Source organism: Salvelinus namaycush, chromosome 5, assembly GCF_016432855.1.
Source record: "Salvelinus namaycush isolate Seneca chromosome 5, SaNama_1.0, whole genome shotgun sequence".
Classification (NCBI taxonomy): Eukaryota; Metazoa; Chordata; class Actinopteri; order Salmoniformes; family Salmonidae; genus Salvelinus; species Salvelinus namaycush.
In genome coordinates, this window is record NC_052311.1 from 26,109,244 (window position 1) to 26,181,332 (window position 72,089).

Here is a 72,089-nt window from a genome sequence, read left to right on the forward strand (position 1 = left end):
CTTCGTTATGCTACAGTACATGCTCTAACATTTAAAAACGAATCCATGCCGACACACTTTGCGATGGCAGCATCGTCCTTAATGAGAGTACTGGTGAAAAACCATAGGTATCGGACAGAGACAAATGCAAGATTGTCTGTTTTACATTAGGATGGTGAATGTCACCGATAATAGCAAACTAGACTTTCTCTTGCAGACTAAATTCTCTCTCTTTCTCTCCCTCTACTTCACAGACTCTTCCCCCAGGAGGACAACAGAAGTCGTAAAGGCCGCGGCAGCAGGAGCAGCAGGGGGATTATGGATTTGAGATGTTCCTGTTTAATCTGTTTCCTCCCTGGCTTTTTAATTGCAGGTGGTCCATGGAGAGCCCAGCGCACTAACGGGTCAGGATTGCTCCAAAATGGCCACAGGTGGCGAGGGACAGGGATCAGAGTGGATGTGAATGATAATAAAACTCCCAGCGTCCCCAAGGAGCTTAGCCTGCCTCTATCTCTCCCTGCCTGTCTGTCTCTTTCTCCAACCTCCCATCCACTATCTTTTGCTGTCCGTCTTCCTCGCCACCTCCCCTGGGCTCCCGCCTCAGCCCTACTGTCTTGTTCGCTCTCTCGCTTTCTCTCTTTCTTGCTCAGTCTCTCTCTCTCTCATCCCTCTCCGTGTATCACTCTCCTTTGCTGTTTTTCTTTTTCTCTGTCCATCACGGTTTCTATCTCCTCTTTTTCATGTGAAAATATATTAGTGTCAGGAGTCCCCTGCTGCTGCTCGCCTGCTGTAATACCCATCACCAGAACAGACCCACTGTCAGCGTGTGTGTGTGTGTGTGTGTGTGTGTGTGTGTGTGTGTGTGTGTGTGTGTGTGTGTGTGTGTGTGTGTGTGTGTGTGTGTGTGTGTGTGTGTGTGTGTGTGTGTGTGTGTGTGTGTGTGTGTGTTTGCATACAACAAGATCTCACAGTTTCTCCATGTTTCTCCAAAAGTCATATTCAACAGTTGAGAGTTAAGGTTTGGGATAGAGTTAGTACTGGAACTGAATACATGACCCTCTGAGCCGGAGCTTGCGGCTCCCGTCCACAACACCCTAGTAAAACCCAAGCCTACTTGATAGTAATAGTGCTCACCGTTACCCCTAGTGGTGGATTTTGAAAGCATCTCCCAATGTCCTCTGGACATGGATGCATGTCCAATTTCAAAGTGAATCTGGAGCGACCTGTCTGGTGTGTGTGTGTGTGTGTGTGTGTTAGTTAGTTAGCCTGTGGAGTTCTCCAGCTAAGTAAAGGGGTTATTGATTTATAGCACAGGTGCAAACTGAACTGAATAACGCTGTGCTTAAATCTACATCTCAATCCTGTCCCGGGTAACCCTCTAGGCTCCCTTTAATTTATTTATGCCAAAATCACACCAACTCTCTCACCCCCATCCTGAAAGAAATCGATAACCAGGTCAACTTGAATTTTCCTTTAGTGCTAAGGAACTGACAATACATGCACACACTTATACTCACACACACACTTATACTCACACACACACTTTGGAGAGAAGACTGTGTATTTGTGTCTCAGTGTGCTGTGAGATGGTTCCGCAGATTACTCCTTGTTCACAGCTTAAACACTGAGCATCTGGTGAGGTACCGTGGTCAAGAACACAACAACGCACACACCGAAACACACCGACACACCCTATGTAGATCCTCCATATGTTCCTGAGGAGCTACAGCAAACCAACCGCAGGGCAGGGGTAAAGAGCATTTCCTGTTGCGGACTCTTATTGTGTAGGAGAGTAGCCTAGAAGTCAATGCTTAAGAGTCCCGCTCTCTCACACACTCCCTCTTTCTCTCTTCCTTTCTCTGACTCACACACACATAAATACACACACACTCATATGAACACACACACACCTCTCTTTCGCTCTCTTCACTGTAGACTGGAGCACCTCAGGGCGATCAATAAGGTAGAGGAGCCCTGAGGAACCACACTGAGTAGGAGAGTAAACTCTCTCTGACCGATCAAACACTGTCTGTCTGTCCCACACACACACACACACACCACCCTTTAACCTCTCACCGTGCTCCTACACAGCCCATTGGCCAAGTCCACCTTCTCATTCTGGTTCCGAGCTTCTGATTGGCTGCCTCCACACCAAAAATGGGCCAGCACATTTCATTGGCCCACTCATATCTTAAATATAATTGAGATTTAGATATGAATATTTAATATGATTTGGAAACAAGTTATATGAGAGAAAAAAATATGTTTGTTGACACCATAACTATTGGAAACATCTTTTGAGATACTTATCACAGACAGATGCCAATCTAGAGAAATTACAGTTAATTTTGCTGTTTTCTTTAGCTTGTCTCCAGCGGAACATATTTGCTAAATAAGTTGCTTCTAACTATTGCAGAGCTTCATTCATCACATATGTTTTGATATCACTAAGACATTACATTTTCGTTGAACAGAATAACCCATTTAGAGGTCAAGGCGTTGGGATTTGTGAGTAACCCTGGATGTGTGTGTGAGTGAGTAGCAGACCCCTGCCTGTTGGTTATTGAGTGACAGAAGATGGACAGAGGTGATGTGGACTCTAGCGGAAAAGCTGCCAGCGAGAGGGTAGAGGGTAGAGAGAGTGTGTGACTCCAGGGAATCAACTGATGGAAGTATCATCCAACACCCAAACAGAAGAACTCATCACAACATATTCAAACCAGGATACAAGACATGGGTCCAGGGCTACAGTACCTCAAGTCTAAGGAAGGTAACATCACTGCGCGATGCCAACCTAGCCATCCACCACAAAAATGGTAGTATTCTAGATCTCTATCTTTCACATCACTCACATCTAAGATCTTTTATTCAGTCTAATAATCCCAGTCAGTCATTTTTCTTGCTCAGGCTGATTGCTTTACAACGTAAAGACACAACTCATATCTTACATCACCTGCAGTAAGAATCAACCACTCAGGGTTAAACGCTGCTGAACAGAATTGAAGGGAAAGCCTTTGTTTTTGATAGCCCCGTTTGTATGGTTAGATATGACTGCACTCCTGATGGGATTTTGATCTTTTCTGAATACCTAATGTTCTATTTCACTTACAGCAGCGTTATGCATCCATCCACAATATGATACAGACCACTGGTGGGTTTGTTAAGGGGTTCTGCATGGTGCTGCAGTGACCCCAAGTGGCCAAGAGGAGAATTGACACTGCTCAGTCAAGCTGAGACAATAGGGCTCATGAGGAGATGAAGCTCTCTGAGACTCATTCAAACACAATTTGTAACACACTACACACATATGCACACACACCTAGTAATGACAGGTACTCAGGCTAGGGAGTTGACTGGTAACACTTGTGCGTGCAAGTGAGCTGAGTAGCATACTGTGTGTGAGCATGTCGTCGAAGACAGAAAGTAAAGGACATGATTAATTCTCCCCGCAATGTGTCTGTGAGGGAGAGGAAGCAAGGGAAGGAGAAGTGGAAGAGAGGAGAAGGAGGAGAGGAAGAGAGAAGAAGGAGGAGAGGAAGATAAGAGAGGAAGGAGAGGAAGAGAAGAGAGGAAGGAGAGGAAGAGAAGGGAAGGCAAATCTCCCTGACAGTCTGATTTAGTGCACAGATGTTTGTGCCAGGCAGGGTCGGCGTGCCGTGAAATGTAATCATCCCACCCCCCGGACACACACAACATGGCATAGTGCGCTCACACACATACACACATTCACGCACAGACTAACAGACAGACAGACACACACCTGCCACCACGCAGCAAGGCGAGAGTCAGCATCTTTTAGCGCCAAGCTAATAAATACCCCCATCCCTCTGAGGTGTTTAAATCAGCATCCGTTCACAGCGCTGCAAGTGTGTGTGTTTCTCAGGGGGAGCAGGGTTCCCGACAGCTGGGTTGAAGGCCTGTTCATCTCCACTGGGCTGAGGCGGCTACTCTCTCTCTCGCTCTCTCTCTCGGTCTCTTTCTCAACTTATCTCTCGCTCTCTCCCTGTCTGTCTCTAGTGTGGAGCAAAGTCTCCTGCCAGCCCAGAACACACACACACACAGTCTCTGCCTCTCTGTCTCTACTGGCACTGAAGTCTGCCTAGCTGGATCATGCACCTACAATGTGCTGTATGTTCCCCCTGACACATGTCCTGAGATACTAACAGCTAGCGATGAGAAGAGGAGAGATAGAGATAATTGTTGAATGAAAGATAGAGTGGGAAGGAAACAGAAGTAAGTGAGAGGTAGAGGTAATCATCAGAAATTCCTTTCTTTCTACAGTTGTAGGGACTCACCAATCAGAAATCGGAAAGTCTTCCATATCTTTGTCATAATGCATCTCAATAATTACCTTTTAACAATGTTTTATCTGTCAGGAAGATTTCTTTATTTATCTTTGTTTCTCTCTGTACTATTTCACCCAAAACAACAGTGTATGTCTGATAGATGTGTTCGGTTTGATGTGTTGATACCATATCGGCTCATGTTTTGTTCGTGCTGACACTGGCTTCACAGTTCAAAGCTCTTTGACTGAGTGATAATTCAGAGCATGGAGAGAGAAACAGAGACACCGAAAGACCGAGAGACCGAGACAGAGGGGGTAACGGAAGTGGGGGTGATGAAATTACATTCAATATATTCCATGACCATCTCTCTCTCTTTATTCGATTCCTGTCCAGAAGCCTCGTCTCAATCGATTGAACAAGTAATCTCTGAGAGCTGGCATTCCGATGCACAGCTTAATAAGACTGATGCTACAGATGCCAAGTTTTGTGTGTGTGAGCACATAAGTATGTGATCCATCCAACTGTTTATACATCATAATGTCAATGAGAGAAATGCACAGTGTGTTTGTCACTTTATCTCTGAAGAGACAAACAGGCTTTATCTTATGTTAATATAACCCTCTATTGATTCCGCTTGCCTTAGCATAGATCCATGAGGACTAGATCAGTCATGTCTGGTGAGCCTCTAATTGCACATGTATACAGTGTCTATATTGTCAATGTCAAGGGGGGATGGGTTCATATTTTAGCTTTCAGGCATACTTATAAAGACTGCATGCAAAGATGAGAGTCTTTGTTTAGTCATGAATAAGTATTTTCTACTAAAGAATACGTGTAACAGTATGGATACCAAATGACCAGCAAAGCCAACGTTGTCTTGGTCAATGAAAGCAACCTTGCCACAATATGTGTGTATCGGTACTAAACACAGGCAGTAGGACACTAAGATGCAGACATTGTCACACACAGGTAGTGACACTCCGTCTGCGTCTAGACTCTGTGTACCTGACAGACTTGTTAGTTTCACAGTCAGGAAGAACCCTCCATTATGTTTCTCTATATATTACTGTCAAAGACCAGAGGAAGCAAAAACACTATGACTGCCAGTTTACCATACACACTGTATGCATATGTCTGTACTTATGAATACAGAACTATTAACACGGTATATGCATGCATACATATGTATCTGAATTATTATCCGCGCTCTGTCAGGTCACTGGTTTTATTGGGCCGGAGGCAGACAACACTGGCTGGCTGAGGAGTTTTCTAGTGTAATTGTTTTTTCCTTTCGTCTTTTTGCATGTTCATTAGGGCTCTGGGGCATTTATGTACGACTATGCAGCCTCGGCTCGGCTTGGCTCTGAATCAGTGGCTCAGTGTGTAAAGAAAACTGGAGCCTGCGGACTACTGCAGGCACTGGGCTGGTTTAAGACCCCCGTCTCTTATGAAGCTGTTATAAAGTCGACACAGGTGTGCTCACACACGCGGGCACACGCGCGCGTACGTAAAACTCAAAAACACACACACGAACGTAACACTCGCACACACGAACAGAACACTCCAAAACACACACACGCACACACACAAATTAGCACATGAGGCCAATCAGAAGGTTGTACATGATCTGAGACTGTCCTGATACAGAGGAGTATCAATTATGTTGAGAAACGTCTAATGAAATCACTGCCTCTATGGCTGACAGAATGTCAAGGGCTGTTGAAATTACCAATTGAGGGTAATTGTTATGCCAATCCAAAAATATATCTCTGATGAGAGTGAGAGACGGACAGGGGCAGAGGGAGAGGGAAAGAGAGAGGAGAGAGAGATGGGAGGGGAGAGAAGGAGAAAGAGGGAGAGAGAACGAGACATGGAGGGAGCGAGAGCGAGACAGGGAGGGAGAGAGATAGGGAGGGAGAGAGAATGAGACAGGGAGGGAGAGAGAGCGATAGAGACAGGGAGGGAGAGAGAGCGATAGAGACAGGAGGGAGAGAGAGCGATAGAGACAGGAGGGAGAGAGAGCGATGGAGAGAGAGAGAGAGAGACAGGAGGGAGAGAGAGAGAGAGACTGGGAGGGAGAGAGAGAGAGAGAGAGCGACTGGGAGGAAGAGAGCGAGACAGGGAGGGAGAGAGAGCGAGACAGGGAGGGACAGAGATAGAGAGATGCTAAACACAGATTGTGTGAGGCAGTACAGATAGTAGTGTGTAGCAGATCCTACGCCACCCCAGGTTTACGCAAGAGCATGGGGAGCTCTGCCTAACCATACACAATACAGGTTGTTTAGATCCAGTGGGAGCTCACACCATTTCATCCAGGGAAGAGGCTGAGTCTGCAATACGTTCTGATATTAATTGGGGACAAATGTCTCTTTGGTTAAAAACAAGTACCACATTTTAAAAGTAATTAACAAATAAAAATAACAAAGTGAAATCAATGAAAATACAAAATACAAAAAGGGAAGTCCTTGGCTTGTTGACGCTCCCACAGTAGTATGGGCTCCCACAAGAGTAGGGGCCGTAGTAGCAGTACACTTGAGAATGGGCCATGGCGGTCATTCAGAGATCTAGTGGAGTCGCGTCTAGACCACCCACAACAACGGCATAAGAACTGCATCTGTATCCTGACTAACTCAGTCTATCAGTCTATGTTAAATCTTCAAGAACAAAATCAATATGCCCAAGGACTAAACCAAAACCAAATCATGAGGGTGCCACAAAGGAAATAAACAATACAAATAATAACTATTTCAAAAAACTCACACTCGCTCCAGTGCTCACTCGCTCCGCTAGGCAACTCACTCGCTCCACTAGGCAACACACTCGCTCCAGTGCTCACTCGCTCCCCACACACCCGTAATTATACCACCCAGGGCCATGCACAGACCTTTAAGGGTGCAGGTGCTCAAAATGATCTGCCTGACCACTGGTGAGATCCACGAAAATAATAATATATTGCATAGTCTATTTTGATTAAATTATGGTGGCCCTTCATTTTCATATTTATTTATTTCACCTTTATTTAACCAGGTCGGCCAGTTGAGAACAAGTTCTCATTTACAACAGCGAACTGGCCAAGATAAAGCAAAGCAGTGCGACACAAACAACACAGAGTTACACATGGAATAAACAAACGTACAGTCAATAACACAATAGACAAAATATATATACAGTGTGTGCAAATGAGGTAAGATTAAGGAGGTAAGGCAATAAATAGGGCGTAGTGGCGAAGTAATTACAATATAGCAATTAAACACTGGGGTGATAGATGTGCAAAATATGAATGTTCAAGTAGAGATACTGGTGTGCAAAGGAGCAAAAAAAGATATAACAATATGGGGATGAGGTAGTTGGATGGGCTATTTACAGATGGGCTATGTACAGGTGCAATGATCTGTCAACTGGTATGACAGCTGATGCTTAAAGTTAGTGAGGGAGATAAGAGTCTCAGCTTCAGTGATTTTTGCAATTCGTTCCAGTCATTGGCAGCAGAGAACTGGAAGGAAAGGCAGCCAAAGGGGGAATTGGCTTTGGGGGTGACCAGTGAAATATACCTGCTGGAGCGCGTGCTACGGGTGGGTGCTGCTATGGTGACCAGTGAGCTGAGATAAGGCGGGGCTTTACCTAGAAAATACTTATAGATTACCTGGAGCCAGTGGGTTTGGTGACGAATATGAATCGAGTGCCAGCCAACGAGAGCATACAGGTCGCAGTGGTGGGTAGTATATGGGGCTTGTGACAAAACGGATGGCACTGTGATAGACTGCATCCAATTTGCTGAGTAGAGTGTTGGAGGCTATTTTGTAAATGACATCGCCGAAGTCAAGGATCGGTAGGATAGTCAGTTTTATGAGGGTATGTTTGGCAGCATGACTGGGCAGCGATCTGTTTAAGAGCATGCATTTAGCTTTACTTGCATTTAAGAGCAGTTGGAGGCCACGGAAAGAGAGTTGTACGGCATTGACGCTTGTCTGGAGGTTAGTTAACACAGTGTCCAAAGAAGGGCCAGAAGTATACAGAATGGTGTCATCTGCGTAGAGGTGGATCAGAGAATCACCAGCAGCAAGAGCAACATCATTGATGTATACAGAGAAAAGAGTCTGCCCGAGAATTGAACCCTGTGGCACCCCCATAGAGACTGCCAGAGGTCCGGACAACAGGCCCTCCGATTTGACACACTGAACTCTGTCTGAGAAGTAGTTGGTGAACCAGGTGAGGCAGTCATTTGAGAAACAATGGATGTTGAGTCTGCCGATAAGAATGTGGTGATTGAGAGAGTCGAAAGCCTTGGCCAGGTCGATGAATACGGCTGCACAGTATTGTCTTTTATCGATGGCGGTTATGATATCGTTTAGGAACTTGAGCGTGGCTGAGGTGCACCCATGACCAGCTCGGAAACCAGATTGCATAGTGGAGAAGTTACGGTGGATTCTAAATGGTCGGTGATCTGTTTGTTAACTTGGCTTTCGAAGACCTTAGAAATGCAGGGTAGGATAGATATAGGTCTGTAACAGTTTGGGTCTAGAGTGCCTTTGTAGAGGGGGATGACCACGGCAAGGTTCCAATCTTTGGGAATCTTAGACGATACAAAGGAGAGGTTGAACAGGCTAGTAATAGGGGTTGCAACAATTGAGGCAGATAATTTTAGAAAGAGAGGGTCCAGATTGTCTAGCCCAGTTGATTTGTAGGGGTCCAGATTTCGCAACTCTTTCAGAACATCAGCTATCTGGATTTGGGTGAAGGAGAAATGGGGGAGGTTTGGGCAAGTTGCTGTGGGGGGTGCAGGGCTGTTGACCGGAGTAGGGGTAGCCAGGTGGAATGCATGGCCAGCCTTACAAAAATGCTTATTGAAATTCTCAATTATCGTGGATTTATCGGTGGTGACAGTTTTTCCTAGCCTCAGTGCAGTGGGCAGCTGGGAGGAGATGCTCTAATTCTCCATGGACTTTACTGTGTCCCAGAACTTTTTGGAGTTTGTGCACAGGATGCAAATTTCTGTTTGAAAAAGCTAGCCTTTGCTTTCCTAACTGCCTGTGTATTTTGGTTCCTAACATCCCTGAAAAGTTGCATATCGCGGGGGCTATTCGATGCTAATACAGTATGCCACAGGATGTTTTTGTGCTGGTCAAGGGCAGTCAGGTCTGGAGTGAACCAAGGGCTATATCTGTTCCTGATTCTACATTTTTTGAATGGGGCATGCTTATTTAAGATGGTGAGGAAAGCACTTTTAAAGAATAATCAGGCAACCTCTACTGACGGAATGAGGTCAATATCCTTCAAGGATACCCGGGCCAGGTCGATTAGAAAGGCCTGCTCGCTGAAGTGTTTTAGGGAGTGTTTGACAGTGATGAGGGGTGGTCGTTTGAGGGCAGGTTGGTCAGGATGATATCTATGAGGGTGCCCGTGTTTACGGATTTGGGGTTGTACCTGGTAGGTTCATTGATAATTTTGTGTGAGATTGAGGGCATCTAGCTTAGTGTCACGCCCTGACCTGAGATATCTCTGTTTTCTTTATATTTTGGTTAGGTCAGGGTGTGACTAGGGTGGGTACGTTAATTTTTGTATTGTCTAGGGTTTTTTGTATGTCTAGGGTTTTTGTAGTTCTAGGTGATTTGTATGTCTATGGTGGCCTGATATGGTTCCCAATCAGAGGCAGCTGTTGATCGTTGTCTCTGATTGGGGATCATATTTAGGTAGCCATTTCCCTTTGTTGTTCGTGGGTTCTTGTTCTATGTTTAGTTGCCTGTCTGCACTACTTATATTAGCTTCACGGTTCATTTTGTTCGTTTGTCCAGTGTTCAGTGTTCATTCTTAAATAAAGAAGAATGTACGCATACCACGCTGCACCTTGGTCTCCTCCTTACAACGGCCGTGACACTTAGATTGTAGGACGGCCGGGGTGTTAAGCATATCCCAGTGTAGGTCACCTAACAGTATGAACTCTGAAGATAAATGGGGGGCAATCATTTCACATATGGAGTCCATGACACAGATTCCAAGAAATATCCACAATAAAATGTTCATAAAATATTTATTTATTTAGACATATTTAGCTTGTGAAAGTTGTCAGATGTTCTGACATAGACAGAACAGCCTGTATTCTTATGGGTGCATAATTTAACAACTGAATTTATTACAATTTGAATTCAGTATTTTAACTGTCATGTTCTTCTGTGATATACTGCAAGTGCAAGTGCTGGGGGGATATACTGCTGATATACTACAAGTGCAAGTGCTGGGGTGCTGGGGGGACAAAAGACTTGAGAAAATTATTCGTGCCATTTGCTCCTCTCAAGACCACACAGTGATGACTTTCAAAAAGTGGAGGACAAGCAAGATTGGGGACTGTAAGTACACATTTGTCAGAATAATTTTCGAAATAATTTGTATTTGTAATCTGTTAAAGTCACAAACTATTTTTTTTCTCTAGACTCTAGGCTAACGTTAGCTACTCTGGATACCTGAAGATGCTAGCTAGCTAGCTAACGTTACAAGGCGGGAAAGCATACCTAACTGATTTGCTAACTAACTAGCTTGCTGTATGGGTTAACTAGCTATCATAGCTATTGAGAGCAGCCAGATCACCCGTGATACAAGTGAGTATTCGACCTCCATCCATGTCTGAGGACGTCGGGAGATGACGCTGTTACCTTCAAGTTGGTGTTGGTTGTGGATGGGGATGGCAGATGGCCGTTAGCATCTGCCTCTCATTCCAAGGTTGCAAATTCTAATCCATCGATAGAAATGTGTTTTGATTATTTTTGTTTTAAGCCCAAACCTTAACCCTTAACCATTCAGAGTTAATACCTAACCTTAAGAATTTGTAGTAATTGCCTGACCTTAACCCTAACCTTAAAAGTTCAGAGTTAATGCCTAAACTAAATCTTAAACACTTCAAAATTTGGCGTTTGAAACAACTTCAACATTTTCTGTTTGAGAAACGTCTAATTCTGAAATGAGACAGAGTGCTGGTAGCGTGTGAGAGGGGAGACTAATAAGCTATTAAGAAGAGGGGCTTGGGGACAATGATTTAGCCAGATTTAGCTACCTAGCTAGCTAGCTACTGCTGGTGATTAGTCATTGGTTTGTGCGTGTGTAGCTAGCTAACGTTAGCTATGTAGCTAGCTAGCTAACATTAGCAAACTATTTTTTTCTCTAGCAGCTACTCTGGGTAAAATTACCTGCTGTCAGATGCTAGCTAGCTAGTTAACAAAGAGGAAAAGCATAACTGACGAGACCAAGGAGCTGCTCTCACTGATGACTCCACTGTCTGATGAAGAAACAGAGCCGCTTAATGACAGATTGGATCTTCCTCAAGGTCAAAGGGCAGCCTGTACCCTTCTCAGGCAGTACCATCCCAGGCTGCTTCAGTGGCCTAGAAATCAGGAGCTTACCCAGACTCAGAGCTGGATAGGTAAGAGATAGCAATATCCTAATCAAATCCACAACACTCTGTAATACCTCCGCTATATATAGAATAATATTCATAATCTTCAAATTCATGATATATGGCTGGCTGGCCTCCTAGTGGCTTGTGTGTATATTTTTGAATATGGTGGTTAGCTAGAGTATAGACTACCTGTGTTTAGTGCTTAATTTGAAAGTCGAGAAATGCTGGAACAAAAAGTGAACACGAGAAGGGGGTGACCTGGGGAGCTCTAATGTACCGGAACGCTTTATAATATTATTTGGGATCAGTGTCCCATCCACGGGACGGTTGAGCTAACGTAGGCTAATGCGATTAGCATGAGGTTGTAAGTAACAAGAACATTTCCCAGGACATAGACATATCTGATATTGGCAGAAAGCTTAAATTCTTGTTAATCTAACTGCACTGTCCAATTTACAGTAGCTATTACAGTGAAATAATACCATGTTATTGTTTGAGGAGAATGCACAATTTTGAACGTGAAAAGTTTTTAATAAACAAATTAGGCACATTTGGGCAGTCTTGATACAACATTTATAACCGAAATGCAATGGTTCATTGGATCAGTCTAACACTTTGCACATACGCTCCTGCCATCTAGTGTCCAAAATCTAAATTTCAGCTGGAATAATACTATATGGCCTTTCTCTTGCCTTTCAAAGATGATGGTACAAAAAAAATACAAAAGAACAGTTGTTTTTTTCATTGTATTATCTTTTACCATATTTATTGTTATATTCTCCTACATTCCTTTCACAGTTCCACAAACTTCAGTGTTTCCTTTCAAATGGTACAAAGAATATGCATATCCTTGCTTCAGGGCCTGCGCTACAGGCAGTTAGATTTGGGTATGTCATTTTAGGCGAAAATTGAAAAAAAGGGGCGGATCCTTAAGATGAAGCATTGCATGCATATCATCACATTTGCCTAGTGGCATAGACAAGTAGAGTAGGGGCACTTCCAAAAGTTGCACACATGGGGAACATTTTTAGTAGCCTATGGTCCTTTTATAAATGCATTTAATGCAATTCTACGTCATTTTACATGACTGGAGACCTTAGCAGAATCTTTTTTTTATACTGCACAAATGATCAGAAGGACAGCCCAGATAGCAAAAAATGTCCCCCGCTTTGTCATTCAAGACATGATTTGCATCTCTGGTGAGTAGCCAGAGGACCACTATAAGCCCTTGGCGTGCCGCTTTTGCATCTCTGGCGTTTAGCCTCCACTCAGAGGACAGCTATAAGCCCTAGGCAAGCCATCTAGCCATGAGTTAATTTGAAAGACAATAGCAAGGAATTTCTCTAATCTAAGATTCGGCCTGCCACCTTACAGCTAACCACAGCCAGCCAGAGGCTGCAAGCTGTTTTTGTTGTTTCTATAAATACCTTACATTTGTTGTGATTTTAATTTGATTCAATTTATTTGCCAATTTAAAAACACAATAAAACCACACGTGGACATAATGCATTTACAATCATTGAGGATGACAGAAAAAGTGATACACCTAATAATTTAGAGTTTAAGAAAATATATATATTGATTATGCCCAAAAGTAGCCTACATTTTTGCCTTTGATTTAGTATACTATATATTTGAGGCAACACAAACGGTTTCTTTCTAGCAATAAATGCCACTCTCGAAACCGTCTCACCCACTTGAGGAAAGGTGTTGATCGCTACGTACAGTAGATGCAGCACCTCTTAAACGCCACAGAAGAAGCTAAAAAGCCTCAACATTAAGTTAACTTGGTTACCATCCTCCATCGAGTTTTCAAACCTGTCTTCGATACAGACAGTAACCAGTAGCTTTTTGGAAAATACTATTCCACAGGCTTTTGGAACTAAAGCACAGTTTAATTGTATTTGTATTTATCAACGACAAACTGAACAAAGTGGCACCCATTCAGTCGATATAGATAGATGCAGCACCAATTCGCTAGCCTCGATTTTGAATCATGCATGGAAAGACAAGAGTGCCAGTGTCATTCGTGGGAGACAATAGACCTCATTAGCTTGCTAGTCGTTTTTAGGGGGGGTTCACCAAACACATTTGAAAATTTTTCTCATTTTTAGTTCTCATCTTTTCATGCACCAGATTGGAATACAACGTGTGTTTGCTCAAGTAACATTACTGCTTTCCTTCATTTGTGAGTAGTTTTACTTGTGTAGCATTAACGTCAACGAGGAAAATAACTTTTGTTAATGTTACTTGGCTAGCTTGCTAACATATGTCTGGCTACCTTGCCAATGTAAGATGGCTGGCTAGCTTGCTAAAGTTAGCTAACTAGCTAGAAACAATACTAGCCATTGCTAGCCATTGCTAGTTAGCTAAATGATGGCAAATGCTGTTAACTTGGCTAGTTTTCTATCTGATTGTTTCCTTGCTAGCCAGATTATTTAGCTAGCTAACTTGCTACATTAGATGGTTTGCTAGCTAACAACATTGACTAACGTTATATGTAGCTATGTAGCTAGCTACAGTCAGAGGAGAAAAAAGCCCCTTTATTCATGTATTTATTCACCACAGCACCATGTGGATGTGATAGCCATGGAAGCATGTAACATAACATTCACTTAGCCCAGATGAGACTGTGCCTATCATTCTTGCACAGTATTTACTTAATTTCAATGTAAGGCTATTGTTTCAAACAGGGCCAGGAGGGAGACACTACAACGGGCCAACGGTGCCAACTTTGGGCCACAGTGATGAATGTGGCTAAGAACATAACTGTTACCAACTTAAAGGGTAGGTAGCATGAATTAACCATATGGATTTGCATTAGTATACACATCAAAAGTCCCAATGCAAAGTTACACCTCACTTTTCTATTTTTCGAGTTATACATAAAACTGATAAGAACGCCGAAGTCATGTTGGAAAATGTTTTTCTGGAGTGTGATGTAATATGGGTGATCTGGCAAGCCAGCCTATTCCCTATAATGTAAACTCCAACAAATTAAACCAAATCTTTTGCACTCGTGACTACTGGTTTAAATTTTATTTTCAGCCAACTTACAAGCAAATGCCTTAGGAAATTATTATAACATTAGCCCTACCAGCCTGCTAACGTTAGGTTGCACTTCATGAGTCTGCCTGTTGCTATCAACACCTAGCTTACAGATACATTATAGTAAACCAACATTTTTTAAATACATAACCACATCTAACCAGTTATCAAATAATGTTATGTGCAGTTATCTTAGTCAGAAAACTAGCCAGCCAGTTAACGTTAGCTATTTTAGCCAACTAGCTAACATAGCCAGCTAACATTACAACAACGAAGACCAGCGAGCATAGGCAGTAACCTACAGAACATTACTAAAACAAAACCCTCCAGCAGATAAAAAGAAAAGTGAGAGCGGAGACTTACATATTGACAGCTGGGGCCCATCATGGTAAGGAATGTAGGCTGAATTAGTTACCAAAAAAACTTGTAGCGCAGGATGCAGCTCCACGTGTGTGGCATGATGATTGGTAGTATAGCTAGCTAGTTTTCTACTGAGAATACACGTTATAAGGTAAACTTCCTTCGAAACTACAGCTTAACCACGTAAAAATAACTTGTTGTAGGTGCTTGTGCAGCAAGTGTATTCCGATGCCAACAGCCATGGAGTCTGTGTGCTGTCAGGAATACCGGCAGACAACATCCACGATGACAGAGGAAGGAGTGAGTTGTATATAATGCAACATTCTGGCTTCCCCACAGTCTGCATGGATAGAATCCTCACTAATCAAATGCAATAAGGAAATCAAATAATGTTACACCACTCCCACTACCAATAGTAATAACATTTCTCCCTTTATTTTTAGAAAGTTCAGACATGTTGTCTACAGGCAGTTCATCAGCTGGAATTGGGGCTATCTGGGGACATACAACCGTGTTCCAATTCCAGCGTGTGCAATCAATGGAATAAGAAATAGGTTCCCAAATGAGGAGAACATGCCCTACACGGGCTTCAAGTAACCATAATTGACAGTTGTAAGAATATATGCTATACCAATACTAGTACATCACTTTTGTCATGCGTCTTTTCTGTTCCATTTTGTGGTCACAGTCCCCATAAAAATTATACTTAATATACATAAGAATAATAATACAATAAATACTTTTAGATATGTTTATCATTTTTTTTACGGATGATTGAGTTGAGAGCTCTGAAAAGCTTGGCGGCAGCAGCAAAGACGTGACGCGTTTGGCGTAAAGAGTGTCAAGGGGCCCAACGTCTGATGAACATAGACCCGCGGGCGGGTGTGGAGTTAGGCTTGTTAGAGGCTCAAAGTGCTGCTTACACTTATCCAATCATATGTGTATTAAGGAAGAACTCTGTAACAAAACCCGAATGAACAGTTACATCTCTACCCTAGCGGACACACAGGAATCAGCTGTGTTGAGAGAGGAGTCCTTCCATCTACTGTCAAGACTAGATATTTTCTTGAGGGCTTTGATGGTGCCACTCTGCTCGACATCCCATGTCTTGAGGACTGCTGGCTCAAGGTGGTTATGCCGGTGATGGAAGAATGTGCTGCGGTGAATGGTGGCCACTCTCATTGTCGAGCACTCGGAGGACTTTGGTTGGCATACAACCTGACACCAAAATGTCAGCAGAAAGGAGCAGATTGCCTGCTGGCACCCTCCTGAACATAGGTTGGCTAGACCATTGCCTCACACGGTTGCACAAAATGCAGATCTGTGTGATGTTGAGAACTGTTGTTGTAGCTGTTGACATAGTCCCTGGACTCTCCACACCCAACACAGATTTGGAAAAGCTTCACCTGCTCCACGGTGTCTTAATGTAACCATGATAGCGTTTCGACCCCAGTGTAGCTCAGTGTAAACAAGGGTAACTCTAGGGTCGGTAACTCCCGGCAACAAAATGCAAGAGGAGTATTAGAAATGACACACAAAGTTAACATATTTCTTTCCCCCACCCATCATATTTTACATACATTTATTGTGACAGTCTGTAAAGACATATGGCAGATATTTCCAGTAAGTATTTACATTTAAATGGTAGGAAGCATGAGTTTTTACTCAAAGACTTAGTAACTTCGTTGTAGTCACGATCTGGTTACCTATAACCACAAACAAAACAGTATTTTCCTCTTCAGTGTGGGTAAAGGTCAAATTTGCAGTACAGTTGCATATCCCATCCCTGCGTTGAGGTACGTTTTCCAACCCATATCTTGCGCCGTAACCATGATTGCGTTCCGACCCCAGTGCAGCTCAGTGTAAACAAGTGTAGCGGTAGGGTCGGTAACTTCTGGCAATTGCATTTTGTAGCTTAGGGTTCTGGCTGTAATGGTTGCCACGGACCTGAAGTCGACAGTGTGGTGGATGATATTTCGTCTTCTGTCAAACTGTCTTGTCATCTCCACAACATGGACTAGGGCAGGGGATAAGGCCTATTTCAGGGACTTGTTTCTGAAGACCATTCTTCATAGTAAGTTTTGATATTATTAAATGTGTTATACTTGTTTTCTACTTTTAAGTAAATACTTAAACGGATGAGGGGGTCCCGATTCAGGTCACCCATTACCTGAAAGAGGCCTCCGATTTTGAAGGCGGGAGGCGGCAATGCGAAGGGGAGAGGGATCCGCTGCAGTGAGGGTGAACATCAAGTCTCTGACCACTTGTCTCAAAGCCAGCCTCTACCCCCAAGCCACAAGACTGTTCCAACAGCTGAACCCTGGGCTAACTACTGCACCCTACCACACACTTACCATTTATTCATATTCTGTACACAATGAAATTCCTGTTGTCTACCGCAACTCAATGCTAGGAATATTAATGTTTTGTACACTCAGTGTACCTTGGGAAGGGTATACCAATTTTTCTAGAGTGTTGAAAGTTTGCAAGAGCACAGTGGTCTCCAACATTGGGAAATTGAAAAAATATGTAACTACCCAGATTCTGCCTAGAACTGTCCGTTCAACCAAACTGCGCTAACGGGCAAGAAGGACCTTCATCAGGGAGGTGACCAAGAAGCAATGACCACTGACAAAACTACAGAGTTCCTTGGCCGGGAGAACCTGGCAGAAGAACAACTGTCTCTACAGCACATCACCAATCTGGGCTTTATGGAAGAGTGGCCAGACGGAAGGCACTCCTGAGAAAGGCACACGACAGCACTCCTGGAGTTTACAAAAAGGCATGTGAAAGACAGAGCATAAGGTAAACGATTTTGTGATCTGATGAGACAAAAATTTAACTCTTTGGTGTGAATGCAAAACACTATGTCTGGAGAAAACCAGGCATAGCTCATCACCCGTCTGAGATCATCACTACTGTGAAGCATGGTGGTGGCAGCATCATGCTATGGGGATGCTTTTCAGCGGCAGGGATTGCGAGACTGGTAAGAATAGAGGGAGCAGTGAATGGAGCCGAATACAGGCAAATCATTGATGAGAGCCTGCTTCAGAGTGCAAACAACCTAAGACTGGGGGGGGGGGGGGGGGGGGGGGCGAAGATTTACGATCCAACAGGACAAGGACCACAAGCAAAGCAGCCAAAGCAAAACTGGAATGGCTTCAGAACAAGAAGGTGAAAGTCCTTGAATGGCATAGCCAAAGCCCAGACTTGAATCTCGTTGATAATCTGTGGAAAGAAGATTGCCGTTCACTGCCGCTCCCCATCTAATTTAACAGAGCTTGAGAAAATCTGCGAGGAGTAATCTGAGTATATCCCCAAATCCAGATGTGCAAAGCTGATACAGACATATCCAAGACAACTCAAAGCTGTAATCAACGCCAAAGGTGCTTCTACAAAGTATTGACTCAGGGGTGTAAATGCTTATGTAAATTAGATGTATTTATCTGAAAACGTGTTTTCACTCTGTCATTATAGGTTATTGTATGTACACTGCACAAAAATATAAATGCAACATGTAAAGTGTGGGTTCGTGTTTCATGAGCTGAAATAAAAAATAAAATAAAAATTTCCATATGCATACAAAAGCATATTTCTCTCAAGTTTTGTGCAGAAATGTGTTATGTCCCTGTTAGTGAGTATTGCTCCTTAAAACAAGAAAATCCATCCATCTGACAGGTGTGGCATATAAATAAGCTGCTTAAACAACATGATCATTGCACAGGTGCACCTTGTGCTGGGGACAATAAAAGGCCACTTTAAAATGTGCAGTTTTGTCACACAACACAGTGCCACAGATGTCTCAAGTTTTGAGGAAGCGTGCATTTGGCATGCTGACTGCAGGAATGTCCACCAGAGCTGTTGCCAGAGAATTTAATGTTAATTTCTCTATCATAAGTTGCCTCCAACGTTGTTTTAGAGAATTTGGCAGCACATCCAACTGGCCTCACAACCGCAGACCATGTGTAACTACGCCAGCCCAGGAACTCCACATCTGACTTCTTCACCTGCGGGATAGTCTGAAGGGGGATGGGGGTGGTGCTAAGGAGTATTTCTGTCTGTAATAAAATGTGGAATAATTCAAGGGGTGTGAATAGTTTCTGAAGGCACTGTATATGCGGCAGGTAGCCTAGTGGTTAGAGCAGGTAGCCTAGTGGTTAAAAGCGTTGGGCCAGTAACCGAAAGGTTGATGAATTGACTCCCCAAACTGACAAGGTAAAATTCTGTCGTTCTGCCCCTGAACAAGGCAGTTAACTCACTCTTCCCCGGTATGCCGTCATTGTAAATAAGAATTTGTTCTTAACTGACTTGTATAGATAAATTAAGGTTACAATTAAAAATATATATATATATATATATACAGTGGTATGCGAAAGTATTCACCCCCTTAGCATCTGTCCTATTTTGTTGCCTTACAACCTTTTTGGGGGGGTTTTGTATCATTTGATTTACACATGCCTAGCACTTTGAAGATGCAAAATATTTTTTATTGTGAAACAAACAAGACAAAGAAAACTGAAAACTTGAGCGTGCATAAATATTCACCCCCCCCCCCCCCCCCCCAGACTCTGGGGCCTTTCAGAACATGTGTATAGACACTGAGATCATGTGACACTTAAATAAAGTCCACCTATGTGCAATCTAACTAATTATGTGACTTCTGAAGGTAATTGGTTGCACCAGATCTTATTTAAGTGCTTCATAGCAAAGGGGGTGAACACATATGCACTCACCACTTTTCCGGGTTTTTGTGTTGTTTAATTTTTTTAAACAAGTCATTTTTTCATTTCACTTCATCAATTTAAACTATTTTGGTGGATGTCCATTACATTAAATCCAAATAAAAAATAATTTAAATTACAGGATGTAATGCAACAAAATAGGAAAAAAGCCAATGGGAATGAATACTTTTGCAAGGCTCTGTATACAACCACACAAAAGGACACCTGGCGAGCGGGTGGGCAAAGGGGCAGGTGCTGGGCACTGGTAGACCACTATCTTTAGGGGTACAGTATACCTGAGGAGAGAGAGCGAGAAAGGTGCGTTCATCCCTCACTATAAGGGGAGCCAAGCAGGTGCACCTGTTTGGGTAATCAAAGGCAACCAAACATGATTTGGGCTCTCACACACAAAGGGGTGGTTTAATAGCATGAGATTGACACATCGTATACAAATCAAAGTAACCCCCTTTTGCCACATACTGTATGACAATTCTGATCATCACAAAGAGGATCCTGTCAGTTCTGGGTTTTGTAATGAACACTCTGCCCTCTGTCAATACACTGTCTATCAGTCTGCAGCCTCATCAGACCCTATTACCTTGTCTCAGAAAGATCCCTACGGACCAGCCACACACACTGAGACAGCAGAGAAGAGGTATGGGCTGGAGGGAGGGTAAGAGGAATCGGAATAGAGTGAGGATAAGACATGAAGAGGGGGGACTGTAAAGAGAGAGAGAGATAAAGCCTCTTAAATTGAATTGAATTGAGAGAGGGAATCAGACAAGGAAGAAGAGAGGGAAGAGGGAGAGAGAGAGAGCGGACGGGTTGGGTTGATCACCCTGGAAGCTGTCTCTCCTCAGATAACAGAAAACATGCTCCCACTTGTAATTGTTTTCACTAGCGAGTCCCCAAGGCTTGATGTAAAAATAATCAGCATAAAAAGATAATTAAAAAGTTGCTGTGGTGTGAATGTGTGCCTGAGCCGGCACCGGCCCCGTTTATTTGTCTGTTTATTGGCATGAGAGGGAGAGATGAGAGAGAGAGGGGAAGTCCCGGGGGTGAACACATGGAGATGGTTGAGCTGGAGTCTGGAGTAAACATCTTTCTCACCATCCAGCCAGACCAGATGCTCCCCACCTCCCATAAGGCTCTAGTCAAAAGTAGTGCACTAAAAGGTGACATTTTAATTTATTTTTTTAAATTGCGGGGAAGGTAGATCAGCTTTAATATGGCAGATAGATTGTATCTTCCATAAATGTAATTGTCTGCATCATTTCCTATCCTCCATATATTTTTTTGTAAGTATATATACACACACACACACACACACACGGTGCAGTCGGAAAATATTCAGACCCCTTGACTTTCTCCAAATGTTGTTACGTTACTGCCTTATTCTAAAATGGATCAAATAAAATAAAATCCACATCAATTTACACACAGTTCCCCATAATGACAAAGCTAAACCAGTTTTTAGAAATATTTGGAAATGTATTACAAATAAAAAACAGAAATACCTTATCTGCATAAGTATTCAGACAAGGCTATGAGACTCAACATTTTGCTCAGGTGCATCCTGTTTCCATTGATCATCCTTGAGATGTTTCTACAACTTGATAGACGTCCACCTGTGGTAAATTCAATTGATTGGACATGATTTGGAAAGGCACACACCTGTCTATATAAGGTCCCACAGTTGACAGTGCATGTCAGAGCAAAAACCAAGTCATTAAGATTGAAGGAATTGTCCGTAGAGATCCGAGACAGGATTGTGTCGAGGCACAGATCTGGGGAAGGGTACCAAACAATTTCTGCAGCATTGAAGGTTCCCGAGAACACAGTGGCCACGATCATTCTTAAATGGAAGATGTTTGGAACCACCAAGACTCTTCCTAGAGCTGGCCGCCCAGCCAAACTGAGAAATCGGGAGAGAAGGGCCTTGGTCAGGGAGGTGACCAAGAACACAATGGTCACTCTGACAGAGCTCCAGAGTTCCTCTGTGGAGATGGGAGAAACTTCCAGAAGGTCAACCATCTCTGCAGCACTCCACCAATCAGGCCTTTATGGTAGAGTGGCCAGACGGAAGGCACTCCTCAGTAAAAGGCACATGACAGCCTGCTTGGAGTTTGCCAAAAGGCACCTAAAGGACTATCAGACCATGAGAAACAAAATTCTCTGGTCTGATTAAACCAAGATTGAACTCTTTGGCCTGAATGCCAAGCGTCACGTCTGGAGGAAACCTGGCACCATCCCTACGGTGAAGCATGGTGGTGGCAGCATCATGCTGTGGGGATGTTTTTCAGCGACAGGGTCTGGGATACTTGTCAGGATCGAGGGAAAGAGGAACAGAGAAAAGTACAGAGAGATGCTTGATGAAAACCTTCCAACAGGTTCACCTTCCAACAGGACAACAACCCTAAGCAAACTGCCAACACAACGCAGAAGTGGCTTCGGGAGAAGTCTCTGAATGTCCTTGAGTGGCCCAGCCAGAGCCCGGACATGAACCCGATCGAACATCTCTGGAGAGACCTGAAAATAGCTGTGCAGCGACACTCCCCATCCAACCTGACAGAGCTTGAGAGGATCTGCAGAAAAAAATGGGAGAAACTCCCCAAATACAGGTGTGCCAAGCTTGTAGCATCAACTCGAGGCTGTAATCACTGCCAAATGTGCTTCAACAAAGTACTGAGTAAAGGGTCTGAATACTTATGTAAATGTGATATTTCGGTTTTGTTATTTTTGATACATTTGCCAAAATTCTAAAAACCAGTTTTTGCTTTGTCATTAGAGTATTGTGTGTAGATTGATGAGGAAAATGTTTTATTTAATCCATTTTAGAGTAAGGCTGTAATGTAACAAAATGTGGAAAACTCAAGGGGTCTGAATACTTTCCGAATGCACTGTATATATATTTTTATATCTTTTCCTTTATTATTTTCCCCTAACCCTACCACACCTCCCCTAATTGGAGAAATCTAATGGACAACAACACTTAGGCTTCTACTTCCAGCTTATACATTTTATGGACAACATATTTTACAATAGTTATCCTCTGTTTTTAATCCCATCCTTCAGCTATCCTCAACCCCTACCATCTATCTCGGAAGACCATCCAATTTGATTCTATTTGCCATATATTTTTAACTGTGCTGTTTCACACAAGTTCTGGACCTATATACAGTTGAAGTCGGGAGTTTACTTACACTTAGGTTGGAGTCATTTTCAACCACTAAAAAATTTCTTGTAAACAAACTATAGTTTTGGCAAGTCGGTTTGGACATCCACTTTGTGCATGACAAGTAATTTTTCCAATAATTGTTTGCAGACAGAATATTTCATTGTATCACAATTCCAGTGGGTCAGAAATTTACATACACTAAGTTGACTGTGCCTTTAAACAGCTTGGAAAATTCCAGAAAATGATGTCATGGCTTTAGAAGCTTCTGATAGGCTAATTGACATCATTTGAGTCAATTGGAGGTGTACCTGTGGATGTATTTCAAGGCCTACCTTCGAACTCAGTGCCTCTTTGCTTGACATCATGGGAAAATCAAAATAAATCAGCCTAGACCTCAGAAGAAAAGATTGTAGACCTCCACAAGTCTGGTTCATCCTTGGGAGCAATTTTCAAACGCCTGAAGGTACCACGTTCATCTGTACAAACAATAGTACCCAAGTATAAACACCATGAGACCACGCAGCCGTCATACCGCTCAGGAAGGAGACGCGTTCTGTCTTCTAGAGATTAATGTACTTTGGAGTGAAAAGTGCAAATCAATCCCAGAACAACAGTAAAGGACCTTGTGAAGATGCTGGTGGAAACAGGTACAAAAGTATCTATATCCACAGTAAAACAAGTCCTATATCGACATAACCTGAAAGGCCGCTCAGCAAGGAAGAAGCCACTGCGCCAAACGAACCGTAAAAAAGCCAGACTACGGTTTACAACTGCACATGGGGACAAAGATTTTACTTGTTGGAGAAATTACCTCTGGTCTGAAATAGAATTGTTTGGCCATAATGACCAACGTTATGTTTGGAGGAAAATGGGGGAGGTTTGCAAGCCGAAGAACACCAGCCCAACCGTGAAGCATGGGGGTGGCAGCATCATGTTGTTGGTGTGCTTTGCTGCAGGAGGGACTGGTGCACTTCCCAAAATAGATGGCATCATGAAGCAAGAAAATGTTGTGGATATATTGAAGCAACATCTGAAGACATCAGTCAGGAAGTTATTAAAGCTTGGTCGTGAATGGGTCTTCCAAATGGGCAATGACCCCAAGCATACTTCCAAAGTTGTGGTAAAATGGCTTAAGGATAACAAAGTCAAGGCATTGGAGTGGCCAAATGGCTTAAGGACAACAAAGTCAAGGCATTGGAGTGGCCATCACAAAGCCCTGACCTCAATCCTATAGAATATTTGTGGGCAGAACTGAAAAAGCGTGTGCGAGCAAGGAGGCCTACAAACCTGACTCAGTTATACCAGCTGTCAGGAGGAATGGGCCAAAATTCACCCAACTTATTGTGGGAAGCTTGTGGAAGGCTACCCAAAACATTTGACCCAAATTTAAATTAAGGCAATGCTACCAAATTCTAATTGAGTGTATGTAAACTTCTGACCCACTGGGAATGTGATGAAATAAATAAAAGCTAAAATAAATCACTCTCTACTATTATTCTGGCATTTCACATTCTTAAAATTAAGTGGTGATCCTAACTGACCTAAGACAGGGAATTCTTTCTAGTATTAAATGTCAGAAAATTTATTTTGCTAAGGTGTATGTAAACTTCCAACTTCAACTGTACATTTTACAATAGTTGTTTTTAGGCCCACCCTTCAGCTCCACTCAACCCCTCCCATCTATTTTTCTATTTGCCCTATATTTTTATACTGTACTGTGATGTTTCACAAATGTTCTGAACCTTTCTATTCTCGTAGTTTCTACAGATTGTAAATTAAAATAAATGTTTTTGCTAAAAGTATTAGATTGTTGATAGGTTAACTATGACTTTTCATATCACCCATGGTGACATTTGCGACACAGCCATTCAACGTGTGGAGACATGCTCAGTACAACATATCAGTTATTGCTCCGTCTGGGGGCTCACAGAGAATAATAGAGAAGGGTCTGGACCAACTGTAATGATTCTACAGATAGTGGCACCATTATTGATAGAGGTCTTGCTGATGTTCTGTATGATCCACTATCATCCCTGACACTTTGGTCGTATGGACACAGAATAAATGCACACTCAAACTGTTGTATAATTTCAGCCAGTAGTTTGAAAGTTGTGCTCACGTGCCAAAAGTGGTCACCATTTTCTGTGTACTCAGTCATCCATTTCGTATGATATGTTACGTACTGCACATTTGTACTATATGTTATGAATTTGTTGTGCTTAATATTATGGAGTGCATCTTTAAGTGTTACAGATGTAGGATCTTAATTTGAGCCAATTTGCTACAGCAGGAAAATAATCCTGCAGCAACAGGAAATGTGAATTATAATTAATGGAATTTGTTTTGTATGGTTGATACATTTTGTTAGGTCAAATCAAGTCTGACAATTTAAAAAGGGGAAATTACAAACTTTAGAAGCCTTTTAAAACCTTGAATACACTACAAGTTTGCATTTCCTGCAGTGTAGGAAGATTCTCAGCAACAAAAGAGTGATCAAATTAAGATTCTACATCTGTAGCAGGATCTCTATTGATTTTGTCCTGAAGTAACAGAGGGAAAGGTGAGCAAATACACACACATTTAGACAAACACACAGGAACGTGTGTATGTAGAATAGCGAGAAAGGAAATTGTTATTTTCTCAGTGTGTTGTTGGTTTCTGCATCATCTCCTCCGGTCTTTCCTCCCCCTTCCATCCTTCATGTCTAATGGCCCGTCTACACTAGTGCTGTTGCAGTGACTGTATTACCGCCACACCGGCAGTCCTGAGTCATGACCGCAGTAAAATTCCACGTGACCATTGAGTCACGGTAATCTCCTCTTATGCACTCTGGACATACGTTGGTAGTACCTAACTCGCTAATAACCATCAGGTCGCTAACGGCCTGGCACTCAGGGCTCGACTGTCCCTCTAACATCACTGCAAATGCAGTTGGAAATCACATCGAACACTTATCAAAACAGTATCATGCTTTTAAAACTCAGCTCACTGTGATCGATCAACTTAAAGAAGTTCAACAGGTTGAAACTGAGTGGAAAACATGGTCACTGTTGAGGTTTCAAAGCCTAAAACAAAATCAACAGCGCTTTCTAAGGTGGAGTAATTCAAAACACCCATAGGCATATCAGAGCTTATGCATAGGCCTATATATGAGCCCAAGCCCGAAAAAAACCTGAATTCAAATAATGATTGTGCAGTTATACAATACATAGCCTACCGCATACTATGTATGACAAAACAAAAAATGTATTTAAAATGTATTTGGTACATAATTACTCTTCCTCCAAAATAAAACAAATTCTAGTAATCACCTTTGAGTGTGGACTGTATTATTATGCATACTGGATGGACTAATTACCTTACGCAACACTCCAAACTTTCTATCCATGAGTCTGTGAGAGAACATATAGGCCTGGGAAAAGCTGTTGGTTCATTGATTGTGCAGGACGGCTGTTACACACACACCTCTTGGAGGAGGGAACGCTACACTCAACTCCCCATGGAGTGAAAGAGGTGTGTGATTGTAGGTGCGGGTAAGGATGACAGAGGCAGAGAATATTACCATTTACTGGGAATTTATTTCCTTAACATGGTAATGTGGGGAAAAGGGGCTGGATGGAATCAAAGCAAATAAAGTAAAAGTTAAATAGTCCTCTCTCCTACCTTACCTGCCTACCCACTACTTACTTAACCTTAACGCCACCTGGCGCGCTAACCAAAATACAGGGGGTGGTCTGCCCAGGTCTTACCTAGTGTGCATAGACAGAGTACATACTACGGGGATATGTATGCCCGCAGGCCTTTTGCCTAAGCACTCCCAAGGCGCCTTCCCCTACACCCTAGGAAAAAATGAAACAGAATAATACAAACTTAAAGTGAACAAGTTCAATAATCAAAAACACTGAGTCCTATTGGCACACACATACCTCAGAAGTAGCAGCTACAAAATACTTTTAACAAAACTGTCTCTGCGCAACAACCAATACAGGACATCCAAGAAGCTCTCACTTCCTCAAAAGAACACTGGCTTTTCAAGCTGCAGGAGTCGGTAATTGCAGACAGCTGTATCTCCTGACGAGAGGGCGGGGTCAGAGCTCCAATCTGCAATGGGGTTGACCAATCAGCTGCTTGGGGGAATCCAGGAAGCCATTTCCTGAAATACACACATACATATACACACAACCCCACAACACAGAAACTGGGTAACGTAACACCGGCTTACAGAGTTAACCAACAATTATAGTGAATTTGTATTTGATTTTGAATAGTCTAGTAATAGGGTGTTATTTTATATTTTCATAATTAATAGGCTGACACATTACCTTTAGCTACAGAATATCTCACCACCGTGCGTTTCCATCTCCTCCTCTTTCTCCTTAATTCCTTTCTCGAGTGCGCAGACAGAGGGCCTGTCAACAGTTTAATGAAGTACAATGAGTGTACAAAACATTTGGAACACCTTCCTAGTATTGAGTTGCACCCCCCTTTGCCCTCAGAACAGCTTCAATTCGTCGGGGCATGGACTCTACAAGGTGTCAAAAGCGCTCAGCAGGGATGCTGGCCCATGTTGACGCCAATGCTTCCCACAATTGTGTCAAGTTGGCTTACAAACGGGAAACTGTTGAGCGTGAAAAAGCCAGCAGGGTTGCAGTTGTTGACACATTGAAACCGGTGTGCCTGACAGCTACTACCATACCCAATTCAAAGGCACTTAAATCTTTTGTCTTGCCCATTCACCCTTTGAATGGCACACATAGACAATCCATGTCTCAATTGTCTCCAAGCTTAAAAATCCTTCTTTAACCTGTGTCCTCCCCTTCATCTACACTGATTGAAGTGGATTTAAGTGACATCAGTAAGGGATCATAGCTTTCACCTGGATTCACGTGGTAAGTCTAACAGGTGTTCCTAATATTTTGTACACTCAGTGTATATTTCATTGTGAAAACATGTTACTATCAATGTTCCCAAACATATTTCACTTGGTTCCCCAAATTAAGCACTGGGTAGCTGCAGGGACAGGGTTGGAGAGCCCATGTCATACATAGTTTAGATGGAATATCACCTGTTGCCAGGTTTGGGTAGGTTACTTTCTAAATGTAATCTGTTAAAGTTATTAGTTACCTGTCCAAAATTGTTATCAGTAATGTAACTTTTGGATTACCCAAACTCAGTAGTGTAATCTGATTACATTCAGTTACTTTTAGATTACTTTCCCCTTAAGAGGCATTAGAAGAAGACAAAAATGTATGTTACGAATTGAACGACATCTATTGCAGGATAAATCAATGTTAAAGTTTACATAGCTTGTCATGCCCTGACCTTAGTTCCTTTTTTATGTCTCTATTTTGGTTTGGTCAGGGCGTGAGTTGGGGTGGGCATTCTATGTCTGGTGTTCTATGTTGTCTATTTCTTTGTGTTTGGCCTGTGTGGTTCTCAATCAGAGGCAGCTGTCTATCGTTGTCTCTGATTGAGAACCATACTTAGGTAGCCTGTTCCCACCTGTGTTTGTGGGTAGTAGTTTCCTGTTTTGTGTTTTTTTCACCTTACAGGACTGTTTCGTGTCGTTCACTCTCTTTGTTGTTTTTTGTCATTCAGTGTTCAGTTTATTTAATTAAATTTACTATGAACACTTACCGCTCTGCGTGTTGGTCCGATGATTCCTATTCCTCATCATCAGACGAAGAGGAGGAGCGTTACATAGCTGGCCATATATGGATGTTACATTTTACTTTATGGGTTGGTTATGTAGGCTTCTTCTAACCCATCGCTTTCTACTACACATAATAATATGATTAAATTATATCTTTACATTAATATATATAATTTATAAGTCCAAAAATGGATGTAGCAACTACAGATTGCCTCTTTAAGTCTATCAAAAGTGTGCGAGTTTGAGCATGTGTCCATTAGGCCTATGGATTTATTATTTTAAAGCCCCACTTTTGTTCCATAGCCTGGGATCCGCACTATGCAGCTGTTGCAAGACCGCATTTTTCACTGGCTGTCCACTGGTTTCAAAAACAATGATTGATAGGCAGCTTAAACCTCTTGAATTCAACCATTATTGGGTTCAAATACACATTTAGATTTGTGAACATGTAATCCATTACTCCCCAACCCTGCCTGTTGCGCAGCGAGAGGCTGCAGGCTCCTCAAACAGTGGTTGATGGACGGTACAGTAGGCTCCTCAAACAGTGGTTGATGGACGGTACAGCAGGCTCCTCAAACAGTGGTTGATGGAATGCAGGCTCCTCAAACAGTGGTTGATGGACGGTACAGTAGGCTCTTCAAACAGTGGTTGATGGACGGTACAGTAGGCTCCTCAAACAGTGGTTGATGGACGGTACAGTAGGCTCCTCAAACAGTGGTTGATGGACGGTACAGTAGGCTCCTCAAACAGTGGTTGATGGACGGTACAGTAAGCTCCTCAAACAGTGGTTGATGGACGGTACAGTAAGCTCCTCAAACAGTGGTTGATGGACGGTACAGTAAGCTCCTCAAACAGTGGTTGATGGACGGTACAGTAAGCTCCTCAAACAGTGGTTGATGGACGGTACAGTAAGCTCCTCAAACAGTGGTTGATGGAAATGTACAGTAAGCTCCTCAAACAGTGGTTGATGGAATGCAGTGGTTGATGCTTGGAGTGAAATAACCAGAGTAAACGAACCGGCAGGAAAGTGGCCTCCATTTTCTATTTGAGTGTAAGCTGATGACATTTATTTTTCCCCTGCCCCTACTCATTTGATAATGGGCCATAATACATTTAAACTAATTTTACATATTAGTAAAGACAAGATTAAATTGAGAACAGCGTGTGCAACTTGAGGCAAGGAACAGAGCAAAAGCTTTTTTTGCGTCTTTCTCAAATCATCAATAGCAGCCCATATACTGTATGTTTTGATTTCTAAGTCATTCTAATGTTTGTATTATCCACAACTAAATTGCCAAATAACTCTAAATCTAGTGTATGGGACCTGTTTCAAATTATCACTTTTACGCTCAACATAGCCACATCACATGTGCGAAATGGGTTAGTTATATTCTTCTTACTATACAATCATATAATATAAAATAATGGCATGGGACTTATCAGCATTTCTTGTATGCTAAATAAGCAAGCCCACAGCCTATGGCATGGTGCGTAGCCAGCTGACAAAATGTTATGACCGCCACAGCCCCACTACACCTGTAATTGCAAACCAAGTGCACTGTATAGGCAATAGGGTGCCATTTGGGATGTGGATTTGAGTAGCCCTGCAGCCACCACTGTGTCCTGTGTGATGAGTTGAGGGAGTACAGAACCAGCATGGTCTAATGGACAAAGACGTAACATAGTAAATGTAAATCTGAGATACTCAAATTAGTATGAGATATTAAGTTAAAATGAATGGGGGTTGGTTGGTCAGGGTGGATAATGCAAACGTCTAGCAAACCAAAGGCTGTGTGTTCGAATATAGCATTTTAGCTAATTAGCAACTTTGCAACTATTTACTACTTTTTGGCTACTTTAGCAAGTTGCAAACCTGTCCCCTAACCTTAACCCTTTAACTTAACTCCTAAACCTTAACCCTTACCTTACCCTTTAACTTAACTCCTAAACTTAACCCTAACCTTGACCCCTAACCCCTAGCTTAACTAGCGTTAGCCACCTGGCCAATGTTAGCCACAACAAATTGGAATTCGTAACATATCATACATATTGCAAATTCGTAACATATTGTATGAATTGTAATTTGTAACATATCGTACGAAATGGACGATGGACATCCACAAATTAATACATACCATACGAAAGGTAACATAGCATACTAAATGTAGGGATATAGATTCACGTTTACTATGTTATGTCTACTCCAGGCTGGAAGAACACACAGGTAGTGTGTTTGTTTATATGCTGTCATCTGTTAGTGGTTTTTGTCACACAGAGCAGTGGATTATTTTGTCTTCCCTGCATCAGGCTGACAAAAGACTATCTATGTCTATTCTGGATATTGTAGAAAAACAAATAAAAAGAGAAACACAACGGAAACACAATGGCGGCGCAGCGGGAAGTCGCTCTAGTCCTCGCACGATCTCTGCTTCCGGTCACAGAGCCGCCACTAGCCATGCAGGTACAGTAATAGAAAAACAATAGCCTCCACCGAGTGCGTTACACCTACAGTTGGAAACCCAATTTATGGAGCCCGAATGCAGCCACTCCAGGGGAGTTTTGATTGTTCTGCTGTGTTTTGTGTGTGTGTGTGCGTGCGTACGTGCGTGTGTGTTATTTCCATTTCTTTTGGATGGAAGTGAAAAGAGTCCGAACTGATGGATGCTGCAGCATCAGTGGGCCTAGGATGGAGCAGGTGGGAGAATGGATGGAGGTAAAGACAGAGAGAACAACAGAGAGAAAGAGAGAGAGAGAGAATGAAAAAGGGAGCGTCGAGTCAGATTGGATTTCCACTAAGAGCTTTGAAGACAGACATCTCAATCTGGTCTGTTCCCGGTGGAGAGCTGAGCTTTCCCCTGAAACCTCTTTCCCTGGATTACCTAACCACTCTCTCCCCTAGAGCGACAGGTGTTAAGCACAGAGATCTAGGATGGCTCTCTCTCTCTTGCCCCCCTCTACCTCCATCCCTCTTTTTGTCTCTTTTTGTCTCTTGCCCCCTTTCTCCTCCTCTCTATCTCTCTTTCTTTCTCTCAACCACCACTAACCTACAAACTACTACATTTATTTTACTCTCAGTACGGTATAGGCCTGCTCTTGTCCTTACCAGACCTCTATGGTTGACCTCGACATTACACCTCACCCTAATGTCTGCCTTTACCTCAATGCTCTCCTTACCACTACCTGAACCCCAACACACTGGCCATTCAGCATGAAACCCAGGGTCTCAGGTAGCTTTTTGATGAAGCGCTGTTCTCGTATCAACTTATCGTCTGTTGTTCCAGCAGCCCAGCATTGACCAGCAAACAGCAGCCTGCCGGGCTATCAGGGGAAAGCAGCAATTTCACCTGGATCTATGCCAGAGAAGGGAGGGGAGAGAGAGAGAGAGAGAGGCTCTGTGGGAGTTCTGTGTAAATGTAGAGCTGCTCAGCCCAGTAGACCCTGCAGGCAAGAATACATCATTTCAAGAGATTTAAGGTGTGTGTGTGTGTGTGTGTGTGTGTGTGTGTGTGTGTGTGTGTGTGTGTGTGTGTGTGTGTGTGTGTGTGTGTGTGTGTGTGTGTGTGTGTGTGTGTGTGTGTGTGTGTGTGTGTGTGCGCTGGCATTCATGCTTGTGAGTGTGAATGCGTGTGTGTGTGGTTTGGGTCCCTTCTGTGTTTGCACACATGCTAAACTGTTTACGTACCCTGCCCTGTGGGCTTACCTTGTAGTCTATCTACCTTTTATACTCTCACAGGTCTACAGACTGAACTGCTCCTTCACCGATTGAAGCACACATATTAGAGGCTAAGGTAGTCGCTGCAATGTCCATGGTTAGCCACTTCAGTAGACGCACATATTTCAACCTAACTTGGAGGTTGCGTCTTTCTCTCACACCCACCTCCCACTGGAGGAGCCTGTTGATTCTTAGAGTCCATTGAGAGGAAGGTCGTACTGTCAATCATTTCATTGGACTACATAATGACTTGGCCCTGAGCTTGGGGAGGTGTTTCCACAGCTTCGTTGATAAGGTATTCACATACTCTGTCCATGTGCCTCTGCTCTCCCCACTGTAGGAGATTGTGTACTTTACCTTGACATTTAACTTCTCTTTGCATAGATAGACCACTTCATAACTGGATGTGGTGTAGGAGGCTGTTAAAACTCATTCAGGACTGTCTGGCATCCTCGGCAGAGATGTTTACTCAAATTGAATGCAGTAAAATAAATGGGAGATGAACAATTGCATGGTGTAGAGCTTTGAGAGCTTTGGGAAGGGACCAAACTAAAAGGGGATGTGACAGCGAGCGCTGGCAGAAGACGGAGGGAACAGCGATATGTTTATCGTACGCTGACGATGACTCCCTTTTGACTTCAACTCCGTTTACGAAGAAGGGTGAGAAGCGTTGTCTTGAGATGTCAAGGGTTTTCAATCACTATTCCATTTGTCTGTTCTGAAAGGATCTTACAGAGATCAAATAGAAGCACGGCCCATGTGTGTTCATGTGTGTGTGTGTGTGCGCGTGCGCGTGTGTGCACTTTGCAAGATTAGCTAGAGACTGATATGCACGTTCAAAGCATGGAACGAAACAAAGCTCCAGGCTTATACCAGAAGATACCACACACAGCTCTGCCATCAGCATCAGCATCTTACAGAAGACACACATCATAGCAGTCACCTGCAAGCCCAAACCAAGTTGCTTCTGAGTGGAATACATGGCGGATTCACACTCCTCTTCTCCCCTACAATCCTAGGGTGTGGGTTTTTAGGTGTCTCTGCAGATGCCTTGAACACTGTCTGGAATATTCCTTTCAGTCTGTACTGTAGGGAAACGGGCCATCGTTTTGCACTATGTGACTTCGGATTGAGTAGCTATTGGAAAGTGTTTTGTGAAAATGTGCTTTTAAGAAGATGATTTCACAAATAGATAGTTTCAAGACATTTCTTGAGAGCTAATCTGGCTTGTACATTATTGGTAGCTACATGTGCAGGAGATCAAATCAAATTGTATTTGTCATGCGCCGTATACAACAGGTGTAGTAGACCTTATGGTGAAATGATTCCTCACAAGCTCTTTCCCAACGATTCAGAGTTAAATAAGAAACATTTTTAAAAAACACATGAGAAGTGGACACAGACACAAACACACCCTCTTACACATACCCAGCGTTGACATTTGAGAAGATGAGTGTAAACTCCCGTGGGAGTGTGTGTCCCGCGGCAGGCTAGCACACAGCGGAGAGAGAAGGGATGGATGGAGTGGCTTACAAGTTAAGCTGATGGAAAGCATAAATCTCTCCCTCTGACATTTCCCTCCATCTCCATCCCTCCTCTCCTCTCCTCCGCTCCCCCTCCTCTCCTCTATTCCATGTCCTATACACTCCCACTGTGTATGTACACTGAGTAGACCGAACATTAGGAACTTCTTCTCCTTTTAGTACCTTTTTATGTATGACATTCCTGGGAGTGTGTAAACGTACATTTTTTTATTACCATAGCATTTGTGTGTGTTCTCCATAGTTATGTACTTGAAAATGTCAATTGACCAATTCGCCCACTTGGGTAGATTTGGACAAACTCGTGAGAGACTGGGAGACTTCCTACTAAATATTATGTAGCTCTCTCATTCTTGAATGACAAACTGTTGCCCTGTTGTGGACAACATCTAAATGATCCCCAGCTTCATATCTCAGTGTGTGGCCTTTCTATTGCATTTCAAAGATGATGCAACAAAAATAAAAATAGAAAACGCACGCTTTTTTGTTTGTTTTATCTTTTATCTTCTATTGTGTTATGTTCTCCTACGTTAATGTCACATCTCCACAAACATCAAAGTGTTTCCTTTCAAATAGTATCAAGAATATGCATATTCTTGCTTCAGGTCCTGAGCTACAGGCAGTTAGATTTGGGTATGTCATTTTAGGTTGAAATTGAGATGATGGGTCCTGTCCAGAAGAGGCTTAAAAATCCTTATTTAACCTGTCTCTTCCCCGTCATCTACACTGATTGAAATGGATTTAACAAGTGACATCAATAAGAGACCATGGCTTTCATCTGGATTCACCTGGTCAGTCTGTGTCATATACACTAATATTAAATTATGGAAGAAGAATTCTCCCCGCTCATTCTATGGTGAGTTTTTGATAGACATCAGGAATTAGATTTCACTATACAGTTCTACTTTACAAGCATTCCAGAACATTCTAACAAAAAGTTTATACAAGTCTGCTGAGACTAGCCAGGTAGCTACCTCCCAAGCATCAAAACACTTCTGACAGGTGCCTTTGGGCTGAACTTTGTTTTGATAGTCTGCTGCAGAAATACTAACTGCTCAACCGTCTATCCACAGACAATCAGTGTCATGTATTAAAGCTCAACTGTCATGTATTAAACTGTCATGTATTAAAGCTCATGTCTCTTGACATGCAACATGCTTATATCTTGACATGCAACATGCTTATATTGGACCTGATGGTTCTTAAGGAGAATATGTGAATACATGTGCCTGCAAGGATGTACATGAATGCTGGCGCTGCACATGTTCAAAAACAATGGTGAAGACATCAAGATGCAGCGTGAATGAGATTGTGTGTGTGTTAGAGGAATAGTTTCTCTCCTGTGTGTGTGTGTGTGTGTGTGTGGTGTGTGTGTGTGTGCGTGCAACAGCCCCACATTAATTACAGTACAAAGGCTGTCACCCATCCCTCACTCATAGGAAGAGAGGAAGAGAAGGAAGACAGGGCTCCAAGCACAGAGCTGTTTGAAGTGCATATTCCACAGCCTGATAAACATGGGGGGTGGAGGGACTGAGGGGCGTTGCAGGGAAGAGTGGAGGGGTTAGGATGTCGGGATGCTGAGGTGGCTAATATGAGTGGGTGGGGGGGTACGAGAGGTGATAAGGGGATGAGTCGCTGTTAATTTCTCCTTCCTGGTGAGTGTTACGTGAAGATGGGGAGGGGGCATCTCTCCCTCTTTTTGATCTCCCCCTATTGACCTGAAGGGAAAGGGGGGGGGGGGGAGCTCTCACTTTTAATAAACGCCTAGTCGTTGAGCGAGAGGCACGGAGCAGGATTCTCACAGATACATAATGCATGGGCTGGGTCTCTTTTCTTCTCTCACTGCAGCTCCCCAAGAATAAATATCATCTTTTATTTTTACCCTCCCTCCCTCCCTCCCTCCCTCCCTCCCTCCCTCCCTCCCTTACTCCCTTTATCCTTTTCTACACCTTTCTGCCGTTTAAAAGAGATCTCTTTACAAAGCCAGGATGTGACAGTGTGCTCGGCTTGCTTTTAGACTCCAAACGGGCAGGAGCTGAGGGTACCATGTTAGAAATGTGTTATTTTAATACACAAACAACAAACTACAGACAGAGTGGTATCTACTCTGTCACAGACTACAGACAGAGTGGTATCTACTCTGTCACAGACTACAGACAGAGTGGTATCTACTCTGAAACAGACTACAGACAGATTGGTATCTACTCTGTCACAGACTACAGACTACAGACTACAGACAGAGTGGTATCTACTCTGTCACAGACTACAGACAGAGTGGTATCTACTCTGTCACACACTACAGACAGAGTGGTATCTACTCTGTCACAGACTACAGACTACAGACTACAGACAGAGTGGTATCTACTCTGTCACAGACTACAGACAGAGTGGTATCTACTGTGTCACAGACTACAGACTACAGACATAGTGGTATCTACTCTGTCACTGACTACAGACTACATACAGAGTGGTATCTACTGTCACAGACACAGGTAACACACAGCATAGGGGCAAGATACAAGAACTAAGGAAATAGTTGTCTGCTGTGGGTGCGGGGGGAAGGGGATTGTGTGTGTGTGTGTGTGTGTGTGTGTGTGTGTGTGTGTGTGTGGTGTGTGTGTGTGTGTGAGGTGGGTAGAAAAGGATTAACATATTTACATTGTTGGGGTGAAGAAGAGAGGAGAATCTGGGTGAAGAACAGAACAAAATCATAGGCCCACTCACTTGAGTGCCAGGCCCAGCCAATCAGAATGAGTTGTCCCTTACAAAAGGGCTTTATTACAGACAGAAATACTCCTCAGTTTCATCAGCTGTCTGGGTGACTGGTCTCAGACGATCCCGCAGGTGAAGAAGCCAGATGTGGAGGTGCTGGGCTGGCTGGTTACACACGGCCTGCGGTTGTGAGGCCGGTTGGACGTAATGCCAAATTCTCTAAAACGATGTTGGAGGGGGCTTATGGTAGAGAAATTAACATTAATTTCTCTGGCAACAGCTCTGGTGGACATTCCTGCAGTCAGCATGCCAATAGCATTCTCCCTCAAAACTTGAGACATCTGTGGCATTGTGTTGTGTGACAAAACTGCACATTTTAGAGGGGCCTTTTATTGTCCTCAGGACAAGGTTCACCTGTGTAATGATCATGCTGTTTAATCAGATTTTTGATATGCTACAGCTGTCAGGTGGATAGATTATCTTGGCAAAGGAGAAAAGCTCAATAACATGAATGTAAAACATGTATGCACAAAATTTGAGAGAAATAAGCTTTTTTGTGCGTTTGGAAAATTTTGGGGATATTTTATTTCAGCTCATGAAAAATGGTACCAACACGTTACATGTTGCTTTTATATTTTTGTTCAGTATAAAGTATATGTTAACGCACACACACACACATCTGCCTTACAGACCAATCGGATGGCGTTGCCCTGTTTTTGGGGGATTAATGAATCACTGTTGTTGCGGTGATACCACATTGCCAGAGCATGTCATCTTCAGGCGCCCGTGATGTCAGTCAGTGAGATGTGAAAGCCATTAGTCCAGAGCGCCGTTGTACGAGGCCCACTCACCTCCTCCAGGAGTCATAACTGCTCCGATGCTGCTGCTGCTCGGCCAAGCATAAACATCACAGAGTTACACTGTTGATGTTATTAGATTGCCACTTCCAGACAGCCAATGGAGCGTGCATAAGGAGGCTATCTGTTTGTCTGTTTGTTTGTTTATTTGATTCCACTGGTAAATGATTGGTGAAAGCTCTTTGTCCATATGCAAATCAAGCTGTTGTCACTTCTCGTGTGTGCGTGTGCGTGTGCGTGTGCGTGTGCGTGTGCGTGTGTGTGTGTGTGTGTGTGTGTGTGTGTGTGTGTGTGTGCGCACATGTGTGTGAGCATGTGTGTGTGTGTGAGCGCGCATCTATGTGTGTGTGTGTGTGTGTGTGTGTGTGTGTGTGTGTGTGTGTGTGTGTGTGTGTGAGCGTACATCTATGTGTGTGAGTGTGTGTGTGTGTGTGTGTGTGTGTGTGTGTGTGTGTGTTTGTCTCATTATGTGTGTTCATGTGTGTCCTTCATAGTGGAGGCCTTTTCACTTACAACCCCCAGCAGGTGATAAATCTGATGAGTGTAACGCATGAGCATGTTACCTGTGTGGCAACACTGCCACCTACAGGAGAAATCATTTATTTTGATTTAAGGACATTGATTGTGGAGAGAAAGTCTCTACATCAGCACTGAGTTCGTCCCCTTTTGTGAGAACACACACAAACGCTGTCCTACACACAAACACACTCTCACATACACACGTATGCATACACACAAACACATACACAAAGTTGGGAGGAGACTCACTCGTTCTCTTTCTCACCGCGCTTCTCTCATTGACCCCTTATCTCTCGGTCTCCATCCTAAGTGGCGGTGGGTGTGAATGGTGTGAGTAATGGGAAAGGATGAGTGCAGGAAAGAGAGCAGCTCTCACTGGAGAAGGGAGTGGAGGGAGGGATGAGGGCTGGGGAAAAACAGACCAGATAAACAGGACCGACATACTCTTAATGGATGTTACACAATTGTACATGTGTGTGCGCTTACGTGTGTATGCTCTTGTGTACGTGTAAGCATCTGTGTGTGCACCTGAACACTCCGTACTACCCCGTCACCCTCATTATCCGTTACCATTCTCTGTCTAAGGTTTGTCTTTTGTTTTTTTCTGCCTGGCTATGTAATTACAAACCCCGTCATTACTCTGTGCACCGATGCAATCGCCTGTCCCTGATTGATGATGTCGTAGCGAGCACCGCTTCCGGCTCCACGGCGTGGAGGGTGGAAAGTGGTGTGTGTGGGTTGCCAAGTTAAGGCTCTCATTCCCTTTACTGTTCTTTCCTTTTTAGTCTCACAAATGTAACACACACACACACACAGTTACACGAACGTAACACACACACACACACACAGACTCACGAACGTAGCACACACACACACACACAAAGTCTCACGAATGTATTCCACACACAAATACACGCACACTCACAGATTACACAACAGCATCTTTGTTTATACCTTAGGAAACCTAGTGCTCGAAGCCCTGGTCTGAGATCAGATTTCTCTAACTTAATCCTGTCCTTCACTATAATGAGCTAGCACACACTTCTGTACCTGAGTCAGTGCTTACAGGCATGTTTCTCTCTGTGTGATAAGACTCGTCCTCTAATCCCTCCGTGAGGTCCAAACTCTACGCCTCTCATTTAGTCATGAACAAGATCAATTAACAAACGAATAAGGAGACAATTTAGCTGAATAAGTCCTGAAGGAGCCATCTCTTTCTGATTGATTTATTGGCTCTCCCAGTCATACAAACACAGATCACTAGAGCGAGAAGTAAAACCTGTCCCCAATTGCTCACCCTATTCCAAACACCTGACTGCAAAGCCTATAGCACAATAATCACCAACACAGTGAGTACTATAGTGCGCAATACCTGCACAGGTGGCATGGAGACCCTGAACAACATTGATTCACAGAGGAGTGAGGATAGTTGGTTCAGTGTAACGACTCATTGTGTGAACATACATGGGTGTCAGAGCTGCAGCAGTAGCCAGCTAAGTGGGATTTGTCCCACTCTAATAAGCCCATTAGATCTGTATTTAAAAAGTGTATAATCTCCTAGACCAGGGTTTCCCAAACTCGTTTTTGCTCACATTTTTTTAGCTAGGTTTTCTAGCTCACTGATTTTGTTGTAAGTCTCCATCCCATGGCAAAAAGCATTTTTCTCTCTGCCAACAAGAGGGGTGTGAACAGTTTGTGTCATGAACAGTGCCTGTGCCCATAGAAACAGACGGGAGGTGCAGGGTGTTCCCCAATGCTGGAAGGGGGACCTGAGGGAAAACGTTTGGGAACCAGTGGTGTATTAGGACCTCTAGATCTGTCTTCATAATGGAAAGTGTTTTGTCTCCTAGACACCTCCCAACTCTCTACACCTGGCATCAAACCTCACATTCAGTTGGCACGGGAAGGTGAGAAAACATTTTACAGCAGGCTACTTACTACCTGAAATTGTCCAATAGGACTGCTGATATTCACTTCTGTTTTAAACTCTTTTTCACCTGTTTGTGTTAAATTTACCCTCGATTACAGTAGTGGGTCTGTGCCTATAGGCCTGGAGAACAGTTTTACCAAGGATTGAATATCAGAGTTTCCTTATGGGGCTCCCTACTCGGCCAGTAGAATAAAACTGTGAGCCTGTTCTGCTTAACACGTATAGAGACAGACAAACAAAGTGCAAATAAAAACACACACACACTGATGACACATCAGTGTCCTGCTGTTCTCATATGGGGAGAGCTGTGGAAGATGTCCACACACCACATTAGCGGATGTCATCAGCAGAGAGAGACAGAACATTCCGCAGCAGTACTCCGCCGTGTTCCACACACTTTATATGTATTTCTTTCGATGAAATAATACTCCTGCCTTTCAATTGAAATACCTGGATAACCAGGAGGTATAAGTGCTCTATATCCGTGCCACAGCTGACCCGGTATTTGAACCAATGCCACAACGAACAACACAGCACAGTCAATATCACTGACCCAGAGCAGCCAAGGCATATGTGGTCCCCGGGTGACAGTACTTCAAGTCTCAGGAAGGCAGTAGTCATGCTAACTGAGGTCAATGTTGTGGAGTAGTAGATAAAATTAGAGGTGTTACAGACTGATAAGGTCCTGGGGTTGCCATGGCGATGGTGTGTCATGCACTTTAGCTTGGCCCCAGTAGCTACAAGAGTTTGGCTGTGATATAATCCAGCCTTGTACATCATTAGACTCACCTTTGAATAGATGCCATTAAGTCATGACATAACCTCCAGGCATAACAGGCCAGATTCTTAGCATGACTCGTCCTACGGTCATATTTATTTTTGTCCCTTGGATTTGATGGTTGCTGCCCAGGAGTTGACTAATCCTACCAATTAGAGAATACCAATTAGAGAATCAATGCACATATTGCCAAAGCTTACTTTTGAGATTTACAATATTAACATAATTAATAATAATAATCAGTATTGTCAACGGGACACCTCTCTCTCACTCGCTCTCTCTCTTTCTCTCTCTCGCTGTCTCTCGCCGTCTCTCTCTCTCACACCATCTCTCTCTCACTGTCTCTCTCTCTCTCTCTCACTGTCTCTCTCTCACTGTCTCTCTCTTTCTCTCGCTCGCTCTCTCTCTTTCTCTCTCTCTGTTCCTCGCCATCTCCCTCTCTCACCGTCTCTCTCTCTCTCACCGTCTCTCTCTCTCTCACCGTCTCTCTCTCTCTCACCGTCTCTCGCTCTCTCTCTCGCCGTCTCTCTCGCTCTCTCTCTCGCTGTCTCTCTCGCTCTCTCTCTCGCTGTCTCTCTCGCTCACGCTCTCGCCGTCTCTCTCGCTCACGCTCTCGCCGTCTCTCGCTCACTCTCTCGCCGTCTCTCGCTCACTCTCTCGCCGTCTCTCTCGCTCACTCTCTCGCCGTCTCTCTCGCTCACGCTCTCGCCGTCTCTCTCGCTCACGCTCTCGCCGTCTCTCTCGCTCACGCTCTCGCCGTCTCTCTCGCTCACGCTCTCGCCGTCTCTCTCGCTCACGCTCTCGCCGTCTCTCTCGCTCACGCTCTCGCCGTCTCTCTCGCTCACGCTCTCGCCGTCTCTCTCGCTCACGCTCTCGCCGTCTCTCTCTCTCTCTCTCACGCTCTCGCCGTCTCTCTCTCTCTCGCTCACGCTCTCGCCGTCTCTCTCTCTCTCGCTCACGCTCTCGCCGTCTCTCTCTCTCTCGCTCACGCTCTCGCCGTCTCTCTCTCTCTCTCTCTCTCTCTCTCTCTCTCTCTCTCTCTCTCTCTCTCTCTCTCTCTCTCTCTCTCTCTCTCTCTCTCTCTCTCTCTCTCTCTCTCTCTCTCTCTCTCTCTCTCTCTCTCTCTCTCTCTCTCTCTCTCTCTCTCTCTCTCTCTCTCTCTCTCTCTCTCTCTCTCTCTCTCTCTCTCTCTCTCTACTGCAGGTTATTTGTGGCCACATGATTATTTATTTATTTTTTTCAATTTAATTTGCTTTATTGGCATGACGTAACAATGTACATATTGCCAAAGCTTATTTTGGATATTTACAATATAAAAATAAATAAAAATGAGAATCAAAATTGTCAACGGGACAACAGTAACAACAGTAACCAAGGGTCAAAATAACCATACATTCAACAATAACAATAACTCTTTCCCTCTCCCTCCATACACAACAGACTGTTTCTTTTCTTTCTTTCTTCCCTGTGAGAGAGAGTTGTGTGTCATTACTATTCAGACAGGGAGCCCTGTCTTCTAGTACAGATAGAGAAATAAGAGAGAGGCTGAGAGAGAGAGTGGGATACGCACACGGCAAGAGAGATGGACTGCAGAGTCGACTACACGTAATGTCGCCTCGTAAAAAAAAAACTATGAACAACTGGAGAGGGAGGAATAGATGATTTGTCACCGTTTTTAATTCTCTTTTTAACAGCTGACAATTGGAGTATAGGGTGTAATTGGTTGACATTGAAGTGGTCTGTAAGGCATATTGGAGTGGATGCATTGTCAGCATCTTCTAACAAAGAAGTCTCCAACTAGACATTTTTAAAGCACAGAGAGGCATAAACAAAGTTAATCATTGGGAATAAAATGCACAGTACACTCGCAATAACTCACAGAATAGAGCACACTATCAAACTCAATCACTTCTCATGCTGTCTCTAGCATGGGACAACAAAGAAACAAACCCAAAATAAAACACGATTACCCATCAATGCTTAAAAGTCAATGTAAGGATCTCACTTTCTGTGTCTCCTACCTACTCCTCTTTTCTCTCTCTCTCTGTCTGTCTCTCTGTCTTTCACTCTCTCTCTTTCTCTCTTCTCTCTCCCCCATTTCTCTTTCACTCTTTTTCTCTCTCCCCCCCCCCACCCAGAATGAACCAACCTCTGCACAGCATATTAGCAATGAAATCTGGAAAGCGGCAGCACCTGTCCTCTTTTCTCATCTCTTCCCGGCTTAAAACTGATTTCAAAGGCTATTATCCACCGCCTACTCCCCTTACCTCCCTCTACTTCCCCTACCTCCCCCTACTCCCCCAGCCTCCCCCTACTCCCCCAGCCTCCACCTCCCAGACTCTGTTCTGAACAGTAGATAATGACTCTCCTTTAGCAGAGATGGAGATTTCAGAAGTACTGAGAACCAGAGCTGAGTGCACTACTGGTCAGAGAATGTAAAGAAAGTGACATACAGAGAGAGGGGGAAAGGGAGAGAGAGGATACAGAGTGCGAAATTAGGCCCTGTGGCTGAACCACCGGTACACTCCATTATGATTACCTGATAGAGAGATATGAACACGGTGTACCTCTAGGAAAAAAATGAGACCCTGTGTCCTTCAACACCTGTACAACCCACCAGGACCTCACAGGAGTAATAGCACACCTCACAATGCTCTACAGGGAGAGAGATGGAGAAAGAGAGAGGGAAAAGGAGCAAAAGATAAGAGAGATATGCACTATATATACAGAAGTATGTGGACACCGCTTCAAATTTGTGGATTTGGCTATTTCCGTCACACCCGTTGCTAACAGGTGTATAAAACCGAGCACACCGCCATGCAATCTCCATAGACAAACATTGGCAGTATAATGTCCTTACTGAAGAGCTCAGTGACTTTCAACGTGGCACCGTCATAGGATGCTACCTTTCCAACAAGTCAGTTCATCAAATTTCTGCCCTGCTAAAGCTGCCCCGGTCCACTGTAAGTGCTGTTATTGTGAAGTGGTAAGCCACACAAGCTCACAGAACGGGACCGCCGAGTGCTGAAGCGCGTAGCGCATAAAAATTGTCTGTTCTCACTCACTACCGAGTTCCAAACTGCCTCTGGAATCAACTACAGCACAATAACTGTATGATATTTTATCGGGAGCCGAGCAGCCAAGCAGCCGCACACAAGCCTAAGATCACCATGCACAATGCCAAGCGTTGTCTGGAGAGGAGTAAACCTCGCCGCTATTGGACTCTGGAGAAGTGGAAACACTTCTCTGGAGTGATGAATCACGCTTCACCATCTGGTGCCAGGAGAACACTATCTGCCTGAATGCATAGTGCCAAATGTAAAGTTTGGTGGAGGAGGAATAATGGTCTGGGGCTGTTTTTCATGGTTCGGGCTAGGCCCCTTAGTTCCAGTGAAGGGAAATCTTAATGCTACAGCATACAATGACATTCTAGACGATTCTAGACAATTCTGTGCAGGCCCTTTCCCCAAAGCGAGGTCCATACAGAAATGGTTTGTCAAGATCAGTGTAGGAGATCTTGACTGGCCTGCACAGAACCCTGACCTCAACCCCATCAAACACCTTTGGGATGAATTGGAACGCCGACTGCGAGCCAGGCCTAATCGCCCAACATCAGTGCCCGACCTCACTATTGATCTTGTGGCTGAATGAAAGCAAGTCCCCGCAGCAATGTTCCAACATCTAGTGGAAAGCCTCCCCAGAAGAGTGGAGGCTGTTATAGCAGAGAAAGGGGGGACCAACTCCATATTAATGCCCATGATTTTGGAATGATGTTCAATGTTCAACAAGCAGGTGTCCACATCCTTTTGTCATGTAGTGTACATAGAGACAGGCAGAGAGACACACAGAGAGAGAGAGAGAGAGTGCTTAAGCCTCATCCTCTTCAACATATATATCAATGAACAGTCTGCAGCACCCGACCTCACCCTACTAGAATCTGAAGTCAAATGTCTACTGTTTGCTGATGATCTGGTGCTTCTGTCCCCAACCAAGGAGGGCCTACAGCAGCACCTTGATATTCTGCACAGATTCTGTCAGACCTGAGCCCCGACAGTAAATCTCAGGAAGACAAAAATAATAGGGTTCCAAAAAAGGTCCAGTAGCCAGGACCACGAATACAAATTCCATCTAGACACTGTTGCCCTAGAGCACACAAAAACTATACATACCTCGGCCTAAAGATCAGCTTCGCAGGTAATTTGCACAAAGCTGTGAACAATCTGAGAGACAAGGCAAGAAGGGCCTTACTTCTATGCCATCAAAAGGAATATAACATTTGACATAGGATCTGGCTAGAAATACTTGAATCATTTATAGAATCCATTGCCTTTATGGTTTCTGGGGTCCTCTCACCAATCAATAATTCACAAAATGGGGCAAACACCAAATTGAGACTCTGCATGCAGAATTCTGCACAAATATCCTCAGTGTACAGTGTAAAACACCAAATAATTTATGCGGAGCAGAATTAGGTCGATACCCACTAATTATCAAAATCCAGAAAAAAGCTATTAAATTCTACAATCATCTAAAAGGAAGCGATTCTCAAACCTTTCATAACAAAGCCATCACCTACAGAGAAATCCACCTGGAGAAGAGCCCCCCGAGCAAGCTAGTCCTGGGGCTCTGTTCACAAACAGACCCCATGACAGCAACACAATCAGACCCAACCAAATAATTTTTATTTTATTTAACTAGGCAAGTCAGTTTAGAACAAATTCTTATTTTCAATAACAGCCTAGGAACAGTGGGTTGACTGCCTTGTTCATGGGCAGAACGACAGATTTTTACCTCATCAGCTCGGGGATTTGAGCTTGCAACCTTTCGGTTACTAGTATGATGCTCCAACCACTAGGCTACCCTGGCACTCCAGGGTCGCCTAATGAGAAAAAAAAAAGATAATAATTTGACACATAAGAAAGAAATTACAAAAAAACAGAGCAAACTAGAATGCTATTAGGCCCTAAACACCTGACCACTGTGACTGACCCAAACTTAAGGAAATCTTTGACTATGTGCAGACTAAGTGAGCATAGCCTTGCTATTGAGAAAGGCCGCCAAAGGCAGACCTGGCTCTCAAGAGAAGACAGGTTGTGTGCACACTGCCAACAAAATGAGGTGGAAATTGAGCTGCACTTCCTAACTTCCTGCCAAATGTATGACCATATTAGAGACACATTTTTCCCTCAGATTACACAGACCCACAAAGAATTCGAAAACAAATCCAATTTTGATAAGCTACCATATCTATTGGGTGAAATACCACAGTGTTCAATCACAGCAGCAAGATTTGTGACCTGTTGCCACAAGAAAAGGGCAACCAGTAAAGAACAAACACCATTGTAAATACAACCCATATTTATGTTTATTTATTTTCTCTTCTGTACTTTAACTATTTGCACACCATTACAACACTGTATATTGACATAATACGACATTTGAAATGTCTTTATTCTTTTGGAACTTTTGTGAGTGTAATGTTTACTATTAATTTTTATTGTTTAGTTCACTTTTGTTCATCTATTTCACTTGCTTTGGCAATATAAACGTATGTTTCCCATGCCAACAAAGCCCCTTAAATTGAAATTGAATTGAATTGAGAGAGAAGTAGAGAGACAGAGAAATGGAATCATTGGTAAGAGGTAGCAAGACCACCCTAACATGATAATACCTGCGTTTAGCCCAAGCTCTGCTCAGTGAGAGAGAATGATCAGCACTACTTCACTGTGAGGCGACCAGCTCAGCTCAGCCTCGTTATGTGCTGCCAGTTTCATCTGGGTGACAGCTCATTTCCTCTGAAGTAACTGCCTTCCCTCAAACTCAGGGGCCAACTCCAACACTAAGCTTTCTTTGTCTCTCTCTACCTCTCTCACACAACTCACTCTCTCTGCTCTCTCTCCCAGCCACTCTCTCTCTCTCTCTCTCTGCTCTCTCTCTCGCTCTCCCTGTCTCTTTCTTTCTTTCGCTCTCTCTCTGCTTCCTCTCTCTCTCCCTCTCTGCCCCCTCATTTCATTCTGTCCCCTTTCTCTAATTTTCTCTTTCCCGTTTTTTCAACCTGTCTCTCGCTCTCCTGCATTCTCCCTTTCTGGGTTCTCAGAAACACGAGGCATGGAAGGTATTTTCAATTCCTATGTGGAGGGGTGAGGTAAGTGCACAGTAAAGAGATGATCTTTGGTGACATGTTGTACAATATATTCAGGCGTGATAGACACAAAGGAAGACATGAACATGAAAGAACATACGTTGAAACACACACACATGCTCTCTTACACACAGAGGCTTGAGGCTCTAAAGGCTAACAAATAGCTGTGATCTGTCCCAGACAGAGAGAAGAAGGAATGGGATAGTTTAAATCAGCAAAGCTGCTGCTGCTGCCCGTCGAATACCAATACCCTGCTTGAGCATAACAAGGAAAGGAGCATAGTGAACAAACACACAAACTGACACTCAACCATACCCCACAAATCCCCTTAGCCAAGTACAGTACATTAACATTCACACGGTATACAATGCCAAACATTTTGCTCTTGCTTCTTGCTTTCTACTTTTTTAACCTCATGAGCGCATCTCATACAGTCTCATACAGCCTTTTCTATTTCGCACACTCTGCTTTTCCATTGAATACAATGAAAAAAGGAGGGAGATAAGACAAGGTGTTCATAGGGAAATGTGAAGACAGGGCTCCAGTTTGATCAGTTTAAAGCGCTATACCATCTCTACCAAATCAAATGACAGCCCCAAGAGACCTCCCCTCTACTCTTCTTTTTCTGGAGCCGGGCCCAAAGATAGTGATTTCATTTCAGTAAATGTTTCTCTCTTTATGTCGTTCTTTGTCTTAGACACCCCGTACAGACACGCACGCACACACACACACACACACGCACACACACACACACACGTTTTCACAACCAAACACACTTCCTATTTGCATCCCACCACCTTTCTCCTTCCCTCTGTGTTTTCAATCACATAGCTTATATAGGCCTATGATTGTATAGAGTGAAGGCGGAGGTAGAAAGCGGGGAGGGGGCAGTAGAATGAAACAGGTCTATTTAAGAGCTGACTCATCAGCTGAACATGACTTCCTTCACTGTGCCTGTCTCAGGGCTTATAGCCGCTAGCGTTGTGATTGAGTGCTGTGATTTTCCCATCACAGGAATAAACCAACACTTACTGACATAAATCTATCTTTTGGATTGCAAATACAGTCAATTTTGAAGATTTTTTTTACCACAGAAAGCACTCCTTTCTCTGCATTTCTCCACAGCACAGAACACTAAAGCTTTCGCCAATGAATGGGCTCCAGAATAATACAGACGTTTAGGTATAGGTGAGTCATTGTAGCACTGTCTTGACAAATGGGAAGAAACCCTAAATGGATCAACCCAACTCCATCTCCTGCAGCTGTTAGAATAGAACAATGATTCACAATCTGGCTACCACCAACTGCCACACACACATACATACTTTCAGGGCACCCACATACTTTCAGGGTCAGAAGGGTCGAATATCTCGTTTTGAACACTGCCTAGCTTGAAAAGAGCAATCAGAGGATGCAGAGTGGTGGAGAGATAGCTGCAGTGACTATGAATATCTGAATATTCAAAATACAAAACTGCTCTCTCTCGCAGAAGACTGCAAAGGAAACATTTAGAGTAACTTTGGGTGAACTCCTGAGCTCTTGCCCGCCTATTGATATGACGAGGTAAACAGCCAATTAGAGCAGAGAGATGGTGTGGACTGCTTAGCAGACCGCAGGTAAAGGGGAAGGGAGGGGGGCTTCACAGGAAATCAAACAGCTCATTAATTTAAAGCCCTGTGTGTCACCTGTTGCTGTAAGTGGCAGAGCTGATCCTCATTCGGATGTTTTATATTCAGACCCAGGCAGCGGTCTGACTGGGAGAATTGATCAGCCTCGTTAAAAGTCTGCAGTCAGATGATCGCTCGTCACTCGATTGATCACCCAATCAGTCAGTCAGGTAATCATTTTTTGTTTATATAATGCCTGGCTGTCACAGAATCATTGAGCACAGGTCCAGGCATGAATAGTCAAACCCAGAGACTACCTGTTATGATGAGCCTATTAGCCCACATTTCAGACCAGACCATTAAACAGTTTGTTTAATGACTTTGGTACTAGTATGTACGTGGTAAAGTACAATATGTGTTAAAATTTCACAAGTCTTAGTGTGACGACTCTCCCACTCTGTCTGCCGAATTCTGCCTTTATGCTCTTGTTTTCCTGAGTAGGATGTCGGTGGGCGGAGCAGTGAGGGTCGTCAGCAAAATGGGACACACCTGGGCTTGGGTGTGTCCCGGGGATAAATACACCTTTCCCCCATACATCGAGGAGACTCTCCACGCAGACACTGTCATGACGTGACTATCATTAATCTGATGACTATTATTTATTTTATCAACTAACTATGTTTAATTGTTACTCGATTAAATTAACCATGTAACAATTAACTCATTAGGAATTTGGGGCACCATGAGAAAAGTTGTTTAACGAGTTACTATCTCCTGACTTAAACTCTAAAGACAAATAGATTTCTCTTACGTCAATAACAGTAAATTATTAATTATTAACTCATCAGTCTCATTCTGAACGTTGCGTAATCCTTGATATCTGCAAGAACCCTAGCCCTTCTGAATATTCAGTACTAATCACAAATTGATTTAATCATTTATTTACTAACTAACTAAATAATAACACAGAATACACATACACACTTACATGAGATAAAAGTCCCTAGTGGACTGACACGATATGATAGCTTGTTACACAATGGAAAGGGGGTGGGGAAAGAAAGAGAAGGAGAGACAAAGAGAGTCAACTTATCGTACATACATTTGGAAACTACGCTCACAGTAACCAGAATACATAGCACCCTAACCACCGCTCATACGGATTAGAAATGCAATATATATTTACACGTAGCTGTCTTTCTCTGTCGTCTCTCTGTTGAAACCAATCGATCCTTCTATGGGTAGTGGCTTGATGTAAGGCTCTGGTTGTCCATCAGATGTCACAATGTCCTTCTTTGTGGAGCTTCTCTGGTAGTGGAGTGTTTGTTAGAAGAGGTACATCAGAGGTACCAATGGTTGTCTGTGGGGATTCTACTTCCCACCTTGTAGTCAAAGTTCTAGGACCATTTTACATGCACAGCTGCAGACTGTGAATGTTTCTGGTCTCCTAGGTGAGGTTATCTTTTATTCTAGTGTTGAGGTTGAGAGCTCCAGAGTTTCTCACCATTTCAACGTGTAGACTAACGTCTCACGTCTTTTGGTATCAATGGTTGATTATTCAGGGTTCAGCTCCCGACCACTTTACATGCCAGCAGCAACCCGGCATGTTTTGGTCCCGTAGTTTTAAACCATTTCTTTAGCGAGTCCTTTTAACTTCTTGACGCTAGGGGCCAGATTTTTTTATTTTTTAAAAAAAAATAACGTTCCCAAGGTAAACGGACTATTTCTCAGGTCCAGATCGTAGAATATGCATATAATTTACAGATTAGGATAGAAAACACTCCAAAGTTTCCAAAACTGTCAAAATATTGTCTGTGAGTATAACAAAACTGATTCTGCAGGCGAAAACCTGAGAAAATATAACCCGGAAGTGATATATTTTTTTTTTTATCTGTGTTTCCTGGCCAGTCTTTCTTCCATTTAAAGGGGTATCAACCAGATTCCTTTTCCAATGGCTTCCTCAGGCTGTGACCAGGCTTTAGACATATTTTCAGGCTTTTATTTTGAAAAATGAACGAGATTTTTCAAAAGTAGTCAGGTGTCCTCTGAATAGTTCCTGCGCACCAGAGGGGAGCTCTCCATTTTCCTTTTCTCTCCTATTGAATAGGTTACGGTCCGGTTGAAATATTATCGATTATGTTTGTTAAAAACAACCTTAGGATTGATTCTAAAAAACATTTGACATGTTTCTACGACCATTATGGATACTTTTTGGAATTTTCGTCGAACGGAACGAGGCTGTAGTTTTCTCAACATAACGCGCAACCCAAATGGCGTTTTTTGTTATAAAAGTAATATTTATCGAACAAAAATAACATTTGTTGTGTAACTGGGAGTCTCGTGAATGCAAACATCCGAAGATTATCAAAGGTAAGCGATTAATTTTATTGCTTTTCTGACTTTCGTGACCATGCTAATTTGGGGCTAGCTGTTGTAGCATTGATTGATACACTCACAAAAGCTTGGATTTCTTTCTCTGTAAAGCATATTTTCAAAATCTGACACGATAGGTGGATTAACAACAAGCTAAGCTGTGTTTTGGTATATTTCACTTATGATTGCATGATTATAAATATTTTTAGTAATGTTTTTGAATTTGGCGCCCTGCAATTCAGCGGTTGTTTAGGGAAATGATCCCGCTAAAATGATCTGTGCGCAGAGAGGTTAAGCACTCTGGCCAAAAGGGGCATTCCATCACGCCAACACAATGTCTGTGTAAACACTTTCAGAGTTACAGTTACTTTGTCATATCATCCTTAAAGACATCACAAAATAATAAACCATATGACAGGATTATTCTTTAGATCCCCACGGACCATTCTTAATATTCCTATCTTATGAATATTGTTCCAAAGTTCATTCTTTGGCCGTTAGAGTTTTTGGCGGCAAAGGTCTTCTGTAGACAAAGGGATTTATTTTCCAATACTGCAGGGCAAAAAAGAGAAAGTTCTCTCTAAATTTACAACCCAGTGTTAAGACCAGAGGTCTGGCTATCTTCAAACATTTGCCTAGCTGATGGGTCTTTTGATCCAACACATGGTTCTTTGTGTTTTTTTGGGCACCTCAACACCCCTCATTATCACCATCTTTGCACACATCCACTACTGACACAGCATTGTTTTTACATTTGAAATGTAACCTTTATTTAACAAGGCAAGTCAGTTAAGAACAAATTCTTATTTACAATGATGGCCTACCAGGGAACAGTGTTCAGGGGCAGAATGACAGATTTCTACCTTGTTAGCTCAGGGACTCGATCCAACAACCTTTCGGTTACTGGCCCAACGCTCTAACCACTAGGCTACCTGCCACCCCATTGTTACTTGAATATAGTTTACTTTGTTTAATACATATGTTTTTGTTATTTCTTTATCTCCGTGTTGTCTCCCTCTTTGTTACGGGCTACAAGCCGGTTTGTAACATTAGTACAAAACTCAAAACATATCATCAAAAAGGCAGTTTTTTCCAAACATTAAGCACATTTTCAATTGACTAAGTACAACACACAAAATCACACAGTAACTCTACACCAAACCTAATCATTGTTTCCTCTAGAAATACATTTTATATAAAGTAATTGCCTTTCACAATGCAATGCTCACAATACTTTTCATATGATTCTCTTCTCATTTGTTTAAATACATTTGACCATCACTTAATCCAACTGCGCTTAATGGTTAATCACTTAACCGTTTGGTAAACCTATTAATTTTAAACTGGTTTGTCTGCTATATATGGATTTTGAGAACTACAGAAATAAAATGAGTGTTTGTAAAATATAAACATCTAAATTACATGGATGATACATAATAACCATACATAATGACCAATGTGGCATCCATCAGCCTACCAACGATTGTCCGCCTTTTGAAATGAAACACATTTACCTGGTGCCTTTTGAGAGAAACAACAACCGAGTGAAAGAACTGCGGGCTGAGTATGTTCAGGTACAGCACTATATACTGTATTACTGTTACTATTTGATGCACATGCTACTTCACAATATCACATTGGAACTATACTGTAAAAATAACTAACCCAAATATATTTTAGAGGGTGATGGTGTTTGATGCTGCTGTGAACCATCACAAGTATATCTTTGTGGATGAAACGGGCTTCAACCGGGCCAAAACTCAACGCTGTGGGTGGAACCTCATCGGCTAACGGGGCGACCGTCCAAGTGGCTGGACAACGTGGGGGAGACATCTCCATGTGCGCAGCTATCTCTGAAGATGGTGTGGTAGGACGAAGGCCATTACTTGGATCCTACAACGCTGCACACATTGTCTTTGTCAATTAAATTGAGCAGGCCTGTCAAGGTGAAGGGGTCACCTACAGTATGTCATTGTGTGGGACAATGTCAGGTTTCACCATGCAGAGGTGGTTCAGGCATGGTTTCAGGCCCATCCCCGATTCATGACCCTATACCTGCCCCCATACTCTCCTTTCCTCAATTTGTTTTCAGCATGGAGATGGAAGGTGTACGATCGCCATCCCCATGAGCGTGCCACCCTCCTTCTGGCCATAGATGAGGCATGCAACGACATTAATGCAGACCAATGTCAAGCTTGGATTCGCCATTCCAAAAGTTTTTTCCTGCGGTGCATGAGCAATGAGGACATCCACCGTGTTGTGGATGATAAGACAGTCTTGATGCAAATGAATGTGTGCTAAACGTTATGTTTTATTTTCATTTATTTCATTTGTTTTATTTAATTTCTTACATTTGATTACAGACAGTACACCTATGTTGCAATTATATCTGGGAGAAAGAAAATAGGTGAATTATTATCGAGGATGTCTTCATTGATCACACCTTTTGATTACAAATTGGATAGCTATTATGGAAATTCTAGATTTTCTGTCTATTTTGTTGGGTAATGTAAGTCTATTGCCTAATGTGAACTGTGTAATCTACTGTCATTTACAGGACTGTAGCATATTACTTTCAGCACTTCTAAGGGTGATTTGAAACCGGTATCTTGTAGTGTTTGCTATTGGATTAACTGGTAGTTAAACGACTACATTGAAAAGATATCATTATGTTGTTTAGGTAATTAAACCAATGTTCTCATTACATTTCACAATAAACTCATTTTTGACAAATGAATGCACAGTGACAGGTTTTGAATGAAAGACTGGCTGTGTTACAAGTGTGAACAGTTTGGAGTTTTGTACTAAGAAAATGTACCACATGCTTGTGAAAATAGTACCAAAGCGATATAAAAAAAAAAAAGGTAAAAACCGAAAGTCATGCTGAAGTTCTAAAAAATACAACTATGTGAGGATATGTTAATGGATTGGCAGAACATCAATTGTTTTCTATTTCATAGAAGTAAAAAATATAAGATAATACTTTGATTAGGCTACTTTTCTTCTTGAACTTATTGCGGTGTAGTTTAATGCAGTCTAGTTCAAATGTAGCTCAACACTTGCAGCTTAGGTTTGAGCTGTTCCTGTCTATTAGTGTTCTGTATTATGGTATGTTTTGTGTGGACTCCAGGAAGACTGCTGCTTTTGCAACAACTAATGGGGATCCTAATAAAATACCAAAAAATACAAATGTTCACAACATGTCCTGCAAACCAATTTACATTTACCGCTATTTAGAATTTTTACACTTCCAGTAAAGTCTCCATCTTCTAGAAGGTGAAACTCATAACTGGTGCTGGCAGCTATGTTCAGCTTTTACCCTTGTTTTTGTGGTGGATTTCTGCCATGAACAACAAAACAACATAAAGGAACTAACTAGGGAGAAGCTGACACACTAAATACCCAGGGGGAGAGAACGGAGAATGTTTTAAGTGTGTTTTACCCAAAACAATATGTTTTTTTGTTTCACAGAATATAATAAATATAATAACTTTAATCCCTGAGTATACACAGGAGTGCTCATTAATTCTGTCTCCATGGAGACCAACACATTAGTACCACAAACAGGGATCAAAACAATGCAACGTTTATCTCTGTCCTTCTGTCACTCTCCCACAATGCACCCTGATAAACACCCAGACAAACAATAAAAAAAATACTATGTGAGGAAGAACGAGGATAACACACCTAGAAAAGCCTAATAAAGCACCAGGAGGGACATGATAAAACCTGCCGGGTATTCATTAGAATTCAAATATACTTATTAGGGTTGTCGTCACGGTCAAATTGTTCTTTTGCTCAATAACAAGATGGAACAACCTTTGTTGGTATTGTTCATGCACACAACACTATTATCAGTGTTGTAAAGTACTTAAGTAAAAATACTTTAAAGTAATACTTATGTAGTTTTTGGGGGTATCTGTACTTTACTATTTATATTTTTAATTACTTTTACTTTTACTTCACTACATTCCTCAAGAAAATAATGTACTTTTTACTCCTTACATTTTTACTCCCTGACACCCAAAAGTACTCGTTACATTTTGAATGCTTAGCAAGACAGGAAAATGGGCCAATTCACGCACTTATCAAGAGAACATCCCTGCTTCTCCCTAATGCCTCTGATTTGGCGGACTCACTAAACACAAATGCTTAATTTGTAAATTATGTCAGTGTTGGAGTGTGCCCCTGACTATTCGTAAATTTAAAAAACAAGAAAATTGTGCCATCGGGTTTGCCTAATATAAGGAATTGGAAATGATTTATACCTTTACTTTTACTTTTGATACTTATGTATATATTTTTTTATAAAATTTACTTTTGCTACTTAAATATATTTAAAATCAAATACTTTTAGACTTTTACTCAAGTAGTGTTTTATTGGGTAACTTTCACTTGAGTCATTTCCTCAAGTATGACAATTGAGTACTTTTTCCACCACTGACTATTATGTGTTTATTACTGAGGCACACACAGTGGTAAATTAACTGATATTCAACACACACTCACACACTCACATACAGGTTTGAGGTTAATTGATGACCCGTCTGTCAGCCTGTCTGTGTGGGATGAAAGACTAGAGGAGGTATGACTGGCCCCAACCTGAGGAAAGCGAGGGAGAGGGTCAGCAATTAGAAGCCCAGTCACTAACCAGATGTGACACAGGCAGGGGTCAGAGGTCAAAGATAGTTAGGACTTTAATTATGCATTTCCCTGATTCTGGCACAACCGTCACCCAAGGGCCACACACACACACACACATAGCACCACACACATAAACGCACACACACACATTGGAACTCTACTAATGAGCATAGGCCGGGGCATCAAAGGTGAGTTTATTAATACTTCCAAGACCTTATTTAATATTTCAGAGTGAGAATAAAACTCTGCTAACATAGATTACATAGAGCATTATCAAACCGACCTGCTAGGTTCAAATAGTTTGAAAATAGTTTGAAAAATCTATCAAATACCTGGAGGGTTTGATTGAGTCTGCCTGGAGTGGCAGATGAGCAGGATTTGCACGTTTGGCACTATTGCATTGGTTCCATTGCGCAAGGCAAGCTCAATCAAGCACAACGAAAGCACTTAAAAGATTTAGGATTTGAAATACTATTTGAACATTTAGAAAGTTTACATAGATAATAGAGTTGACAGCTGCCTGCTATGGTGCGTTTCCATTTAACAATCTTGTGTCGATAAAAACAGCTGGACATGATGACGTCACATCAAAAAAGAATAATACAGTGCCTAATAAAACTGAAGTGGTTGAAGTGTTTCCATTACCCATTTAAGCAAATTGAAAAATAATACATTGGTGACAGTCTGTATGCCCCCCCACCTAACTGTTTCATGTCTCAGGATGCCCGCAAAAGGATAGAATGCAATAATTGACTAATATTTGCCATATTCTAATAATTCTTATGTGCCAACGTATCGCCACGGTCCGTGCCATAGTGAAACTTGCATCCAGCCAACAAGAAAAGCAAGTCGAAGCAATTCAGCCATTCTTGAAAGTCAGGACAAAGATCCTGCAAAGAAACATAGTTGAACATTTTATTTAGCAGTGTGGAGTGAAGTTTCATAGTTAGGGTAAAGTGATGGCATCAAAGATTTAATTTTCATTTACAATCTATAGAAATTATGAGACTGGAAAAGTTCAGAACTTTTGTGAAACCTCACAGCACAGTTGAAAAATATATGGCAAATAGAAATCCAATATGAATGGTGTTAAGAGATAGATGGGAGGGGTTGTATGGAGCTGAAGGTTGGGAATAATAACAACTAATAACATCAAGATAACCAATGTAAAACATACTGTGTCTGTAAAACGTATACAGTGGGGCAAAAAAGTATTTAGTCAGCCACCAATTGTGCAAGTTCTCCCACTTAAAAAGATGAGAGAGGCCTGTAATTTTCATCATAGGTACACTTCAACTATGACAGACAAAATGAGAAAAAAAATCCAGAAAATCACATTGTAGGATTTTTAATTTATTTATTTGCAAATTATGGTGGAAAATAAGTATTTAATGTTAATTCGTTGTTCTGTTGAAAAATGTAAAACTCATATTCCGCCATTAATTTCGGTGCGGTCTCGCTTTAACGCACGCTGTATGTCGTAGTAACGTTAATTTTAAAAATCTAACACAGCGATTGCATTAAGAACTAATGTATCTTTAATTTGCTGTCCAACCTGTATTTTTTAGTCAAGTCTATGATTAGTTAATGATTAGATTAGGTGCCTCTCCCAAGATTTCTCCCGACATATTGTTGGCAGCTTGGCTACTATTCTCATTGTATAACCACGATTTGTGCCGCTAAATATGCACATTTTCGAACAAACTCTATATGTATTGTGTAATATGATGTTATAGGACTGTCATCTGAAGAAGTTTGAGAAGGTTAGTGAAAAAATTAATATCTTTTGCTGGTTTATTCGTTATCGCTATTGTTGGCTTGAATCAATGCTGTTGTGTGGTTGGCTATTGTAGTAAGCTAATATAATGCTATATTGTGTTTTCGCTGTAAAACACTTAAAAAATCTGAAATATTGGCTGGATTCACAAGATCTTTGTCTTTCATTTGCTGTACGCTGTGTATTTTTCAGAAATGTTTTATGATGAGTATTTAGGTAATTCACGTTGGTGTCTGTAGTTATTCTAGTTGCTTTGGTGAGAGTTGTGATGGTGGCTGCAATGGTAAACTATGATTTATACCTGAAATATGCACATTTTTCTAACAAAACATATGCTATACAATAAATATGTTATCAGACTGTCATCTGATGAAGTTGTTTCTTGGTTAGTGGCTATTTATATCTTTATTTGGTCGAAATTGTGATAGCTACCTATGCAGGAAAAAAATTGTGGGAAAAAAAAGTTGTGTCTTTTGCTATCGTGGTTAGCTAATAGATTTACATATTGTGTCTTCCCTGTAAAACATTTTAAAAATCAGAAATGATGGCTGGATTCACAAGATGTGTATCTTTCATCTGGTGTCTTGGACTTGTGATTTAATGATATTTAGATGCTAGTATTTACTTGTGACGCTATGCTAGGCTATGCTAGTCAGCTTTTTTACTGATGGGGGTGCTCCCGGATCCGGGATTGTGTGCAAGTAGAAGTTAAAAGGCACAGTCAACTTAGTGTATGTAAACTTCTGACCCACTGGAATAGTGATACAGTGAATTATAAGTGAAATAATCTGTCTGTAAAGAATTGTTGGAAAAATTACTTGTGTCATGCATAAAGTAGATGTCCTAACCGACTTGCCAAAACTGTAGTTTGTTAACAAGAAATTGATGGAGTGGTTGAAAAACAAGTTTTAATGACTCCAACCTAAGTGTATGCAAACTTCCGACTTCAACTGTATGTATTTATGTGTGTGTATGTGTGTGTGTGTGTGTGAGTATATATATATATAATTGCAAAATTGGAAGCGATGCAAACAATTACCCCTAAAAAAAAAAATCAAAAGTGTTGGCATCACGTGCCCCTTATACCTTCAACATTATTTGGCAAACCTAATTTATTTGAAAACACAGTTTCCATTGTCATTTGTGGCAATAAAGTAAGACAAGAGAAAAATGGACCCCTCTCGAACCGATAAAAATATTGTTGCTCTAAAGAACATTTCTCCTATATCGGCCATTTCCAACACGTTGCTATGATTTTCTTTTTGTGACATCACTTTTGTCTAATAAACCTGGGTCAATGGAAACCTGCCTTATGAGTCTGTGTGTGTTGGTGTGTCGCTCTCTTTCTATGGTAGTTAATGTTGATGATAAGTACTTGGGAAGTTGAAATGATGATGAGGTCATATTCTCTCCCCTTTCCCTCAAATTACCTCCACGTCCATTTGGGTCTCATTAAAAAGCCATTCCCCAATATGTCACTCACAGACCCACCGTATGGTTCGGCATTAGCAATGAAAGCAATGAAAAAAGAGCTCCAAGTTCATTATCGTTTGAGCGAGACAATGATTATCTGTCTTCATATATAGTGCCACTCGATCTATCTTTTCCTCTCCTCCTCTCTCCTTTCCTTCTCTTTTCCTTTCCTTTTGCTATCTCTGTCTGTTACGCTTATTTAGTCCCAGGCAGGGCTGACACATAAATGCACACACACATACAGTACACATACACACAGTATGTCTTAATGAGAAAGTGTGGGTTTATTACGCTCCTATCCTTCTCCTCCTGCGGTCGAGCTGAGAAGACCGCTTTCATTCACTGCTAAGATCCAGAAATCTAGAAATACAGCCACTGTGATTCACTGCAGCCGCTGTCAATAGACAGGCACGCACTTCCCCTGCTGCTTTCTCATTACAATGGATCCGGGAGAGGTATGCTTTTACACTAACACCGAAAGGTTATGACATTAAAGGTTGCATTAGGAAGTCCGTTTAGGTAGGGTGTATAGAGAGTATACGAGGGGACAAGGGGGCGACAGAGGTTGTATAGGAGAGAGTGGCGGGATGTATGTGTAGCATGTTAAGGGTTTCGAGTATAGCGAGGTTGTGGGAGAAGTCTAGTGTCTGTGGTCTTGAAGGTCACAAGTGCCATCTTTGATTAGGAGAGTTTGGTCACCACGACTCTGGGAGCTGTGTGGACAGGCAGGGGACGAGGCAGAGGTCTGTGTCATCACAAGATCACACACAGAGATACAGGTCTTGGTGAGCTAATGCATGTGGGTCAGTGGTAGTGTAGCGTGACATCCTAGCGTTATCACACTGAGCTGCAAGTAATCTGTCTATGTGTGTCTGTACATGTGTCTCGGTATGTGTGTGTTTGTGTGCGTCGAAAATCAGAATAATTTCCTGCTGCAAGGCACAGGCTGTCAGCACAATTGATGGGAACCCAATTAGTTTATTTTTCACATAATTTCTCCCTTTTTGGCCCGGCAAATTGTCAGCTGCCTTCTTCCACGACGCGGCTCCTTTTAATAGGCTTTCCTTATCACTTTCTGAGAGAGTGAGGGCAGACTGATGTAATGGACAGAGCAGCCAATTAGATACATCCATATCATTATTTTTAACACAGCCTCTGTTTATCATCTGTTTATTATCTACATCCTGGCATTTGAATTATTCTGAGTTTGTTTGTTTGGTTGTTTGTTTGTAGCTTAGAGGAGAAAATGTCTTACCAGGTCGAGAAAGAGAGAAGTGTTTATTTTATGCACGTTTAAGTTTGAAACCTTTGCTTTGATCGCATGTCCACAGAGTTTTCAAACCCAGAGGCCCAACGGGCTAATACTTCCGGCAATGCCTCACGAAGAAGACTCAACAGAACAGGGTTTGGTGTTTGGCAGGTCAATGGGAGAAGTGAACAAGTTATCCTTAGCTGTTCATTTTCTCTAAAGTCTAAAGGCAAAACCTAGATTGGAGCCAATGTCTTCAGTAGCTGAGACTGTCACTACTAAAACCTTGTGAAAGTGACAAACTGACATGTTTTAATTTTCGTCAAAAACAACATGATATCGAAGAAGTGCCTTTGATATGACGGCCTGCACATGCGCAGTCTGAGATTCTGTGTACTGATGTTTTAAGGGGCACAAAGACATCCAAAACATCCAATATTCCCAAAACATCCAATATACACAAAACATCCAAAACATACAATATACCTAAAACATCCAAAACATACAATATACCTAAAACATCCAAAACAACCAATATACCCAAGACATACTGTGCCTTATTACATGGTATTGGCTCACTTTGTCTATGTATGTCCGTTTGTCTGTTTCTGTCTGTGTCTCTGCCTGTGTCTGGGTTTAGGTGGTTTCTTGCGTGTGCCTGCGTTAGTGTGTGTGTGGGTGTATACGATATGCAATTTGTGTAAGTGTATGTGTAACGCACAGCCCTATGAACTCAGCAGACCCCGTCCCAGTCAGTGTGTGGTAGACCATCAGTGCCCCCTGCTGTCCGAGTTGAGCAGGGCATGATGCCAGTCATCCTCTCATACCACTGGAACAGTAGGTTGTCTATTGAGATGTGAGAAGCCTCTGCTCTAGACTCACTGTGTCTGTCTGAGTGTTTGTGAGAACTAGATGTATTGATGGCACACAAGCCTTTTTTGCCAGCGAAATACGTACCATGGCACTCTCCTCTCTCCTTTTTCTCTATAGCTAATGTCTTTTTATCAGACTGTCTTACTCTGTCAACATCCCTCTCTCCCTTCCTAGTTGATAGATGTCTATCTAAGATCAATGATTTAATGGGCTCTATTTTAACAAATTTAACACAATGGTAAATCATAGCGCTGGCCATAGTGTTATAGGTTTGGGGGTCTTCATTGACTACAGTTCAGCATTTAACACTATTGTTCCCTCCAAGCTCGACACCAAGCTCAGAGCCCTTGGTCAGGACACCACCCTCTGCAACTGGATCCTGGACTTCGTGACGGGCAGACCAAAGGCTGTGAGGATTGTCAACAACACCTCCTCCACACTAATTCTTAACACAAGGGCCCACCAGAGGTGTGTACTCAGCCCTCTGCTGTACTCCCTGTTAACCCACGACTGTGGGCTTTGCACAACACCAACACATCAAGTTTGCTGACAACACCACAGTTGTAGGCCTGATAACCAACAACGATAAGTCAGCCTATAGGGAGGAGGTAAGTGAACTGGCATTGCGGTGACAGGACAACAACCTCTACCTCAACGTCAGCAAAACAAAGGAGTTGATTGTTGACTTCAGGTAGCAGAGGATGGAAAATGCCCAATCCACATCAACGGGACTACAGTAAAGAGAGTCAGCAGTTTTAAGTTCCTCTGCGTCAACATCACAGAGGACTTGACATGGACCAACAACACCACCACTCTTGTCAAGAGGGCGCATCAGCGTCTACACTTCCTAAGGCAGCTGAAGAAATTTGGCATGCCACCCTGGGTCCTCTCCAGATACTACCGCTGCACCATCGAGAGCGTCCTGACCGGTTGCATCACAACCTGGTACAGGAATTGCTCCAACCACGACTGCAAGATCCTCCAGTGGGTGGTGAAGATGGCCCAGTATATCACTGGGACCGTGCTCCCACCCATCCAGGACATCTACTCAAAATGGTGCCTGAGGAAGTAGCATCATCAAGGACCCAACACACCCCAGACACATAAACTGTGCCTTCCTGTATTATACTTATGCTCAGAAATGTATTCTATTCTACTAAGCCATTTATTGTTGCAGTGTTGAGAAGGAACCTGCAAGTTAGCATTTTGTGGACGGTGTATACCATGTTTATCCCGTGCATACATACAACTAACAAAACTTGAAACATGTCAGAAATATTTTTGCTATTTTCACAACTGGAATTGTGCGCAGTAGCTGGCGGTGGCGCTAAAGGGTTGGGTTTTGATGCATAAACAAGTTGTTGGTGTGTCTAGGCAACAATATTTCTAAATAGGATCGGGTCAGAGCATGATATCATAATGTCAGTGACTTTTCCACATTAGAGCTACAGTCACTGACACCTTTCATTCAATGGGCATCACACATAGGACCAATGTGTCCACACAAGCTGCATGGATGAAAATGATGTCCAAAAGGAAGAAAGAACTTCACTATCTGTTGACTGTTTTGCTGCTCGTGATATTTGAATAAAGCATTGATCATTACCTACTGATTAGGCCACTGTGCTCATCTGCTGGCAGTCAGTGCCATAACCAATTACGTTACCACTGACGCTTCAAACACACTGACAGCATCGTTGCATTTTACAACAGAATTACATTTATTTCCAATGAAACGCTGTGTTTGCCTTGCAGCATTGCATTGCAGAGGCAGTTGCAGTGTGTTCGGTGTGAGTTATCGAACATATGCGTCAAACTGTATGCATAGAAGGCTTGACAGAAATGGTAGCTTTGGTAAATTTTGTTGCATACATATCCAGATGATGCTGCGTACTATTTTGCGCAACAACACTGTCTGTGTGTTGGAAGCGTTAGACCAGCTTTTAGTAAGTCTTTAATATCACCAGTAGCACTGATTGAAATTGACACACTTCAAATATTGCCACCCTTACCACCTCAGCGCAAGCAAGCTGTTTTAAGGCAAGTAAATTACCAACCCTGGCGTTAGGGCTGGAAAATGCCAGTGCGCCAGTTTTTACATGACGAAATTGCAAACTAACATGCGTTTGACACTAGCGCCGCATTAACGCCAGCCAAAATAGAGCCCAATGGACTGTAATTTGGGAGAGGACAGATAGGTGTAATATATAGCTCTCTATGGAGCCAGGCTTCGATACCCACTACCCCTCCTCATCAGCGAAAGTCCTACTTAAATAATTATAAACGTGGCATCTAGGGAAATGTCATTTGTCCTTTTTCCACACCGAGGGGGAGGAGGAGAGGGGGGTAGAGGAGAGATGGCGATAGACAACACAGAAAGAGAAAAGGACAGCATTTGAACTGCATCGACAGATCTCACTACCATAGAAGCTTGGGTAAATAGAGAGATGGGCAGATGAAAGAACAGTGTGAAAAACAACAAAGTTTTTAAGGTTGAAAGGCACAAACAGCTCTTAGAAAGAGGGACTATATTTCAGGGGGAGAGGGGGACTAGAGGGGAGACCTTCTGAGGTTAACAGGGGGACCACAGAGCAGTGGGTGTAAAAATGGGGGTGTGGGGCAGGGTTGAGGGAGTACCTATGAAGCACTGTCCAGGTGTCCCTTATTCATGTTTTTATTGTGTTTGTGTTGTGGGTTGAACTGGAAATAGTGGAGGAACTGAAGTCCCAAACGCCTAGTGATTTTTCAAACGGAATGTTTCAAACAGCCAACGTGAGTGAAGTCTCACAAATATAGAGAGCTTCCTAGGCTGCCCACGCACGCACGCACGCACACACGCACACACGCACACACACACACACACACACACACACACACACACACACACACACACACACACACACACACACACACACACACACACACTTCTTGCTCTGTACTTCTGTACACAGCACACAGCACTTTGTGTTGTTGTGTCTTTGTTTGTTTATTTGTTTGTTTATTTGTTTGGTCTTTGTTCTTCCTGTACAAACCCGATTATAACCGTGCAAGTTATTTTCTACTTCTCTCAGTGTGTCCTGAGAATGTGTTTTTTGTATGCACTCCTATTCATACAATTATGTTCGTCCAGAAGTTCTTTCAGTTTCAGAGTCTCAACACTCAAAACAGCAAAGCGTGGAAAATCAATCTTGACTTTTCTATTATCATTCTACTCTACTGACACACTCATCACTCACTCTCTCTCTTTCCTTTAAGACAGACTTCATTATCTCCTATTCATCCCTCCATCCATCTCTACAATCCTCTGTGGATACACCCAGAATATCAACACATCTCTCAGTGTCATATGCTGATTATTCATCATCCTCACACCATCATCACCCCCATAGGTGCCTAAGCAATGGAGCAAACAGAGCCGCTGCATCCCCACTTTCAGAATAAGCGTGCAAGTTATACTTTCTCCAGAAAAGTATCATGACCCATTGGTTAATTTGTCATTTTCAATGATTAGTCATGTTTTGAGCTAGTCTATATTAAAATAGATATGTCCATTTATATATTATATAATAATTAACAGATTGTATTTTGCACCTCCTCGCCTCAAGATGAATGGCTTTGCCCACTAGAAGGTTTTGCTCTCCTCCCGCTCGCCACTCTCTTGGTTCAGTGCAGTTAGAAAGCACAAGTTTAATCTATTTTGTTGTGCTGCTACATTTGTATCGTTGTTTCATGTCCGATGCACTCAGGGTGTTGTGCACCACGAGCAAATGTTGTCATTTCACTTTAGCTGTACGAACCATGATGAAACAGATGCAAAACAACAGTCTCAACGTCAACAGTGAAGAGGCGACTCCGGGATGCTGACCTTCTAGGCAGAGTTGCAAAGAAAAATACATATCTAAGACTGGCCAATAAAAAGAAAAGATTAAGATGGGCAAAGGAACACAGACACTGGACAGAGGAACTCTGCCTAGAAGGCCAGCAACCCGGAGTCGCCTCTTCACTGTTGATGTTGAGACTGGTGTTTTGCAGGTACTAATTAATGAAGCTGCCAGTTGAGGACTTGTGAGGCGTCTGTTTCTCAAGCTAGACACTCTAATGTACTTGTCTTCTTGCTCAGTTGTGCACCGGGGCCTCCCACTCCTCTTTCTATTCTGGTTAGAGCCAGTTTGCGCTGTCCTGTGAAGGGAGTAGTACACAGCGTTGTACGAGATCTTCAGTTTTTTGGCAATTTCTCGCTTGGAATAGCCTTCATTTCTCAGAACAAGAATAGACTGACGAGTTTCAGAAGAAAGTTCTTTGTTTCTAGCCATTTTGAGCCTGTAATCGAACCCACAAATGATGATGCTCCAGATACTCAACTCGTCTAAACAAGGCCAGTTTTATTGCTTCTTTCATCAGAACAACAATTTTCAGCTGTGCTAACATAATTGCAAAGGGTTTTTTAATGATAAATTAGCCTTTTAAAATAATAAACTTGGATTAGCTAACACAACGTGCCATTGGAACACAGGAGTGATGGTTGCTGATAATGGGAAAATTGCAGTTTCCAGCTACAATAGTCATTTACAACATTAACATTGTCTACACTGTATTTCTGATCAATTTAATGTTAAGTTAATTGATTAAAAAAATAGCTTTTCTTTCATTAAAAAACAAGGACATTTCTAAGTGACCCCAAACTTTTGAACGGTGGTGGATCTAAAGATGAAGGCAGTAAGTCAGTAAGTCGCTCTGCATAAGAGCTTCTGCTAAATGAGTCAAATGTCAAATGTAAGGCCATTGCACAGCCATAGCAAGCTCCACTGCTAAGGTTACTGCCTTTTTGAAAATTGTGTTCCACAATATAATTTAACTAGTTGATATTGCAGTTTCAATAAACCAATCTTAAAAATGGCACTTGTTTTTTTATTGACTGAATATATATGGGGAAATGTATCAATTAGGATTTGTTATCTGTAATGGTTATGTCAAATTAGGCCTCGTTGCGCACTGTTGGCATATAGGCCTAGATAAATGACCACATGTTTTTTTTTTCTGTTTTGTTTTTTTGAGTACTCGAGTTCAATATAATTTATTGTGTCAGAACCTAAGAATTTTGGGGGGTTTCTGTTAATAAATATTTACATTTTACATTTAGTCATTTATTTAGTCAAATATGGATTCCCCCTCTAAAGAAACGGTGTAGAATTGCAATAAATCGTTTTTAAATGTTTATAATCACCGCCATGACCATCATATACACACAACACATCAACTTCACACATCTGAGTTTTGTTCCTCATCACACTCAGTCTGTCAGTGGAGGAGCAGCTGCAGTCCCAGACTGTAAAGGTTCTGCTCGTGATAGATTCTGGTTGATGGATTCTGCTTTGTGCTCAACAGGTCTGCCAGAGCCCCTTTACCTGGTTCCCTAAGTTACTGCGCTCATGAACTGAACTGGGCCCAGTTTCCCAAAACCATCTTATTAAGGCTAAGTTCATTGTTAGCGCCATAGGATTCTATGGTTCTAACGATTAACTTAACCTTAAGATGCTTTTGGGAAACCGGGCCCTGGTCTGAATGATTAAAGAGTGATCATTCACATCTTCAACAAGACATGAAAACATTAGACTTACAGACTGTAGAGCCTCAGCGTTCCAAGGAAAAGCTGTTCTGGATTAAACTGGAGACTGTTTCCATTCAGACACCTGGATCAACACAACACACAGGAATTAAATGGATACACAAGCCCCTTTAGGGTGACATTTTATCACCATTAAGTTCAACTCAATACTGTCACATGATCTTACATTTACTTACTGCATGTGTCAAATAAGACAAAGAATTATCTTGACATGAGACAAAGTCTGATGTCCCAATTAGGGTTGTCTTTGTTAGTGTTTGGCACGGCGCTGAGACTGACATGATTCTTCCCTCAGGGCATTCATATATGTGGTTTATGTTGTCGTGTCTAAATTAGCGACCTGACACAATGTTCTCCCCCCTGCTAATACGACACCTGTTCACACATCAATCACACTGCCTCAGGTTGTTTACTGTAATACTGTCACTGTTCACCTCACGGGTGCCGTGCACAAAAAAACAACTATTACACCATAATAGCTCAAGTTTGAAACAGGCAAACTCCTACAGGCTTTAGTTTTATGTGTCATATTTTGCACAGTCCGTCCTGGTCTTTCTAAAAGCGTTCAGAGTTGATCCCTGAGCTTTGACAGGTTGGATTGCTCTATAATCACTTGGTGATCTTCAACTTTTCCCTTCGTTCCTATTCACGTTGGAGAAGTTGACTTCCCTTCAGCCTTACTGCTGTGATTTGGCTGTCGGAGAACTAACTCGCAACTCGATGTGCTGTCAAAGGGAAAAAGACCCGTTTGGGAAAAAGTACTCTGGCAAACACTGGTGATCACTCAAAGAACTTAGAATTCATTCCTGTTCAATAATGTATTCCTTTGAGAAAATCTTGCCCAACTTGGCTTGGAGAGAAACTTCAGAGAGAGGGGGAGAGAGACAGAAAAAGACAGATGGAAAGAGAAAGGCCGTAAAGAGACGGAGCAAGAGATAGAGAGACAGAAAAAGACAGAGAGTGACATACAAAGATTGTGTATCCTCTCTTTAAAATCTACTGCTACTCTGTGTTGTGTTGTTAGTTTTTGGGCATGTTGAAAGTGTCAGCTGTGGGAAGGTAATGATAGTGATAGTGATAGTGATAGTTATGTCCCACTCTGACCTGCTGGCTTTCTCCTGTTTCTATCGCTGCCAAGCAGCTTTCAGCTCAAGGACACAACCACTTGAATGGCTGCCGCTCAAAAAGAAGAGGAGAAATAACATAGGGAGGTAGAGAGGCAAAAAATAAAGACGATATCGAGAAAAGAGAGAGAGAACAAAAGGACAGACAAGACAAGGAGAGATGTAGGGAAAGAGAAAAAGAAGAATCATCATCGCCCACCAGTGGAGAGGAGAGTGGGCCGTCACATCTGAGATTTTAATTCCCTGAAAACGCTGGTGTCTAAACAGGTGAGAGGCGGGCGAGGCGAGGCGAATGCTCCATGTGGACAGCAACCTGAGCCCTTTAATCGAGTGCTAGAGTGCTCCCAAACCCAGGGAGAGGAGGAGGAGAGGAGGAGAGAAGGAGGAAAAGCTAGATGAGGCTGTAGCCCCTGAGCTTCTCATTTAAGAAGAAAGAGTCTTTGAGTTTTAACAGCTTATAGCCCATTACCCTAGAATGCCATCCAACATGCTGGATCAAATGGCAGTGCACAGGGAGAATTATAAACTAATCTTGGAACTAAACCCCTGCTATCTGAAGGGGATTGGGACTGACTATTTATGATGGTCTGAAGAACAGCTAGAAACTAGAGGACATATCAAGGTCGAGAATGTCAGATTGTCTCGTAAAAAGTGGAGAAAATGAAAAACCTTAATGGATAAAGTTTACTAAGAAATGCTTATCTACAGTTTGGGATGTTGAGTTTTTTGTTTTAACTCTCGGAAAGTGTTCAGCTCACCAAGTCTGTATGGAAATGTTTTGCCAACATTTTATAATCTAGTCAAGAAGATGAAAAGCATATCTAGGCAAACTACAGTATCTACTTATATATCCGAAAAATGAAATGTCTTGAGTCAATAAGTATTCAACTCATTTGTTATGGCAAGCCTAAATAAGTTCAGGAGTAGAAATGTGGTTATCAAGTCACTAAATACATTGGATGGACTCACTCTGTTTGCAATAATAGTGTTTAACATGATTTTTGAATGACTTCCACATCTCTGTACCCCACACATGCAATTATCTGTAAGGACCCTCAGTCGAGCAGTGAATTTCAAACACAGATTCAACTGCAAAGACTAGGGAGTTTTTCTTATGATAAAAATAAACGAAATAGAGCTAAGCACAGGCAAAATCCTAGAGGAAAACCTGGTTCAGTCTGCTTTCCAACAGACAGACACTGGGAGACAAATTCACCTTTCAGCAGGACAATAACCTAAAGCACAAGGTCAAATAAACACTGGAGTTGCTTACAAAGACGACATTGAATGTTCCTGAGTGGCCTAGTAACAGTTTTGACTTAATGTAAATGGTCTTGAAAATCTATGGCAAGACATGAAAATGGCTGTCTAGCAATGAACAACCAACTTGATAGAGCTTGAAGAATTTAAAAAAGAATAATGGGCAAATATTGTACACTCCAGGTGTGCAAAGCTCTTAGAGACTTACCCAGAAAGACCCACAGCTGCAATCACTGCCAAAGGTAAACCTAAGATGTACAGTATTGACTCAGGGGGTTGAATACTTATCTAATCAAGATACTATATATTAGTGTTTTCTTTTTTATACATTTTTCAAATGTTAGAATTTAACTCCCACTTTGACTGAGGTTTTAGTGTAGATCGTTGACAAAAACGACAATTAAATCAATTTTAATCCGACTTTGTAACAACAAAATGTGTGAATACTTTCTGAAGGTATTGTACAGTAACTGTCATGCACTGATCTGTTTGACCTGTCTTTTTGATTGTCTCCACCCACCTCCAGGTGTCCCCTGTTTTCCCCATTAGTCCCCGGTTTATTTATCCCTGTGTTTCCTGTCTCTCTGTGCCAGTTCGTCTTATTTTGCCAAGTCAACCAGCGTTTCTCCTGGCTCCTATTTTTCCCAGTCTCTGTTTTTTCCTAGCCCTCCTGGTTTTGACCCTTGCCTGTCCTGATGCCGTATCCGCCTGCCTGACCACTCTGCCTGTTCTGACCTCGAGCCTGCCTATCCCCTTGTACTGTTTGGACTCGGACCTGTTCGCTGAACCCCTGCCTGTCCTTGCCTCGAGCCTACCTAATGCCTGGTACTGTTTGGACTCTGACCTGGTTTATGAACTCTCGCCTGTCCCCGACCTGCCTTTTGCCTACCCCTTTTGGTATAATAAATATCGGAGCTCAACCATCTGCCTCCTGTGTCTGTATTTGGGTCAAGCCTTGTGCCATTATAGTAACACTTACAGCACATTGTTGGAGAGGTGGAAAAATTATTGTTAACGATCAATAAAGACAAACCTCCCGGCATTGACAACTTAGATGGAAAGCTACTGAGGATGGTGGCTGACTCTATAGCCACTCCTATCTGTCATATTTTTCATCTGAGCCTAGAGGAAAGTCTTTGTCCTCAGACCTGGAGGGAAGCCAAAGTAATTCCGCTACCCAAGAGTGGTTAAGCGGCCTTTACTGGTTCTAACAGCAGACCTATAAGCTTGCGGCCAGCTCTTAGCAAACTGTTGGAAGAACTTGTGTAAACAAATTAAAAACAGACTTTCAGCATGCTTATAGAGAAGGGCACTCAACATGTCATGCAATGACACAAATTACTGATGATTGGTTGAAATAAATTGATAATAAGAAGATTGTGGGAGCTGTACATTAGATTTCAGTGCAGCCTTTGATATTATTGACCATAATCTGTTGTTGAAAAAACTTAAGTGCTATGGCTTTTCAAACTCTGCCATATCGTGGATTCAGAGCTGTCTATCTAATAGAACTCAAAGCGATTTCTTTAATGGAAGCATCTCTAATGTCAAACATGTAAAGTGTGGTGTACTGCAGGGCAGCTCTCTAGGCCCTCTACTCTTTTCTATTTTTACCAATGACCTACCACTGGCAATAAACAAAGCATGTTCCATGTATGCTGATGATTCAACCATATACGCATCAGCAACCACAGCCAATGAAGTCACTGAAACCCTTAACAAAGAGTTGCAGTCTGTTTGGGAATGGGTGGCCAGTAATAAACTGGTCCTGAACATCTCTAAAACTAAGAGCATTGTATTTGGTACAAATCATTCCTTAAGTGCTAGACCTCAGCTGAATATGGTAATGAATGGTGTGGCTGTGGAACAAGTTGAGGAGACTAAAATACTTGGCGTTACCTTAGATTGTAAACTGTCATGGTCAAAACATATAGATTCAATAGTTGCAAAGATGGGGAGAGGTCTAGCCGTAATAAAGAGATTCTCTGCTTTTTTGACACCACACTCCAAAAAGGAAGTTCTGCAGGCTCTAGTTTTGTTTAATCTTGATTATTGTCCAGTCGTGTGGTCCAGTGCTGCAAGGAAAGACCTAGTTAAGCTGCAGCTGGCCCAGAACAGAGTGACACGTTTTGCTCTTAATTGTAATCAGAGGGCTAATATTAGTACTATGCATGTCAGTCTCTCTTGGCTAAGAGTTGAGGAGAGACTGACTGCATCACTTCTTCTTTTTATAAGAAACATTAATGTGTTGAAAATCCCAAATGGGTTGCATAGTCAACTTACACACAGCTCTGACACACACACTTATCCCATCAGACATGCCACCAGGGGTCTTTTCATAGTCCCCAAATCCAGAACAAATTCAAGAAAACGTACAGGATTATATAGAGCCCTTATTGCATGGAACTTCCTTCCATCTCATATTTCTCAAAAGAACAGCAAACCTGGTTTCAAAAAACAGATAAAGCAACACCTTGTGGCACAACTCCTCTCCCCTATTTGACCTAGATAGTTTGTGTGTATGCATTGATATGTAGGCTATGTGTGCCTTTTTTTAAATGTATGTAGTTCTGTCCTTGAGCTGTTCTTGTCTAATGATGTTCTGTATTACGTCATTCTGTATTATGTTTTATGTGTTGTGTGGACCCCAGGAAGAGTAGCTGCTGCGTTTGCAACAGCTAATGGGGATCCTAATAAAATACCAAATGCCAAAGGTTTGTTAGAACTGAAACTCTCTTCAGGCTTCTCTTTGTTGGTGTCTCCTGCTGACGACAGCCAATCCTACAGGTGTGGAGCTGTATCCTAGCCTTCCTGCTGAGTCCTTCCTGGCTATGATAAACGTGGTAATTTCGTTTTCTTGTTAGTTTGTGTTGCGCTTCAAAAACTGTCTCAGGCTTGAAGTAACTTCAACTTCAGGTAACATTAAGGGTATTATAGTACACTAAAATTGAAACTAAAACTAATCATAAAAATGATTTAGTAAACTTAAATAAAATAATTAAGAAACCCATTTGAAAAACTAAAACTATACTGAAACTTTGACTCAGAAAATCTAATAAAACCATCATAAATTATGTTCAGTTATGTTTTTTTCTCTTCTAAACTTTGAAGAAAAATCTAATGAGGTTTTCAATCATTTTTTTTCTAATGGGGTTTTCAAATTTCTGAATCTGGCAGGTAAATGCTGACAGGAGATGGTGATGTTTCAAATAAGCCTAGCTTCGCTATCTCTAGTTACCTAGTCTCTAGACAGACGGGTTGCCTCACACAATGTAACAAT